The following is a 72,089-nucleotide window of genomic DNA, read 5'->3' on the forward strand; positions in this document are numbered from 1 at the left end:
TTATCATAAATTGTTTTGCCCCTTTTTTTTTAGATCTGAGGAACCAGACATCTTTGAAGGCATCTTCATAGCTAAGGATGAGGATATTACCAAACTTGTAAAATTGTAGATGATAATTACACTATAGGACTACAATATCCTCTTATTGAATAGTTTGTGTAGGAAAGTCTTATTTTCACCATTTTCCATATTGTAGGTCAGTGGAAGAGGTGTTTGTGGAGGGGAGTGGTCAGCAGCCAGAGAGACCTCCCAAAAACTGCAAGCAACATAGACGAGGAGGGATTGGAGTTGTGGTATGTTGGCACGGAGTGCTGCTCTGTGCTTTAAATATATACAGGGTGGAGATTTTTGCCCATCCCCTATACCTGCAAGAAAAGATTGCCAGAAGACATATGACTTTTTTATGGATGTAACCTGCAAATATTGGCCCTACCTTCAAAGAGTTGCAAAAAACTGTTCAGAGCTCCAGCACTTTTTGAAAGGAACACACAGACTTTTTGGGATTTTAGCTTATTCACTGTATCCCCCAGAGTTAGATAAGTCCATACATACCCTTTTAATTTCTGTGCATTCCGTAACTCTGTCTGATGCACCCACCGCTAGCTTAGCTTAGCACAAAGACTGGAAGGAAATGGCTCCAGCTAGCATACTGCTCCCAATAAGTGACAAATATCGCCAACGTTTTCCTATTTATATGTTGTGATATGTATAGTTACAGCGTGTACAAATAACAAGGTCATATGAGACACAGCGTTCTTTTAACCATATTCATACTGGGAACTATATTCTCAGAAGACGAAGCACTGCTACTTGGGCAGAGTGATTAGCTCATTCTGACTTTACATTCACACAGGGCGTAAGCGTTAACGCTTACCATTCACTTTTAATGGGTGACGATGCTCGCTGTAGAAGTTGAACATTTCTCAACTTTTCAAGCGGCAAAGTGTGCGTCAGCCAATCAGATTGTCTTATGCAAATATCCTAGGCAGAGCCAGCCAATTAAGTTTATGGTAGACCGGAGCATGTGTTGCGGCCACGGTGATTGTCTTGGCCACGTTTCAAACAAGCTTTTCGTTAAGCGTTAACGCTTCTGTCTCGTGTGATTGTATGGTGAGCGAACTCTCTGCTCCTCACCATGGGGCTTCTCAGGTGCTGCGAGCAATCACTCCACCCAAGTTCCTTTAACATGAAGCCATTCCTTTAACATGAAGTATTTCATGCCAAAGCCCATGATTTTAAATGTGAGGTAAGAAAACGTTGCTATGCAATAGAAAACTAATTGAACATCGGCAAACATCTGGATCTTTTTATTTATTTTAACCAGGTGAAATGGAGTATGGCATATCAGGATGGTTGTGGATTAACACTAGGAGAGGAGGTGGAACAGTGCAATGCCTTCCTCTCTAGGATTCCAGTGACCACAAAACACATTTCAAAAGCAGGTAAAACAACTGCACTAGCAGGTGTAATACTCCACTAGTTATATAATAAATAGGGGGAATATGTTGACATCATATTTTCTGTTTGCAGGACGCGCAGACATGCTGACTCTCATGGCCATGCACTGACATCAGCAAACGTTTAACAATTTAGCCATCTCAAATACTCGCCGATATCAGAAGGTAATGACGTCAGTAGAGTTTGTTTTAGATGTTTTAAATTGTGTGTTAGCAGTGTTTGAAGCTGTGCATTAAACATTTGTTTTTTGTTTCTTGCTATCTGTGATTGTCTAATTGATGACAAACAATGACTCTTCTGACCAGCAAACATTTTGTTGCCTTATAGGGGCAGCCCTAATAAATATACTGTACACAACAATGATGTCTGTTTATTAAGTTTCTGATTAAAGTTATTGTGTTCCTCTTTTAAGATTCACCAAGCAAGAGACTGTTACCTACAAGTTTTGTCGGGAGCCGAGAACATCAACTTCTTGTATAGTGCTTCAGCTGATGAGTACGACAGTGACTTTGACATTTCTGGTGATGGTCTGTAATCCACAAGACTGTGATACCTTCCATTATTCTGGACAAAGATTTCTAACTGTCAATATAAAGCAATTAATAAAATCTACTTTTCATAACCTTATGTAGCCTCTTTATTCACATAATAGACATGTACTGTATACATGTACAATATGCTTCTACAACTAGTCAGTGGTGGAAATTAAGTGCAACAATTAAAGTGAGCGGGGCACAAACAAACATGGGATTGATTGTAACACAGTTACATATTTTTATACAGGGCCAGACAATCTGTGCTTCTGATCTTTTTCTAACAGAACATGAATTTGTTTAATATATTGAACAAAGAGTGTTTTGGAGGCATGGAAGTAAGTGTTTTATGGTTTTTCAATTTCTGAGTTGGGTGTGTAAGTCACCAAATCCAACCTTATATTATTTGGATCACTAAAACATTTTAGCAACTCCTAGTAACTGATAGCTGGGATTGAAAACATTTTTACACAGCGGGGTTAGTTGTAACAAAGTCAGGTATACAATGATAATTAAATGAAAACAATGTAAATACTATTAATCAAAGTGATAACTGTTAATACAATATCAGGGGAAATAACTCACAATTATAATTTTTGTCTTAATTGTGCGGCCCTTTTAAAAAAAATCTATTTGCATTGATGCATAATACAATTATGGTTAGATGAAGGATCATGGATGGATAGATATCCACACATTCATCTATTATAGGCATATATATAAACAACATCCACCTTTAGTATATAGACAGAATTGTATTTTATTATTTGTTTAAACTATTTTTAGCAGGTGTTACATCAAACCCTCTGTTTGATAAAATAAACACCACCTATGGGGTAACAAGAGATGTGTGTGTTAAATGTGCAAAGAAATGATTAATCTAACTTTTAATATCTTTTAAATGATAAAGCCAAAAGTGCTTGGATGTCCCCAACTCTCAACCACTGTATTACATTAGAGATTTTAGGTATTTCTTCTCATCCGACTTTCTATTAATATTCCACTGCCATTAAGATTGGGAAAAACTTCACATGCGAAAGCTTATAAAATATTGATATAAACAAAATGCCTCGGAAGAAACTATTTGATTGGGAGAAATAAAGGAATTGACTAATTTGCTGATAATTTAAGTCATCTGCATGCAAAGTCATGTTCAAACATTTATTTTTTTTATAAATAAATATTTATAAAAGAGTTTTCAACTGTTCACAGCTTTTATCAAGGTATATATTTTTGGGTTGTGTGTTTGGGTTGAACTGTAGTGTGCTGTATAAAAATTTCATCCTGAAAATCATTATGATATGGACTCATTATTTTCAAAATTAGAATTAAATTTGCTTTCTGTGTTATTTATTAAATGTATCTTTGTCACATGATGTTACAACAATTCCTATGTTAATGACATTATCAGCAAAAGTTAACACAATCAAGATATGAATTTGGAAAATGTGGGAAATAAAAATATTGTTCAGATAAAAATGTTACTCAGCACAGATTGTTATCCATGATGAAGAGGGTAGATCTGTGTAGGTTTTACTGTCCTCCCTCTCCCAGGGGCCCAGTAACAGCCCATGGAAATGTAAAAATAATGCAAATTTCAAATGGCTGTAAAGCAAAGTCTGATTAGTTTATTAAAGAGAAAAGTTGTTAGGACAACTTTTTTTGATATGTTTACTAAATAATGTTGAACAGAGATTCCTGACATGCACGGAAAGCTGTTAAAAAAGCATTTTAAAAAGTAATCACAATAAAATACCAAATTTCATTCTAACTCTTAAATATGCCATAGGGGTTTGTATGATGAACACATTTACATGCCATTTTGTTCATTAAAGATTGTATTTATTTAGTTTCATTACTAAACGTGTTTAAACTACATTGCCCATAAGCCATTGTCATTCTATCGATGGGACGGGGAAACATGGCGCTGTTAATTGTAGTTCATAGAAGGGTGTAGTACACTATAGGGTTAGGGTTGAGATCTCGATAAACGGGTAATCTCTTTTAACATAGCAATACCTAACAACAACTGACAGTATAACTAACGTCATAACCACAGCAAAACAAAGTTTGCAAAACGGATCACTTATTAATTTTGAATTATAGTTAGTCCAATCACAGCGTGTACTGCTAACGCCAATGAAACGTCACACATGTCTATATATGGTAATCACGTGCACGTCCTTCCTGGATGTAATGATCAGCACGGCTGTAAATCACTGTAGGTACGATTATGAATGTGTATATTTATTATACACGCACAAACACACACAACAAAAAGTTTTCTCAGTAATCTAAGCAAATAATTGGTTTCATTGATATAAACCTGAAGGTAAATAATATGATATAATTGTTGCAGATCTATATACTGTATATGAAATAAATAATACAATATTTCACGTTTGTTTAGAAAATAAAATTAAGTTATTGTAGCATGCAGGCTGATATAAAAAAGATGCTTTTTGTATAGCCAAATATAAAATATGTTTGAATATGACTATATTTTATTATTTTACTCTGAATAAATGTAAGTAAATAACAAATTTTTAATAACAATTATAAATGTTAAAGTTACTCTTATCTAATAAGACATTTCAATCAGGACTACAAAATTTAAGGGGGATTTAAATAGCTTTTTAAAATAGTTTTTGTGGTACTTATTCCTGGCTGGCATATCATAGTTCAAGTAGACTTACCTGTACTAAAACTGCACTCCAAAACTCTTTAAATATAAAGCCTTTGGGAATTTCATTATGACAAACAGCACTAACTCTCTACCTTATGATCTTGCATGGGACACCTCTTGTCTGCTGTGTAGTTCATGACAAATACAGAGTTTTTAAAATACAAAATTCAAAACATAAAAACAAAAAACACTAAAAGAGACTGGGTCCTGTGCAAAAACTTTAATAAAGAACAGCAAGCAAAGACAATCAAAAACAATTGAAAGGTGCTTGATAATAAAAAGGTGTAGGCTGTCATGCTGAAAGCTGGTTGGGATGTGGGACTTGTGTTGGAATTCGCTGGCAGTCTCCCATGTGTCATCCCAGGTTTTGCCACTGTAATATCAAAGTGCAGATAATGTCATAAGAACACATAGTACAAATGTGAGGTACTTGTACTTAACTGGCATATTTTTCTCCACATTTTCTGGTGTCTGTTGTTAAAGTAGTAGTTACTTTTAATTAAAATATCCATACAGTTCTTTTATATTGAAAGCCATCACTGCTGAAAAAAAAACAGCATAGACAAGCATCATTTCCATGCTGGTCTATGCTGGTGGTCACCAGCAAACCAGCACCAAAACAAAACATATGTGGGTCTTGCTGGGATGCACCTCCAAATGTAGTGATGACTCCAAAAATGTGGTTGATAACTGAATTATTAAGTTGTCATTAGTGAGTTAAGGATATTATCCTATTTGTTAAGGTAACTTATAAGCTATTTTAGATAAGTGGAGTAAGTTAAACAATTACTGCATGTTTTCATGTGTTCCAGATCTGGCAGTTCGGGATAGTGTCTGCATTTTGATCCTATTAATCACTCCTACTATTGTAATGCATTGGGTGGATGTCCTGCTAGGTTAATAAATAACAAAATGTATGATCAGAATAAATTGTAGTCAGCTGAGGCTTGGACCTGAAAAATGTTATTCCTTACGTCACAAGTTAACAAGCGAAGTACATTTTCATGAATGGAAACTGAAATTTAAAGCAACAAACAAAAATCTCTGATATTCCATGACTGACTTTCAATGTCTGTAAAAGACCTATAAAATTCCATAATATTCCAGAAATTCCATGAACCATGAGAACCCTGAGTGTATCCACTTCAATCACAAATTCCAAGATGTTAAAAGAATATTCTAAATAGATATAAGGTAGATCAATCTCTCATTTATCTACAAAATTCTGGAATAGTCTTTCAAGCATTCCACATTCCACACTAATCTGCATTGCAATGGAATAAACGTAACAAGATAATAAAACATAACTTACCACACAGAGCACGGTCACCAGTGAACTTCCAATTCAGCTTTCCCCTACACACACACACACACACACACGCACACACACACACACACACACACACACACACACACACACACACACACACACACACACACACACACACACACACACACACACACACACACACACACACACACACACACACTATTTTAACTCTTTAAGCAATTACTGGACATTATCTTTGAAAGGTCAGAATCAGTCACTGAGACAAGCAGCACTCAGCTTAATAAATAATATTTTACCTTATTTATCAATTCCCCAGTTATTTTATCGACAACCTGAAATGATGAAGAGAAAAAGTACATTTTAATAAGACATGAATGCCATGCTTTGTAACAATCACATGAGTCCCTATTTATGTCAAGTGATATACAGTTCTTTCCAGTAGTGTCAAATGAATTTGTGCTTGTTTTTGTCAATCAACCAAAATGTATTGGGTTGGTATTCCCAAAGACCTCTTAGCTTAAGTCAGGAATTTATATTGACCACAGCCCTTGGACAATGGCCTCTAAAACACTGTGAACTGGCTAATAATTACCTGGTTAGGTAAATGAATTCAATATACATGAAGATAGATTTGACTAGGAGCAAATTGTGGAGTAAGATGTAATAGGAAAAAAGTTACCCTTTATTCCAGGGTTCCCAAAATCCTACCCCGGAGGGCCAGAGCACCACAGAGTTTAGGTCCAGCCCTAATAAATTTTACCCACCTGTGATTTTCTAGTGATCATGAAGACCTTGATCAGGTCTGTTTGATCAGGGTTGGAGCTAAACTCTGCAGTGCTCCGGCCCTCCAGGGTTAGATTTGGGGAACCCTTATGGTATAGTTTGAAGCCATGGTATAGTTTGAAAAGGCAAAGACGTGATAGTGAGCATGTCAGAGGAAGTGGGAAAGAAAGTGGAGGAAAATAGTTGTAAAAGTAATAGGAGCAAGAGAGGTTGGAGAGAGTCTAGAGGACAGAGGAACAAGATTTAATGCAAATACAGCCTCAGACTCCTTGTTGAGATTCTCCGGCCGTTCCATGACGATGCTCTCTGGCAGCTCCACGGCGAGGCTCTCCGGCAGGTCCTTTTTATCCCGTTTCCCAGTAAATACAATTGACTTGTATCCGACAGCCTCAAGTTTCCGCACCTGAAATGAAAAAGTAAATGAGCTGTAACCATAAAAGATTCTTTTATAAAACATATGACTTTTGAACTGTAACCTTATTTTCGAAGTTGTTTTTGAACAATTATTGTGTTTATTGTTCACTAGCACTATGAAAGGTTTTACTGGATGGATGTGTGGATAAAGATCATGAGTGCACGTGTGCCACATACATACACAACATATTATGTTTTGTAGAGATTTACTGTGTTTGTATCAGCTATTATGGCAACCCCTAACTGTAAAAATTATACCGGTCTTCCTGAATTTCATAATAAACATTAAAAAGACAGTCAAAACAGCACACTCGTGTCCCTTGCAATACGATACCATAAAGATGGCGGCACAAACATTTACATCAAAAATAAGGTGGATACAATCAATGGTTAATTCCAGACTCATTCTCCCATTGACATTATAACTTTCTTAATACTTGACAGCGAACACAACTTATTGATACTCTTCAACACAATTTAGCTAAATATGGATTCTTCCATGTATGAAATAAGCCTATGTTTGTAAAAGCCAGACCATATTTGTTAGGGATGCACCGATACCAATACTGGTATCGGCTTCAATACCACATTTTCTAAAGTACTCGTTAAAAGTCCCCCCATACCATGGATCGATACCACGGTCTGAGAAATGTCTATGTTTGAGCAGCGTGTAAGGGGTTAATGCCTCTTGTGTTGTCCAAAGAGGCAGAGTTTACAACAAACTGTAAAACTAGTCCCTTGTTTTTTTGTTAAAGTATATGACTAAAGCTGTTACCTGTAAATTTAAATCATGTTTTTTTTTATTATTATTATTAAGTACTCGGTATCGGTATCAGCAAGTACTAAAATGCAAATACTCGTACTCATATTCCTAAAAAGTGGTATCGGTGCATCCCTAGTGCTAGTCTTATATTATGTGAAAAACATGCGCACTTCATTTGAAATATGAACACTTTCACTTACTGCAATACAGGCAGAATTAATTATACGCCCAGCATTTCTGCTTTTAAGGACAGATTTCCCCCACTGGCTATCCAGTGACCTGACTTTTTTTGGTGGACAAGCTTGCAAAGCAGACATGGAAAGTTTTCCTGCTTACCAGATATGGGCCTTGTCATGACTAAATATGCACAAATACAAACAGATAGACAAAGATGACCAGACAAAACAAATACAAAGGTAAACATACTAAAAGGACCTGATGAGAGAGAAAAAAACTTTTTAGATTAATACATATTACATTTTCACCAGTATTCTTCATCAGTCTGGTAAAACGGGAAGTTTTGCACTCATTTGGTTGGTTTTGGGTTGTAGGCTACTATGTGCAATAAAAAGGGTTTGGGCAGGTGGAATTTTTAAATTATTAGGGAGAGGACAGAAATGGAAAATAATTTTACAGTTGCAATGTAAATTGTAGGCTCCTATGTAATCTCTGAAAGAGCAATTAAATTATTCATAATTTCATATTAAAACATGATTCCCAATTGGTGCTGTTATGAATTAAGTTGTATTGTTTTATTATAGATCATATCTGACCGTTTATTGTATAATTTTGTGTGGATTTTAAATAATTACTGGGCTGGAAAACAAACCAATCTGGCAACACTGTTCTTCGTCTGATTATGTTGACTAAAATTGGCTTAATAGTTGCGAGCTAGTGTAATATAGGTAACATATCACTACTGAAATCTTGCATTTCCCTGAATCTTGCATGATTAGTTACCTTATTTGCGACAGAATGAATTATAGCTATTTTGCTATTAGCCTACTGCATATGTGGTGCAACGAAGTTATTTTTAATGACTTCTATTATTTACCATCCTAAGATTACTACCGTATACATTATAATGTTCCAAACACAACTTATTGTTACGATTAAATTTTTTTTTTGCTCTGTAAATGTAAGAATTACCTTCATCTCAACTTCCGAGTTGAAACAGCCATGGACCTTCGTCTCATTCGATGACGTCACAGTTATTACAGGACTTTAAATAAACAAATTAATAATTAAACAACTTATTAATTAATCGAACACAAGTAAAATGTATATTTAGATCTATATTTATTAACATCAACGATCATTTGATAAAAATTATTTAACACCCAGCATGCATCACGTCTAATAAGCAATACATGATCAGAAAACGCTTAAAATACTTAATCTCACGCGCCGTGGAGCGTTGTTAAACTCACCTCTAAAAGGTTGTCTTACATGCAGTTGAACGCTGTTTTAATAAAACTCCTCTCTGAATGTTATTTTACCCACATTTGAGCGTTGTTAAACTCACTGCTGAATGCTATTGATCCTGCAGTTGAGAACTCACCGGAAACAGCTGTTGACTGCGAGGGACTTTTAACATTAAAAACCAGTTGAAAATGACCAGATAAATATTGACTTGCGCTGGCATAGATCGTTAATTGTTGCCGATTCCTATTTATTCTTATATATTGCAGTCTTGATAAGATCTTGTGAATAAATGTTTAGCTTCCCTACTGCAGCCCGACTGGCAGAAAAAATCGTGCTATATGCACGAAAGATCCATCCAATTGAAATACATTAGTTTAAAAAACGTGCTGGAATTACGAAAATAACGAAATAAACGTGTTCCTGCCACGAATAAATAGATTAAATTTCGTGACCAAATCACGAAATGCCGTGAGACACTTCTAAAGGTTCTAAACACAAAATTTTACCGTGATTGAACGATTATTACTACGCAAATTTAAGGATTGTTCCCGTCTATATTGATGTCTGTTCTACTTACCAAGTGTAAAATCGCAATGGATCGCGCCCAGGGTTGCCAGGTCCAAGAAAAATTTCCAGCCCAATGACAACTTAAAACCCGCCCAAAAGAAATGAAAACTAGCCCAATTTTTACATTTGTCCAATCACAGTTGAAACCTCCGGGATAACAACAAAGGCTCTAAAATAAACTCTTACTATTGCTTTTAATGTACTTTACATGCAGAAGAAAATTTTCTTAATGCACTTACGGTGCTCTATTTTCACAAAAAAATCTACTTTAGTACTTCTTAAGATTATCTTAAGTACATCTTAGTGTACCCAACCGTGCTATATTGAGACAGTATGAACTCTGCCCTTTTAACATACTATCTACATATTTAAAATGTTCTATTTAACTTGAAAAGATCATACAAAGATGGGTTCACGTGGTCTGTAAATATCCTCTCAGTATAGACGTATCTCCTTACGTAAGGTAATTTCTTGTTCCTGACGTGATATTAAGAGCAAAAAGCGCCCCTCCACTCACTTTTCCACTGACTTCCTGACGCTGCAGATGTCCTTGGGTTGACATGTATTGCTTATGGCATTAATGCACATTAGGAAAATAAAGAACGTTCATTTTATAAGTCTACAGATAAACATTTTCGTGGCCGCGGCACATTATAAAACTAGCCCAAAAAACCGCAACCCGCAGCTCCGAATTTTTTCCCGCAACTGTATTTTCAAAATAGCCCAATTGTGCGGGAAAACCGCAAACCTGGCAACACTGATCGCGCCTTACAGTGACGTCAGCGGTAGTAATTGTTGGATTTATTAATAAAAAAAATAAAATAAAAATCTATCAATAAACCAACCAACCAACCAACCAACCAATAAATAAATAAACAAACAAACAATTAAATAAATCTAATGTAAAATGTTAATTGCATTGCATTGCGTTTGCAATGATTAATCATTGAATAACCAAACATAATCGCAGCACATTAAAAACAGTATGACAATCCCTGCCATAACTAATTTATTGTAGCAAATTCTTTATTTTTATGCTTATTTTATTCCTATTTTTGTTCTCATTTTACCCGTGCTTAACACGTCAAATGTCAACGCCGCAGGCGTTCCTATAGAAGTCATTGGGAAACCCAGGACGTCAAAAAATAACGCTAAAGGGGTACCCTGTGCGTATAGTATTGACGCAAAGGGCTCCTGACCAAGCGTCAATATGTTACGAGTTGGGAGTGAGGATGTGTTGGCCTTGTTACCACTGTGCAGGCTGGTGATGGTGGTGTAATGGTGTGGGGGATGTTTTCTTGGCACACTTTAGGCCCCTTAGTGCCATCTGGGAATCGTTTAAATGCCACGGCCTACCTGAGCACTGTTTCTGACCGTGTCCATCCCTTTATGACCACCATGTACTCATCCTCTGATGGCTACTTCCACCAGGATAATGCACCATGTCACAAAGCTTGAATGATTTCAAATTGGTTTCTTGAACATGAAAATGAGTTCACTGTACTAAAATGGCCCCCACAGTCACCAGATCTCAACCCAATAGAGCATCTTTAGGATGTGGTGGAACGGGAGCTTCGTGCCCTGGATGTGCATCACACAAATCTCCATCAACTGCAAGATGCTATATCAATATGAGCCAACATTTCTAAAGAATGCTTTTAGCACCTTGTTGAATCAATGCCATGTAGAATTAAGGCAGTTCTGAAGGCAAAAGGGGGTCAAACACGGTATTAGTATGGTGTTCCTAATAATCCTTTAGGTGAGTGTAGATCAACCTGTTGAACCAACAAATTGTCGGTAAACAACGCAGTGTAATCAAAACCCTTATCGAAACTGTAATAATTGTAAGAAGGTAAGTGAATAAAATTAAAAATAATATTTCCCAGTAATCTCTCAATGTGCCCCTATAAAAAAAAATGTAACCAGCCCAAGTCTAAGATGGGTTAAGCTGGTGCAGTTGGTCCTCAGCCTGCAAATCTGGTGTTAGGCTGGCTTTACTCATCACCAGCTGGTCTCTAATCCTGACAAGTGCACAAATCTTCTCTAAGACCATCAAGACAGATCCAGGTTAACCAGTAAAAACCACCTTAGACTGGACAGAGCTGAACACATTATGTTACTATGTATGTGCCCATATGTTCATTCTCCGGAAAAAAATTGATGCAAAAGCCGCTAAACGCCACGTCACCAAAAATGAGATAATGATTGTAACCAAATGCTCTGGGCACGTACTAGACGTTCATCAAAAACTTTCAGGTCATTCAGAAATACTGCTTTGTTGGCAGAATCCATAAACAGGCTGATAAAATGTACATGTTAGATGCACATAAAGGATTTTCCATCTGAACCCTTTACATTTCTTTTCATTTACTTTTTCATCAACTACAGTACTTTCTATCTTTTAGATGGATCAATCTTCTCCTACATTATCTCCTCGTACTCGTCTGCTATCACAGTCATTTTCTTCTGATAGATTCACCTGTTCCTGCTGAGATTTGATTGACAGGCTCTTAAGTCCCGACGTTGTCTTACCATCTCATCCCTATGCGAGCTTCGCTTTGAAGAGTCTGAATCAGCAGAGTATAAAAAACATACAGTAACATAACAGAACTTATTGCAAAACTTTCCCAATTCGGCCGAGGTTTATGCAACCGTTTTGGGTACAAATCTAATTCATACCGCCCCACAGCACAGAAGAAACACTATCTGTTAATCTTCTCGCTGAGGAAAAACTTTCAAAGTGATTTTGAGGGCAAGCAAGCATTTATTTGAGAATTACATATAATGCTTTAGCCTCAAACAATGCAGATGCGCATCAGCCTATGTCCAACAGCAGATGCCATTAATAATAGCGCCCTAAACGAGACATCTCCAACCATGTTGAACCAACGATTATTACAATAAATGGATTTGTGTATCGTCACGTGCCTTTATGGCTCCGGGTGGATTATGTTTTAACTACCATTGCATTAGTAGCCGAGGCGGGGGCTTGTTGTCACGTGGGGATGTGAATCTTATTTGTTTTGAGTCAAAATTACAAAATGTATGTTGGTTTTGAAGAGCAAGTAGAAATTGTGTTTTAAAAATAAACCAACCCTGATTTTATGATAATTGTATGTTTTTGCAGCATTAAAGGTGGAGTCCACGGTGTTTGAAAAACGGTTTGGAAAAGGAGACGGGCCGACTACCAAAACACACTTATAGCCAATCAAATCAAATCAAATGCCGGGTTGCGTATGTGTGGGGCGGGTCTATCAACAGAAGGTCCAGATTCTATTGGGGTAGGGGCGTGTTTGTTTAGGTGATTTCAAATATCAACATTGGCTTTTCAAACATCATGGACTCCGCCTTTAACTTCAGACGAATTCATACAAATGAGCCAACTCGTAAAATATCTGTTAATTCTTTGTGGTCACAAAGTAAAACATTAAACATCTTCTTTAATAAAACACACACAAAATACCAGGGGTCTCATTTATAAAACTGTGCGTACGATCCTTACTAAATGTCAACGTATACACAAAAGCCAAAAATATTAAGACTCATAAAACAAGGCAGTGTTCCCTGTACAAGTCACAGATCACCTGCAAGTGTGCCTACATAAATCATCCTCAGATCAGCCCATTCTCCCATCAAATTTGTTTTTTATAGATTACAACCTTTGTGTGGGAACTGGTGTACACACGTTTTCCAGCCCTGTTTTGTGGGTACGCACGGTTTATAAATAAGACCCCTAAACCGGAAGTCATGTGACCTGTTTTGCAGGTTTGGTGCGCAAAACCAGCCTGATCTCACAGGAATTTGCACCAGTTGGCTAATTTGTATGAATTAAGGGAATCATACAAAAACTTCTAAATATTTAACCTTTATGTGTTGTTGGGGACGTTTTCATCCACTAGGGGGTTAATTTGGCCACAACTTTTTCTGTGTTTCAGCAAAAGAAATGATTTTTGGAAAAATGTTATATTGACATAGCCTGGCTAACACCAGACCAGTCACATAGAGAATGAGACGTGGTCTGGGAACCATTATGCTCATTTTCTCGTATTTGAGGTGTGGTTACAAATGCCCAGAGCCGTTTATTGGGCGCTACGAATGTCTATCAAGTGCGTCTGTACGTAGCTCATAGCTAATCATTTTAATTATACCAGATGACGTATGTAGAACGACATAAATTCAAACGTAAACAGCTTTTATAGGTACGTGTGCACACAGCTGAAAGCTATGCAACTAAACAGGTAGATGTTTATTGATATTGAAAAGCAACACATTTTAGTGGCACTGTGACAACCACACAGTACAGGCATAATGACAATATTATTAATGATATTAATTAACACCACTTATCATTTATAAGTTTAATAGACTTTGTCGACGACGATGCTGGTCCTATAAAACTCTGTGGTTGTCTTGCCATATCCAAACATCCTTCTTGGATATGAAGTTGTTTAATGCCAAAAGTTGCTCTTTTTTAAATAAACTTGCGTTCAAAACTACTTAGAACACTGTTTAAGGCTGCATTGAAAAAAGTAACTTTGCGTCTGTTGCCGTGTTATAATAAATAACAAAACTGCTTCGGTGTGTCGCATAGATGCAAGACAGCATGGGGAAACCCAGGCTAATATTGACACATATTTTGAGAAAATTATGGAGCCCCTAAGGGGACAAGGAGCAAAAATTAAATAAAGTGTAGTTTCACGTGCGCACATGAAACTTTCGCGTGCGAAACTTTCGCGTGCGCATGTGAAACTACTGTGTTTAGTTTTGCATGCTCACGTGAAACTATCGCTTGCGCACGTGAAACTGTCGCTTGCGCACGTGAAACTATCGCTTGCGCACGTGAACCTTTCGCTTTCACGAGCGCACATGATAGTTTCACGTACGCACGTGAAAGTTTTACGTGAGCACGCAAAACTAAACTTAAAAAAAAAATTCTGCACATGAAGGTTTGGCTTGAGCACATGAAAGTTGAGCATGCAAACCTAAACTTTAGATTTTTTTACTCCAATGTCACCTTAGGGGTAGAAATACTTCAAAATAGAAATAATTTTTTTTCAAAAACAACAATACACCGTAGGCAAATTTACTACCATTAAACACTCACACACACAGAATTATATGCTGTTATACTCCATATAACTCAATGTACACATCAGAAATTAAACTGTTTTTGCACAGGCCTACTAAAGGGTTAATGGTGATCAAAAGTAAAAATGACAAATTTTACCTCTTTGCAAAAGGAAAAAAACACCCAAAATCAGGAATGGATTATTATATGATGTCATGGCTTTGCAATAAAAAATGTCATTAAAATGGAAGGCAATTGGGCATAAACTGCCACGAACAGTAAATGAGGGGAAAATTAAATCTGATGATGCAAAAAAATTAAAAATGCATCAAAACCAATATTTGTACTAGGGCTGGGAAAAGATTAATCGTAATTAATCACATACAAAATAAAAGTGATTTTTGGCATAATATATGAATATGATATATGATATATGATATATGATATATGATATATGATATATGATATATATATATATATATATATATATATATATATATATATATATATATATATATATATATATATATATATATATATATATATATATATATATACTACTCAAGAACAAGTATTGGGTATTGGTTTAAAGGCAACTTTTAGAAAAGGTTTTGACCCACTTCAATTGTTGACTAGTGTATATATACACACACACACACATGTAAATTAATTTGTGTGTATTGATATGTACATAATAATTACACACAGCACACACTCATATATTGTGCCAAAAATCACTTTTATTTTGTATGGGATTAATCGCGATTAATCTTTTCCCAGCCCTAATTTATTTATATTTTTATATATTCTATATTATATATACATAAATATAAAAAAATCTGACATGAATATATGTATGTGTGTGTGGTTAAATATACACAATAATTACACACAGTACACAAACATATATTATGCAAAAATAACTTTTATTTTGTATGCGAATAATCGCAATTAATCTTTTCCCAGCCCTAGTTTTTACTAATCTTTGACATGCCCAAGACTGTGAAAAAGGTGAAAAAAATCCAGTCCACAATCACTTTTTATATTAAAAATCAATCATTTATTTGTATTATTCCCCAAATCAGTGACATCACTTATAAACTTGGCAATTAAAGAGTTAAAATCATGGATTTAGTAGTTTTGATTAGTACTGAGGGTGATTTATGCAAAAAAAGATTTATAAAAAAAATAATAATAATCTGATACATATTTACAGCCATTTTATTTAGTGGATGCTTTCATCTACAAGCAACACAAAAGGGTAGTGAATTTAAGGGTTAAAAGAACTTTAATGAAACCCCACCCCTAACCCCAACATCACAGGGTTGAATGTTGAATGTTTGAGGGTTGAATGAAGGTTGAACATTGAATGTGGTCATAAGAACGTGGACATACAAATTCGAATTAGCCACTTTGTAAAATAAGTACAAATTCCCCTGAGATTGCATTGGCAAATCCTCAATCATTTGTTTTTAACAGCAGTGCTTACATTGATTGGTAAATATGAAGTTCTAATAAATCAAAATTGCACCTTCCAGCATTTGAGATGAGGTGTAAATAAACCGAAGTCCCAATTGGCCTGAACATTAACAGTTAATCTCGTCTCAGTTTTAATATTGAGATGGTAGAGGTACGACACGTTTCAACATGTTTGTTCAGGTATTTTTAAAAGTGCAAAAACAAAAGAGCTTCTGTAAAATTGGCAATAACGTTTCTTGCTTTATTTATTTATTTATTTTTTGTTTATTCGCTTACGTTTCCAATAAAGGTGCCGTCCTCATGATTCCTAAGGAGAAAACCCAAGCAAATTAGAATCAGAAAATTGCATTTTACCTGCACTTCGGAAGTCACTCAATACAACGTTCACCATAAATGATCTAAATAAAGTTTATTTTAATCCTCGGCCCCACATCAATTTTCATCCACTCGTCCTTGGGGTGAAACGTTAGAACTTTAGCGCTTTCAACACCACGGTAGTTTTTCATAAATTCGATAACTGTGGGCCTATACGGATTATATTGAAACATAAGAATAAGGTGGGATATGTGTTTTCTCGACAGCTCTGAGAGATGACTTCAAGTTTTAAAAACAATGCAGTAAGATTAATGATTATCGGTTAATCATTCAAATTGTTATCTTGTGTCTCCTAAAGCAGCAAAGGTTCTCAGAGTCTGCAACTAATTTTCATGATGGATGGCAGAATTCAATTACCTTTAATGTGTAATTAAACTTAAAAGAGGCAGCCAATGGCTGTGATTTATAACATTAGAAATGTCCAGAACACAATCAGGATAGCGATCTATAATCGTCTAATTGAGAAAAGTTCTCTCTCTCTCTCTCTCTCTCTCTCTCTCTCTCTCTCTCTTCCCTTGAATGTCTTTAGGACTTTAGAAATGAGATTTTATGTTATCGTGGAAGCACATTTACATGGTTTCATTACTGAAACGTTCATCAGTTCTTTCAAGTAATTTAAATGATGGTACCGTCCCCATCTGTGACATACTGTAAATTGATGTGGGGGTTCTTCTACAGTATCGCAACCAAAACTGGATGATTTCTAAGTGTATAAATATGATTTTTTTTGCCAGGTCTGGGATATCTTGCTCTCAGCAGGCACAGATGATTTGCAATGATGTCAAATGATGTCAAGTCACTGGCTTATTTCATCAAGGTGTTACTGGGAATCGTATCTATCTGCAGTCGTGAGACTGTTGAACGCCTCCTCATGTCTTACTGTGGGTGTTCATACAGAGACCTGGCTGGGTTTTGAACCGAACAATGCCTGTGCCCTTTTAAATAAAGTTATATAACACTTCACCAATCAATTTGAAGTAAAAATCATTACAGCTGCTGTATTACTGTACAATTCATCAGAGTCTCAGCCAAAAAACATGAAAATATAAAAGAACTGCCTGAAAGAAATCTTGTCTTTAGGAAAAAAAAGAGAGCTACTGTAATACATATGAGTAGGATGATCAAAAACATGTCTGAAATGCAGATGTGTGTGTACAGAAAATACATCAAATTAGTTTGCTTATTATACTTTTAAATGACAACTGTGCAAAAGTTCATATTGGAACATCTTAGTTTAAGCATGCGCTTATTTGAATATTGATCTAAATACACTACAGTATAAAAAAGATTTGTTGGTTCAACCTAAAAAAAGTAAGTGAATTATATTTTTATATTGAATAAACTAAAAAATTTAAGGCAGCACGAACACTTACTTTTTTAAGTTGTACAATTAGGTTTTTAAACCAAGTAAGTTATACATCCTTAACTTGTTTCCCTCGTTTTAATATGAAACTATGTTTATATAAATTATATTATTGTATTATTATTATTATTATGTATTTTTATGAATGCTTCATTCTGATTGGTTGACATATATTCTAAGAGTGTGTATTACTATTCAGTAAATGGACACCTATGAAGTAGGTCTGTTGACCGCATTACAGTTCTACAGCAAGGAAAATAAGTATTTGACACATCAGCATTTTTATCAGTAAGGGGATTTCTAAGTTGACACAAAATTTCCACCAGATGTAGCCATCTAGCCAAATATTAAATTCATACAAAGAAATCAGAACATTTAAGTATACAAGTTGAGTCATAATAAATAAAGTAAAATGACACAGGGAATAATTATTGAACAAATAAAGAGAACAAGGTGCAAAATGGCAAAGAACGCCAGGAGATCACCTGAAATCTGTCAATATGGAAAGAGAAACCCTGCCCCCTATCAGTACTGATTGATATCAGCTGCTTTAGTCCTAATTGATGGCCTATAAAGGCTTCTCATTACCCAGGAGGTACACAGGAAAGACTTCATGATGGGTAACAGTAAAGAACTCTCAAAATTTTCATAATCTTATCATTGAAAAGCATTTTGATGGGAATGGTTATAGGCGCATTTCCAGAATGCTAAAAGTTCATGTGAGCAATGTGGGGGCCATTATCTGAAAATGGAAAGAGCATCACTTCACCATAAACCAGCCATGATCTGGTTCTCTGCGTAAGATCCCTGTCCGAGGAGTCCAAAGAATAATAAGGAGAGTTCTCCAAGAGCCAAGAACAACTCGGGCAGAACTTCAGGAAGACCTTGCACCAGCAGGTACTGTTGTTTCAAAGAAAACTATAAGCAATGCACTGAACCGCCATGGCATTCATGCACGCTCACCACGCAAGACTCCACTGCTGAACAAAAAGCATCGGTCAAAGTTTGCGAAAGAGCATTTGGAGAAGCCTGTGGATTATTGGGAGACTATAGTATGGTCAGATGAAAGCAAAATTGACCTTTTTGGCAGTCATTCTACACATCATGTTTGGAGAAGAAATGGCACTGCCCACCACCCCAAGAACACCATAACAAAAGTTATGTTTGGGGTTGGAAGCATCATTGTTTGAGGCTGCTTTTCAGCAAGTGGTACTGGCAGACTTCATATTATTGAAGGCAGGATGAATGGAGAAATGTACAAAAACATTCTGGATAAAACCTGCTGCCATCTACCAGAAAGCTGAAAAATGAAAAGAGGATAGACATTTTAGCAAGACAATGATCTCAAACACAAGGCCAAAGAAACAATGAAGTGGTTTCAAAGAAAGAAAATCAAGTTGCTTGAATGGCCCAGTGAGAGAACTGAAGATCCAAGTTCATAAAAGAGGCCCAAGGAACCTTCAAGATTTAAAGACCATTTGTGTGGAAGAATGGGCCAGAATCACTCCTGAGCAATGCAGACAACTGGTCTCTCCATACAAGAGGCGTCTAGAAGCTGTAATCACCCAAAGGCTTTTCTACAAAGTATTTAATAAATTGTGTTCAATACTTATTCCCTGTGTCATTTCACTTTATTTATTATGACTCAACTTGTATACTTAAATGTTCTGATTTATTTGTATGAATTCAATATTTGGCTAGATCTGGTGGAAATTTCCCACTTAAAAAATTTCCTTATACTGATAAAAATGCTGATGTGTCAAATACTTATTTTCCCCGCTGTATATTACTACGCCAAGTTCAACTGAAATAATTATATATTTAATTTAACAAATAAAGCATAAAGACATGTATTAAAAAAGAATGAATAAAAAAGAAAACACATACAGTAAATAAAAATTGATTGCTACATTGATATTAAATTATAAAATATTATATATTATATTAGGCTATTATATTTTTGGTTTCTATCCAGGAGGACAGTGTGTAATCATAAACCAGTATTTCTGTGAAATCTTATGGTTCTCTGAGCACAAAGGCCAGACATAATGCCAGTAAAAGTCTTTTGATGGTCTCTTAATGCTTTGCACGTCATTACTCTTATTTCAGCTTGGGTCAGTGCTGGATGTCTTGGTTTATGAATGTTAATTTTATGTTTTTGTGATGGCTCATAATAGTTAAAGATCTTCCCAGCTCATTTGTGTTATAATGGCCATGGAACTTTGTCCCCTGACATTCTCGAGGTAAAACAGCACATCCGCACTCATAGTCAAGTGATTGAAATACACGCATATCCGAATATCCTCATTTTGACTGTGATTAATTCTGGTGCTGACTGTTCTCATGGTGATCTGTTATTTTACTTTAAATGCGGTTTTAAAACATTTCTTTGATGTTGCATCATTAAAACCCAAAGTAACCTCCGTTTCCTTTGAGATTTTATTGTGTGGCAGTTTTGATTTAACAAGAGGTTAATGCTTAACCAAGAACATTTCTCATCCCTGTAAAACTGTTGTGTGCTCATTTTCACCTGGTTTTGACATGTTAAGCTTTTCAAATTGAAAACTTTATAAAGAGAATTCTGACATTTACTGAACAGATAAAAATATCTCTTTCATTGCTTCTTGTATAGACTGATATGTGACATTTTAAGTTTAACATGCTTTTTAATTTTAACTTGCATTCAAAACTGCCTTCAAAGTTGGTTCACCCAACATAATATTACAACTGTTAAAGTATTGTCTTTGCATAAAAAGCCAGAGGTAAAAATAAAAAACACAGGAACATGAACTAAAGATAGAAAAAACACATTCAATTAAGTGTCATTTAAATGCAATGGATGTAAATTCATAATCCTTAAGGCACACATACAATACAGAGTGATGCATGAGACTAAATCAAACATTGCTTTTATGCCTTCTATAAAAGTTGGTGATTCATTAGCCAGCAAGCAATAGTTGTCATTATAGACATGATACAGTCTGGCTACGAGTAACTCGCTTCTAACCAAAATAAACTTGAATTTGGGTACATGTCGTTTTTGCCAAAATAACTTGTAAGATGTATGATACTTACTCCATCATGTAAGCAAAGTCAACAATGATTACAAGGTGTTTGCTTTCATTTATTTATTTACAGTAATTTTATTTTGGGCTATGGTAAGACAGACCAAATTTTGCCTTGTTTTAGCCAGACAAAAACATTGCTGGCTGTCTCACAATCTGTCCACATTGTTATCTAATAAATTTGTCAAACCATACATCAAATTGAGTACAGTTTTCCTGTAGTTCACCTGGTAAAGCATTGTGTTAGCATTGTGTTAGCAATGGGTTTGACTCCAATACTGAACACACATACTGATAAAATATATAGCTTGAATGCATTGTAAGTTGCTTTTGAATTTGTAAAGTGCATTTATGTAAATGTGTTTCATGTTAGTTTACTTTATACTGTAGTGATGTTTGCGTTAGTGTATTATGCTCCTACAGGACTGCAGTGTAATAATGAAGGATGTTTGTGACAATATCTCACTGTGATTGTAGCCCTGTGCAATGCTTGTGAAGATAAAACTGTCCCTCGACTATTAATAAGGTTGTGTTATGTTAGTTGAATTGCACGCTGTTTATGTCATGATGGAAATGTTCTCAGAAGAGCGCTTGTGAAAGAGATTTGCCCACTCGGTGAAGCATCTAATCAATTAAAAGAGTTAAAGTGAGAGATGCTGTATTTTGAAACCCCATCATCACATTTAATGCTTAAATTGGTCATTTGTAACACTGGAGGATTGCCTGATCTGTTACTGTGTAAAAGCATGAAGACATTTCATAAATGATTGATCCTCTCTGATAATCTATTAAATGCTGAACAAACAGGCAGCTGAGAAGAAAATTCAGTCTTTGCACCGCCATTAGTTAATTTAAAACCATTGAATATTTTGACGTGTGCAGTTTTCTTTCCTGTGTTGACAAAGGTTGTAACTGTTAAGATTAGTTAACGCACGATGAACTAAAATGAACAATGTATTGGTATTAACAAACATTAACAAAGATTAATAAATGCTGAAAATCATTATGAATTATTGTTAGTACATTTTAGCTAATGCATTTACTAATGTTAACAAATACAAACTTATTGTAAATTGTTTCCTGCTATTGCAGATCATAGCTAATGTTAAAATTAGGAAAAAGAGACATTTTGTTGGACAAAACTTTCTAACAAGATATACAGGTAAGCATAAAATACTGTTAAAGTCGCCATGAAACAGAAGTAGGAAGTGTTTTATTTTCCACGTGGTGACGCATATCCGAGTGAAATGGCTTCTGACATGAAAAAAGGTAGGGTCAGACTTTAATTCATCCATCGATAATTGATTGTATCGTTTAAAGTTGGGTCATGTTGCTATTCGCTAATCGCTGCGATTTTTCCAGGACCCCGCCCACCTGACATAACATATGACCGGAAGTAAAGAGAGATTTGCATTTTTGATTAAAGATTATGAGGGCACATAAAAAAATCCCAATATTCCAAAACAAATTATAGTTTTTCATTTCAATTTCATTTCGACTTTAATGTGTACAGCACAAAGCATGTTTCATTGATATTTAAAAGTACATCAGCATATAGAAATCCTTTATATTAACATACACAAAATTAAAGACAAATATTTAAATCTTTAAACTCTAACGAATAACAAATACTTAAATAAAACAGTACTTTTTTGTTTTGGACCATCCCATACGGCCAAAATAATTAAAATATAATTTTAAATATATTTCAAAATATACAAAAAAACACCAATCTCATGGAAAAGTGTGTTATAGTCACAAAAAATTTGATTAATTTATTTGTGTCCATGGCACAAAATTCAGCTTTTTTCATGTCACTCACAAATTTCTATAAATAGTTTTTCATGTCCGTTGCACGACTTTCTTTTTCGTGTCATTTTATGTATTTTTTACCATTGTTGATTGGGGATGGGGTTAGAATCACTTTCTGTTACATTTTAAGACCTTCCTTTCTAACTCAAACCCCAACTCCAGGCGAGAATAGTTTTAAAAGTGGAAGATAAATATGTAGAAACCAATACATAAAAGTACATCCTAACCCCAAAACTAACCCCAACCCCAAACGACAATGATTTAAAAATAAGAAAAAATGGAGAAAACAATACATAAAATGACACGAAAAAAGTTGTGCCACGGACACGTAAAAAAAGCAGACTTTCGTGCCATGGACACGAATAAATTAATCAAATTTGCTGTGAAATCATGTTGACAAAAAAGATTACTGAAATATATTTTAAAATATGTTTTCAACGACTTTTTTGCATATTTTGAAATATATATTTAAAAATGAATATGTTTTAAAGCATTAATATTCACATCACTTTGGAGGAAAATCTTTGTACGTTACAAACCTGTAAACATAACAGGTTTGAAAAGGTAAAACTCAAATGCAAAAATATACTTTTTTACCTAAAATTTTATGTTTTGTACATAATTTATAAATTTTTATATTTTGCCCAGGAAAAATTATTATTTTTTGCTATATGGGTTGTAAAATTAAAAATGTATTTGATGAAATATATGTTGATATATAATGGTTAAAACTAAATATATTTTGAAATTTAAAGATTATGATTTAATCAGTTTTGCCAACCTGTTGTCAGGGAGAATTTATAAATAAACTGGGTTCGTACCTGAAGGGAGGGGGAAAATATAAAAAATATTTAATTAAGCTTTACTTTCTACAAAAATGTATTTAGCATATATTTATATATATTTTCTTTTTTTGCCATAAATCAGAAAGAGTTTTCCCCTTTGAGGGACTTTAAATGGCTTTAAAGGTGTTGGGTCCTCTCGTGTGGATCTAAAGCTGTGTTAAGCGCTCATCATCGCTGCTGAATGCTTCATTATAGACACCATCTTTTAACTCCAGGTGTGTAAGTGATGTCCCGTTCTCTTTGACTCTCCCTTCTCTTCCTTCTCCCTCCTCCGCTGAATCAACAGCTTTAGCTTTAGCTCTGTGGTGAGTCACAAACAGGTCAGATCAGATCGATCGAAAGAAAACATCAAGGGCCGCGTGTTGATATTTGAGCCAAACACACATTATAAGCATTTGACCCGACACAGAACAGATGAATGAAAACACATAAGCATACCGTCTCCCTTTGGTCACCGTGGACATCAGCAAAGCTAAAATCCCCACGGCCACAGCGCCCATCACGACCCCGAACACGATGAGCCACGGGGGAGTGTCGTATTTGATCGGGGTGGCAAGCGTTGGTGGAATTCCCACAAATTCTAGAGTCATATCTGATAGCAGGAACGCACTGTTGATCCGATGTTTACTGTTTCTGGAAAAATAATACATGTGTTAGGGATCTACAGTAGCATAACAGAGATCAAACATTTAATGCACATGTTTCTATACTAGAGATCAAGGCTTTGAACCGGTTCACGGAACGTAAACAAAAACCAGAAACTTTTGATATTTTGCAAGGAACAGAAACGAAACCAGAAACTTTCAAAAAATATATATGTTCCGGAACAGAATCGTTTATTTAAAATAATGGTAACCGGTTAATACTGGGTTTTTTTTCGTTCTTTGACAAGATTTCTGTGGAATATGACTTGGTGAAGTTCACTTCCAGACGTCTTGACTCATCGGAGAAATGAGAAGCTTGCCACCAGCAAGTAGCTCAAGCCCAAGTCTCTAATGCTCAATCATAAGAGGTAAGTATTGTAGGCTACCAAGTATCCCAAGATGTTTATTTTTTAATACTAATTAGTGGTGTAACGGATCTCAGTTGATCCGTGATCCGTACGGATCACGACCCACAATTTGCATGCGATTTGCAAATTAATACGCAAATTTAAATAGGGTGAAAGTTGATAATTTGCACGTGTTTCAAAGGCTTGCAAATGTTAACACTTAAGTGATTTTAAACAATTTAAACGCAAAAATTTTCTGTACTCACAGACACACATGCGGTTGAATGTTTCCGGTCCAACTCCAATCAAACGTGATTATCTCTATGCCCTTCAAAGATCAGAATTCTTGATGTATAAACTCGAGAGAGAATTGTGCTACTGTGTCTCATACTGTAGTCCATTAAGATACATTTAGCGAATAAAGCACAACGTAATTTTCACTTTATGTGGAGCGACTGTTTATGCTGCATCTTCCTCCTGAAGCGCAGTTTGCAATTTGTCCTCCGTATGTGTGTGTGCGCGTGTTTAAGTGCACTCAAAAGTGCATACACGGAGAGACGCGTTTCAAAAAGCAGGCGAGCAATCTTTCTGTTCTTGACAGGACCCACAAACAAAATGATCTCGAAATACCACAGTATCCTTTTTCTAATACAAACATTTGTTTAAGTTGTTTGCCAATAAACAACATGGCAGAAATTGTCCTTAATTCATGTACAATGCCGAAACTAATGTAGGTATGTCAGAATTACAATTATGCCGCTTACGTAATGTATCCTTTCTTAAAGGAATAGTCTACTCATTTTCAATATTAAAATATTATATTAAATATTATTACCTTAACTAAGAATTGTTGATACATCCCTCTATCATTTGTGTGCGTGCACGTAAGCGGAACTATATTTTCTGGCGTAATAGCACTTTTGGGAGTACTTCGACTCGCCTGAAAAGTCCGCTCCCCTTCTCACTCTCATAATGGGAGAGAGAGGGTGTTACTGTGCCGAGTCGAAGTACTCCCAAAAGTGCTATTACGCCATACAATATAGTTCCTCTTTTAAATCCGCTTAGAAAAGCGCTACGTTTTATTTTGTACCACCAAACTTGCTCGTATAACTACTCGTCTTAAATAGGAAAAACGTTGATGTGTTTGGTCACTTCTAACTTTATCTCTAAATGGTACAATTGAATGAATGGGGCCAAGCCAAATGCCATCGAAGCGTCGCAGCGCGCTCCAGCGCCCACGTGCACGCACACAGATGACAGAGGGATGCACCAACAATTCTTGGTTAGGGTAATGACACATTTTGATATTGAAAATGAGTAGACTATTCCTTTAAAGGTGTAACGGAGGATTTTCTTGAATTTTAGAAAAGAACTGCCTTCTCCACATTTTAAAAAAATGCAATTGCGCAACACTCCTGATTGACAACTAGGAGGACCAATAGTCTTGATGATCCACCCGGAAAAAGAAAATCCCGCGCAATACCTTTAATGACAAGATAGAGAATTAAGGAAATTATGTAGACTAATAATTTAAGTTTAATGTCCTAATGATCAGCCTACTTATTTGTATGTCCCACAGCTGACATGGAACGTTATTAACCGGTTTGTGAACTTTATTTTTTGTCTAACAGGTTCAGGAACGTCAATTTTTGGTTGAACCAAAGCCGGAAACGTTAAAATACTGTTTCTGTTCGGAACAAACTTTTTGGGGAAAAAATAGGGATGCACCAATACGATACAACATTTCTGTGCTGATATCGATGTTTGCTTACTTAGAATGAAGTCTATCAATACCGATAGTTTTGCTTTTTACCCTTTGATTACCAGGAAGTAATCTGCCTTAATCATCAGTTGTTTTTAAACAATCGGCTCACATCCGATAAGAAAGATGCTTTTATCTGTCAAATCAGATTATAGGCCAATATATCGATGCATCCCTGATGACTGAACAGTATAAATAAAAAATAACTGTTAAGATTTACATCTATTCATTTAGCAGATGCTTTATCCAAAGCAACTTGAGTAACCATTCATTCATGAGGAAACATAAAACATTTTATTTCACTATAAGGATTTCATAATCCTGTCTTTGAAGGCAGCTGTCTTGACAGTGCACACTAGGGTTTAAAACAAAGTAATAATGTTTACAAGAACATGTCACATTGTTGCCCGTGTGCAGTCTAGCATTTAGTTTGCTATATTAGGACACATAAAGTCTAAACCTATAAAAGTAAGCGCTGGCTTACCTCACGGCAGCCTGCACCTCTGCTTTGGGAATCAGTTGGGATGTGTTGGTCGGTGATGTCACCACAAATATGAATGACACGCGTCGGGTCTCATTGCACACCAGTATGTTGGAAATGCTGGATGACAATGATAGACAGATGTAATTAATAGCACGTAATCATAATTTCTCAGAGTGCTATGATTGTATTATCTGAACCAGAACAATGACCAAAACCTAAAGTCCAAGCAAAAAAACTCTTATTTTTAAGTCATCCACCCTAACATTACATTTAGAGAGCTGAAATATCCTTCATGATGTAGGACTTTGCTAGAAAACAAGTAAACCTCAATTGCAGTATTGTGATGATGCTGGGTTGGATGTATTGGTGGTCCAAACCCCTTAAATCAAGACAAAACCATGATTTTTTTACGTGCTATGGCTTGAAGCTACACACATGGACTTCCAGTAAACAATATTTTAAAATATTACTTCTATTAAGGCCCATACAGAGTCAAGTATATCTTCCTAATATGTTTCTTTGGGGTATTAGAGGCACTGTAGAGGTGTAATGCGATACTAAATGGGTCTATTTGGCTACAAGCAATCCCAGGTTTCTAGAGGAAGCAGGAGAATATAAAATAACCTTACACACAGCGATATCACGTAAGGTTATGTAAGGCACATGTTGGATGCAACCAGTAAGAATCAAGCACACGTAGACGCAAACATGCCGTGTCATCAAAGTAACATGAGTGAGTGAAAGAAGCACACGCCTCAAATCCAACACGCTGACATGAATCAATACTGCGCTTTTCTCACAAACAAACCTGGAGCGTTTCTGCTACTTTAGCTGTGAGATTTCGTGAGCATTGGGGCCGATATCTGTCTGGGATGGGTTGACCTAAATTGATTTCTCTTCACCCGTTAGTATTGACATTGACCTGTAATTAGACTGGTTAAATTAAACAGTCTCCCCCTAAACTATACCTCAGAATTGGCTTGAAGTTTAGTGACTGTAATGGACAAAATCTGTCAATTAATTATCTGCCTTTCTGACTGTCTATCTGTCTCGATCTATCATATCTGTCCGTCTGTCTGTCTCGATCTATTATATATCTGTCTTTCTGTCCTTCTGTCCAATCATCCATCTTTCTGTCTGTCTTTATCTATAATGTATCTGTCTGTCTGTTTGTATATATGTCTGTCTCAATCTATCATATATATTATATATCTGTCTGTCTGTCTGTCTGTCTGTCTTGATCTATCATATATCTCTGTCTACCTGTCTGTCTGTATATATGTCTGCCTCCATTTATCATATATCTGTCCGTCCATCTGTCCATTCATCCATCTGTCTGTCTGTCTGTCTGTCTGTCTGTCTCAATCTATCATGTATCTATCTTGATCTGTCTGTCTGTCTTGATCTGTCTGTCTGTCTGTTTATATGTCTGTCTCGATCTATCATATATCTGTCTGTCTGTCCGTCTGTCCGTCCGTCCGTCCGTCCGTCCGTCTGTCTGTCTGTCTGTCTGTCTGTCAACAGTATCTATCTATCTATCTATCTATCTATCTATCTGTCTGTCTGTCTGTCTGTCTGTCTGTCTGTCAACAGTATCTACCTGTCTGTCTGTCTGTCTGTCTGTCTGTCTGTCTGCCTGTCTGTCTGTCTGTCTGTCTGTCCATCAGTCTTGATCTGTCTGTCTGTCTGTCTGTCTGTATATATGTCTGTCTCGATCTATCATATATCTGTCTGTCCGTCTGTCCATCTGTCTGCCTGTCTGTCTGTCTGTCTGTCTCGATCTATCATATATCTGTCCATCTGTCTGTCTGTCTGTATATATGTCTGTCTCAATCTATCATGTATCTGTCTGTCTGTTCTGTCTGTCCATCAGTCTTGATCTGTCTGTCTATCTGTCTGTCTGTATATATGTCCATCAGTCTTGATCTGTCTGTCTGTATATATGTCCATCAGTCTTGATCTGTCTGTCTGTCCGTCTGTCTCGATTTATCATATATCTGTCTGTCTGTCTGTCCATCAGTCTGTCTGTCTGTCTATCTGTCTGTCCATCAGTCTTAATCTTTCAAATATATCTGCCTGTCTGTCTGTATAATCTGTCTTGATCTATCATATATATGTCTGTATATATGTCTGTCTCGATCTGTGTTAATCTGTCTTAATATATCATATATCTGTCTGTATTTCTGTCATTCTGTCTGTCTGTCTGTCTGGATCTATAATATATATGTATCTCTGTCCATCAGTCAGTCTGTCTGTCTTTCTGTCTGTCTGTCTGTCTGTTCATCTGTATGTATGTATGTATGTATGTCTATTTGTCTGTCTGTCTGTCTGTCTGTCTGTCTGTCTGTCTGTCTGTCTGTCTGTACGTCTGTCTGTGCGTCCGTCTGTCTGTCTAGCATCCATCTCATTTTCAGTCTGTCTGACTGTCCGACTTCGTCCGTCCATCAGTCTGTCTGTCTGTCTGTCTCTCCATCTGTCTAGATTTATCATATATCTGTTTGTCTGTCTGTCTTTTTATGTATGTATGTCTGTTTCTCTAAATCTATCATATATCTGTCTGTCTTTCTGTCGGTCGGTTGGTCGGTCTGTTGGTCTGTCTGTCTGTCTCGATTGATCATATATCTGTCTGTCTGTTCGTCCATCCATCTGTCTGTCTGTCTATATGTTTGTCTGTCTCAATCTATCATATATCGGTCCACCTGTCTGTCAGTTTGTCTGTCTATCATCCATCTCACTTTCAGTCAGTCTGTCTGTCCGCCCGTTTGTCCATCCATTCATTCATTTATCTGTCTGTTGATCTATTTATATATTTTGGTTTAGAAAATAAACATTATTTAAAATACAGTATATTCCGTATTTAAGGCTTATAAGCTTATACAATTTTCCTTCTCAAGTTAACTGATCTTTTGGGATGATTGATATTAATACTGAACAACAGGACAAGTGATTTCTCTGTACATTACGCATTGCTGTTTTCACCTATAAATGATCACTGTTAAGCTGTGTATGTGAAGTTAAACATTTGCGACATCATGGGATATGGCATGATAATCTATTATAAGGCAAAATGTATCATTGACTGCTTCATCACCATCAGTCATCCACAGAAAATGTGTTTAGATGAAGCTGACAGCATCATTACCTGATGTGTGACTTTTTATCTCTGCTGGATTTCATTTGAAAGCAAATCATATATCTCATTAAAAGTAGATTCCTAATGATTTCACGTCAAACTTTCTTTGAATTATTTTCTGATATGAAGATGTGGCATTAATAACTCTAAATGTATCTGAAATGTGTCTAAATGTTCAGTGTATCATCAGGCCAAAACCACAGGACGCAACACTTCATATCATTAAAATTCACTAAATAAAGCGTTGTAAAATGAATGTGAATTAAATCTGGCTCAAAGTTGTGTGTGCGCTACACACTATATGCACTTATAATATTTAGTATGCACTTAGCAATCTAGTGTATGAATTTTTTGAAGAGTAGTGTTGGTCCAAAAGGAACGCTTAACGGTTTTTAAATGTCTTTTTACAGTATGCATTCGACAGACGCTTTTATCCGTGCATTCAAGCCACACATTTTATGGATATAAGCAAAACCATGACCAAAGAACTGCTCTCAGTGTCTTTCATACCTGTAGCTTAAATAGGGCATAATAAAATAAATGTTTGGTTTGATTCCCAGGAAGGGTAAAGGTTTGATTCCCAGGAACACAAATACTGATAAAAATGTATTGCTTGCATGCATTAAAAAGCATTTGCCAAATGCATAAATGTAAATGTATCCACACTATTGTAGGTTGACTTAGAAAGCTCACCAATATTTTTTTACTATGGTGTCTTTGAAAACTCAAGGCCACTGAGAAACTGAAATCGAAGAAAAGGAAAAATGCAATATATTAATATAGATAAACCCTGCAGCTGTCAGCTTTGACTCAACAATGTGGTCGTATCAGTCCGTGCACATTTCCATTCGGTCATCACACAAACAGCTGAGACATAAGAAAGATAAGGAGGTTTTGTGTGTTCATCATCTATTTTGTGTACATATTTGATGGGTATACAGTGATTTACTTACTCAAGTTTGTCATTACCGGTGTGTTTCCTCATTGCAAATGCTAGTGAAGATTTAAAAAGAAACATCTCGCTCTCGTTCCACTCGTACTGAGAGAAAACAGTTCAATGTTTAACCGGTTACATGAGATCAATATGTTTGAGTTACAGTAAGATATGAATACTGACAACAAATCAAAAGACTTACAGCTTCCTCTCCAAGACCTGTTTTAAGGCTTATTCTGACTTTATTCCCATCTTTGCCATCTAGAGACAGAGAGAAAAAATCGTCACTTGTTGTTAGTGTACTTGCTGTCCTTTGTGGTTTGATAAGACTTCTGCTGAGTGTGACAACACATGAAATCATCTCAGTAAACAACTCTTCATGTGTCACTTTATATCTCCATTTGATATCAAGGACGTTGACACAACAAACAATAAACAGACTCTTATGTCATTGCATGAACTGTTGTCACGTTTATCTTCTTTACAATGTTTCCTTTTAAACTACCAAACATTTTGAATTGATGTCCCTGAGTAGTAGTAAATCTTGCGTAAATATGTCAAGGTCACAATTTACCCAAGTTACATGACGCATTTCGTCAAACACTTGTTTTCAAAGCAACTTACTCTATACATTTTATCATTAGGTGTGTTCCCTGATATTGAACCCATGACTTTTTGCAAATGTCACGCAATGCTCTATAAACTGAGCTATGGGAACACAAGTCAAAAGAAAATGATGTTACAAATTAATACAACATAATTTTTTCTTTTAAAGGTGCAGTGTGTAATTTTTTTAAAGATCTCTTGACAGAAATACAATATTATATACAAAACTATAATATCAGTGGTGTATAAAGACCTTTCATAATGAACCGTTATGTTTTTATTGCCTTAGAATGAGACGTTTTCACCTACATACACCAAGGGTCCCCTTACGTGCAAGTCGCCATTTTGTACCGCCATGTTTCTACAGTACAGAAGCACTTAATGGAGAAACTTTTTTTACTAAGTTGTCTTCGATGATGACATGTTTGTCCGGTAGTGGCTACCGTAGGTTCTCTATGCATTTCAAAAGCGAGGGGTGAGCAGTGAACTGAGCCATAGGTTGCAATTTGCTCAAATTTACACACTGCATCTTTAATGGGACATTTCACAAGACTTTTTAAGGTGTAAAATAAATCTTTGGTGTCCCCAGAGTACATATGTGAAGTTTTAGCTCAAAATATCATATAGATAATTTATTATAACATGTTAAAAATAGGGCTGTCAAAAGATTAATCATGATTAATCGCATACAAATGCATTCAGTTTGTGTTTGCATAATATATTTGCGTGTGTATTGTGTGTAATTATTATGTATATATAGACACACACATAAATTTATGTTTAATTTATATATAAAATAAAATATCAAAATCTGTATATATATTAAACATAAATTAATATATGTTTAATTAAACATAAATAACATATTTCTTTTTTTTATTTATGTGTGTGTTTATATATATAAATAAATGTAAATGTTTCTTTAATACCTACATGCATGTGTGTGCATTTATATATACAAAATACTTACACACAGTGCACACACATATTATACAACAAACTTTTATTTTGTATGCGATTAATCGCGATTAATCTTTAAAATTATCACTTTGTAGGTGTGAGCAAAAATTTGCTGTTTTTGGGGGTGTCCTTTAAAATGCAAATGAGTTGATCTATCTCCTTCTGACATCACAAGGGGAGCCGAATTTCAATGACTTATTTTTCACATCTATGCAGACAATGATTTATCAAAACTAAGTAACTGGGTTGATCTATTTGATGTTTTCTAGGTTGATAGCACTGGGGACCCAATTTTAGGACTTAAACATGAAAAAAGTCAGATTTTCATGATATGTCCCCTTTAAGCAGTATACAAAGATTGTATTATGTCTTTCCTTTGCTTTACATAACAAGCAATAGGTTTAATTTCACCATAGGTTAACTGCACGGCTATGACTAACCTACTACTAGCCAAATTAAACTTGATTTTGGTTTCATGTCGTTTTTGCCAAAATGTCTTGTAAGGTGTATGTAAGTATGGTGCATTTATTTATTTATTTTTGAGCTACGTCTCATACATTTTCTAAGTTAGATGTCTATTAAATTTTCACTTTGCCTTGTTTTAGCCTAGATATTTTGGCTTTATTTGGGCAGCTTTTAACCCTCCTTTTATGTTTGTGGTCAAATTGACCGCAAAGCTACTTTGACATCTCTGAAAAATATGCTAATTGTATTTTTAAAACTTTAAACCTACTTTTCCTTGATATTTTTTGACTTAAAGTTACTTTGATAAAAGTGTCTGCCAAGTATAAATGTAGTTCAAGACACAGTAAAACTGATCTAATGAGATTTTTTTACTTTTACTATGTAAAAAAAATGGTAAAAAAAATATATATATATATATATATATATATATATATATATATATATATATATAAAAATGTAGTTCAAGACACAGTAAAACTGATCTAATGAGATTTTTTTACTTTTACTATGTAAAAAAAATGGTAAAAAAAAAAAAAATATATATATATATATATAAATGTAGTTCAAGACACAGTAAAACTGATCTAATGAGATTTTTTTACTTTTACTATGTAAAAAAAATGGTAAAAAAAAAAAAAAAAAAAAAAATATATATATATATATATATATATATATATATATATATATATATATATATATATATATATATATATATATATATATTATTTTTATTATTTTACTAAATTTACAAGTTATTAAGTTAAGTTATTTAGCATATATTAAACTATTTGTTATAACATTAAAAGTGTTGCTAAAATTTGAACATAACAGAAGATTTAAACACAAAATTATCCCATGAAGGGTTAAACATGACTCAGTCGTGTTATTAACTTCCAAGATTCAAAGATTAATCCATGATTGTAGGATTACGATGATCTGATAAGATGAGACGATTACATGGCAAGATGATTTTCATTAACTCCAGTGAATCATTGAAAAGCACAATAATATCAGCTAATGATAAATACAAACATTTTCTCACAGCCTTGTTCTGTTCAGCAGGGATTTCTGTCTGCTGTGAGAACCAGCTGTGTAAATCTTAAGATTAAAATAATTACAAGTCCAAGTCGAGAACAAATACCCAACCCTCAGCGGGTGAAACAGATCAACGCAGAACGATTTCACACAAACCGACAGTAATAAAGTTCAATTTCCAAATGAACAGTGTGAGATTTTACCTTTACAGAGATCCTGCGTCAGCACAGAAGGCAGGAATATCAGGGGAAGGATTCTGGTTAACATCTCTACGGCTGAATGAACGCTTCGATGTCTGTCTCTTTATCACATATGCTGTTAAATTCAGTGGTCAGAGATTATAAACAGCTCAAGAGGGCCGGGCGGGCACAGTGGCTTAATGGTTAAGCAATGATACGACCTCCCTCCTGCATGAGAGAGCCGAGACAAACACAGAGACTTGTAGTCTTCTAGTGTCAGGCAAGTACATAAATGTAAATTTTAAATGGGAGCTGCTTGCTCGACTGGCTTTGATTGTGCGCTGCTGTGAAATAATAAAATCGGATGGTGTGGGAGGGTGTAAACAGCTCCCCTGTTTGCTTTGAGGTCTATGAATGTAAATATGTGTGATTTTTCCTTCTGTGCCAGCGTTGACCTGCGTCGTTTTTATCCCTACAAATTCTAATGGCTTCCATTATGAATACCATTATGATGTTTACCATTAAAACCATTATAAAGTTCCTTTATGTAGTGTGGTTTGGGTCTTATTCCAGTCAAATTTAATGGTGTGCTATTGGTTAACATCTGCCGGATAACATCCCACTATAGTAAAACCCAACACATTATCAGTAGAGACTTACATGGTAAACCAGAAATCCCATTATAACCATTAATCCAAACCATTTCTGTTATGGTTTCTAATGTTTTCACAGTTTCAAACTTTTTATTTTAAATGATGTTTTCATCTGAATATGTCTGTCAGTGGGTGATTCTCACGAAAACTTGGTTTTAAAAATGTCAAGCATGAAAATGTAAAAATTGCTTAAATTTACTTTTTTTCCCACCAGACATTGAAAAACAAAGTCTGGAGTAAATGGGAACATTAATTTAAAAACTTTTACTTATCATTTAACACTTTTTGTAACATAATTTTAAAAATTAGTCTTAAAAAATCTCATTACCGCAACAGTCAGAAAACATCAACACTGACATATTTTCAAAATGACATGACAACCCTGAAAGAACATAATTTGGAGATTCTGCACATGCATTTAAAATCAAAGTATTATGCTTCTATTAATTAAATTAACATTTAATAAGCATCTGTTGCGGTAATGATAATCAAAATGTCGTGTAAGCATTCTGACAAGACAATATTTCAAATTAACTGTAAAAAAAATGATCTTACCTGGTAGCCATCTTGAAGTAACTGGTCCATGTGCTTGGTCACTCAAAATCAAACTTTATTAAAATTCTGTATGTGTGCTTAAACTGTTCTCAAAAAGTGTTGCGGAGGAAGAGAACATCAGGCATGGACACATCATTTTCCTACTTTTTCTTCATTATTATTACACATGAATATTCAGTAAATATTTTTTCTGTCATCTAAAGTAGTCTAGCAAAACATCCATTTATTTTTTTTTCTTAATATTTTTGTGTTAATTTGATTAAATTACAACATAACGCATGTTCAAACACAGCCGGACACATTGCGGTAATGAGAATTTCAGCAGAAAATGACATAAAATTTACAATTATAAATTCCTATGTTGAAATCACACATTGTGCAAGGTAGAACACAGTATTGTGTTAATTCTGATGCTTTTTAATGTTACTATATTACACATTTTAAAGCTAAAATCATTAGTGCCGTGGTATTTCAATGGTTTCGTGAAAAGCACCCCAGTATCTTCAAAGTCGTGATACCAGAAAGACTCAAGCGGGTGGATCAGACACAGAGTATTTCTGCAAACATCAGATGTTTAAATGAAGGCTGATCTCCCTGTGAACCCGACAGGACTGAAACAAAGCATCTCTGCTGAAGATGAAAGCTTCACTACAGACATACACACACAAAAAGACAATTCAGGCAAAAAAACAAGGTTTTATCGTTAACCAAGATCTGACATTGCAAGACGTGGAAACATGTCATGCAGTTAATTCATCATCCAATAACTAGTTGAACACTTCTTTTACTCTTTATCATTGCGTCTTATTTTCTCCAAAAAAAAAAAAAAACATGCTTTAAATATTTGCTAAATGCATATATTACAAGAGCCAGCAAAGCTATTTGCGCTTTAGCAAAGCTTTCGCAATCAGTGAAGCTATCTGCTGTGTTTTCTCTGTGTTTTTAATGCTGTTTCAACAACTTTGCATTCATCCACATCAGCAAATTCCTAACAGGATATAAAATGACGTGAAACTCTCTCTCATTAGAAGAAGAAAGTTGTTAAATGATGCATTTTTGCCTGAGTGAACTGCTGTTCTCATGAGACATAAGGATGAAGACACAACTCGTGAACCTCAACAGACAGCAGATCTCTTTACCACTTCACCACACAACACTCAACTGTGAGCTGTCACAAGATGGCAGTAAAAATCTAATTTACTCATTGATTCTGAATCAAAGGCATTAGCTACATAATGAGAAATGATTAATACATTAGCCAGCTAAATTGATCTCTGTACTATTATAAATATATGTGGTCTTGTTCAGCATTTGCTCTGTGAATAATTCACATCGCAGACACACAAATTAATACACTAAATTACAAATTAAAGGCTTTTATTTTACTCTCACTCATTGTAATTCTGATCTACAATTACTATGTTTGATTACTATGTTAAAATTTAGATTTAGGATTAATATATTTTCAAACACAGAGTTAATCAAAATGTAAATCTTATATTTAAATATTCATTAAAATTGACATCATCATATACATTTAAATTAGGGCTGTCAAAAGATTAATCACGATTAATCGCATACAAAATAAAAGTTTTTTTGCACAATTTGTGTGTGTGTGTATCTAATTATATATATATATATATATATATACACATTAATGATTGTATTTAAGAAACATTCACATGAATATTTATATATATTTTGAAATATTTTATATTATAAATATAAATAAAAATAATACCTTAAATAACATTTTTCTTAAACTCATACATGTATGTGTGTATTTATATATAAATAATATATACACACAGAACAAAAACACACACATATACAATGCAAACACAAACTTTTATTTTGTATGTGATTAATCGCAATTAATCTTTTGGCAGCCTTAAATTAAATGTAAAATAATAAATCTATGAGTCCTAATTTTCAATGTCTGTACACGTTTTTTTTTTATAAATCTGTATTTAATCATTCATAAATTAAAAAATAAAATATTCCCTACCCTGTAAAAAAATGCAATATTTTGTAAAACCAACATGTATTTTTATGTTAATTTAACTAAAAAATAAGTTAAACAATTTCTGTTTTTATAAGTTATGTCAAGGTAAAAAACTTAAAATAGTAGGTTGAATTTGAGTTGCAAAACCAAGTTGTTTTAACTTCATGCTACATTTTTTACGTTTTTAATAATTCTTAATTTGTAGTGTAAATTTGATATTTAAACAAATAACATATTTGGTGTGCAAATGTAATTAAAATGTTCAAGAGAAGTCTTAAAAGAAAGTTAAACTTACATTGTATTGTCAAAGGCCTCGCGCTGGTTTGTCTGGTTGTTTAGCGCCTCTGCGCGTTTGGATGCGGGATTTTACGCACAGACATTTGTGTGTGCGTGTGTGTGTACACACCAGAGTACCGCAGAGAGGACGCGCCTCCCTCCGCCACAGGGCCACGGAGAGGCCGTACGTCTGGAGACGCAGCGGCGGCTCGGGGATGGATCAGGGAGCCGCCGCGGGTACCGGAGGGACTTTTATTTCCCTGAGCGACGCCGAGCAGAGATGTTACTCCGGGCTGTACGCGCTCTGTCAGCCCGACAGCACCGGCACACCGGCGGCGGGGAAGCTGGCGGAGCTGTTCCGCGCGTCGCAGCTGCCGGCCGAGACGCTGCACCAGGTGAGTGCGCGCCGGTCTTGCGCGCTCTTTGATGCCTCTTTTATCTCAGCTCTAAATATATGTTGTATAATCCTATAACAGCCTGTTCGGGAGAGATGTGTGGTACTTGGATGGTATTTACTAGACACACCAATATACTATATTGACATGCGCGATAACGCTTCTTTACATATGGGTATACATATAGTTTACACTTTCTAGTGTATATTACTCAATAACATAGGCTACTATAGTGTGTACTAGTGTAACATAAACTGTAGTGTACTAGATGCTGTCTAGGCGTACCTATCAACGTGATAGTTCACTTTATTTTCATTTGACAGAATACTATCTAATTCCTCATTTGATGTTTACACTAGATTCTATGTATTCCTCACTGATAACACAGTGTATGTGTACAGTTAAGTGTACTATAGTATGAGTAGTATACTGTACAGTAGTATGTGAACGTGGTGTATTTGATGCTATACTATGTACCATAGGCCACTTTGTATTTTGATCTATATGAAAGCTCGGCTACTATGTAATGTAATGTTTACAATAGATAACTCTTAAAAACACTATAGTGTACTGGATGCTATTCTCTGTAGGCCTGTGTCAGTCATTATTTGTTATTTGATTATAAAAAAGACTAACACTGCACCATTAAAATATATAAATATAAGTTTAAAATAAGATAATTTATATCAATACTCCAAAGCATTAAGGCATGCCCAAATCTGTTTTAAATTGTGCTTGCATGCATTAAAAGCATGCATTGTAGATGTTTATAAATGTTGTTTAACTAAGCATTTTTTTACAGTAGTCATTTTGTAAACAAAAGTACGTGTCGTATCATATGACACAGTGTGAGTCAGGTGAAAAGGTGTGTAACTTTGTTAGTGTGTGTGGATGATGGTGTTCAGATAAATACTGGCTGATCTCAGCAAGAGTTTTGAATAGTTGTGTGTGTTGATGTGAAATGAAGATGACAGGAAGGGTGCTACCTTATTCACACACAGATAACAGCTCACGCCCCTGACTGTTTCGGGAGGGACCCAGAATAACAGGCCTATGTTATTTTGCTTGAAAGGTGTTGAATATTGCTTTATTTAAACCAGCAACCTTTACCTGAATCTACTCGCTGTCTTTAAAACGTCTTGAAAAGTTGAATGTCGGACAAAAACTTTCTATTTGTTTACACTGCATTATACTTTTAATGTTAGTCAAGGTGGCTTGCAGTTATTTTGGTTATGGTATCCATCTTACCATCGTTGGGTGGGTCATGTTTGTGAATTTGTAAATAGGGGTTGTTGAAGAGTAAAGGATGTGTCTTTAAATAGGCTTATAATTACTTTGACGTGGGAAAGTTGTCGAAGTAGCACTCTGTATGTTTCTATTTACATTGAAAAAGTCATTTCTGCTTGTGAATCACTGTTTTGTGATTTACTGTTTTTTACATAAAATTATCCTACATAATTTAAAGAACATATATTTAATAATGACCGAGTAATGTCATGTCAAAGATTCAAATTAGGGCCTTCGTGCCATCAGACTTTCACTACAATTATTGTGGCCATAAGAATTGGCAATAATTATATTATGCTGGAAACCATCTCAGCATATCACGATAACTAAATAAACAATACGATCAGTCAAATTCATCTTTAGTGTTGTTCATTTTGTTTAATTCTGCCTTTAATTTATTAGTAGGGAAGCAAAAAAGTCAGTTTGTAACCATTGTGGGTATTAAGGCGGCATTTTAAATGACTGCTGATTATTTTTGATATTATCATATTGTAGTATACGGTATTGATGATCATTGTTGTTAATATCACAGTTATTGACAATAGTCTCTTTCACACAGTAATTCTGGTAAATTACCATGAATTTACCAGAATGAATTTACCAGTAAATACAAAAATGTGCTGTTCACACACACAGTGGCGTTCCGTTATTTTACCAGTAAGACATCATTCACACATCAATATCAAAATACCGGTAAATTCGTTGAGAAAGCGGAAGTACCTGTAGCATGCGGCGAGCTCAGTGTTGTATTTGTAAACAATCCACGTCGTTCATAACCACGGTCCGTATTTTGTTGTTTTCACGTCTGTGGTAAACAGTCGCGAAGTTGCTCATGACCAAACAACATTGAATGAGACGACGTCAAACCAAAAATGCGTTTTTAACAACAGTACAGTACTGTTTGCACTTTAGGTTTCACAGAGGGCGTGCTAAGGACGTCGGCAATTCGGCGGTAAGCTGTTTTAAACAACTTTGGTGAAGCAATGTGGACGTAAACTTCAGGTGTGCTCAACTTTCAAGCAGCATGTGTGTGGAAACGTCAGTAAACAGTGCGGGGGTAAAGGCGTCATCTGTATTAAAACGCTATGATTGGCCCAAAGCTGTCAGCACGGTCTGACGTCGTCCGTTCTAAATGCCGGTAATCCTATAATTTTCGTTCACACACAGCGCTTACCGGTAAATTACTGGTAATCTTACAACCTGTCTTACTGGTAAATTGGGAGCACTGATTTACTGGAAAGGTTCTGTTCACACATGACATGTTAACGGCAATTTACCAGTAAATTACCAGTAAAGACTGTATGTGTGAAAGGGACTAATAACTATATATTGCGAAACTCCAGTTAAAATAAAACTCTGATATTCCTGATGTCATAAGTAAATTATGTGACTTTAGGTTGGTTTTAACAGACAGGTTCACATATGTGTCCTGTTGTTATGTGGCCATTTGTGCTGTTTGTAAGTTTTTTTTTCTTTTGGTGTAAAGCCACGTGAGACATTTCATATCCAGACACATATAATCTTGTGTGGGCAAAAAATAAACAGTGTTTATCAGAAGCGTCTGTGTCTCAGTCGGGTTTGGCATCATTTACTGCTGCATGCCGTCTACATGTGAACGTCGCTCATTGTGTTCATGTACAGACAGGAAGTCCAGCTCGTCCTTCTGCTCTGTTTCCTGTCTGTTTGCCCTCGCATCACAACCCACAGTGACTTCATATCTGACTCGGACACATATACACACCCACATGCATGGAAAACTCGCATTAGCAGGATGTACGCTGTGTTTTAAGCCCAGGCTGCTTTTTATTTAGGGTTTTATGTTTTAATGAGGTGGGAATTTTTTTGCGATGAGATTTTTGGACGATTTAAGTTTGCATATTGCATATCATAAGTATAGCGTATATTTCAAAGTGCGTAACTGTTTCCAGTGGAAGCGTGACATGTTTCAAAAAAGCCAGCAGCTTGCGTTTTTCCCCTGGTGAGTTTTATTCGCACTGAGCGCCGAGAGTTGAAAAATATTCAACTTTTGGTGAAAAGCTCAGTTCGTCAATGTCAGACACAGTGGAGGAGGGGCGGGACAAATATCACAACAGCCAGCCAGTGCATCGTACAACGACTGATAAACAAAGCAGAAGTATGACAGCTACAAAAGCGCTCATCTGAAAAAGCTGGCAGTCGGCTCAAAATAAGCTTGCAGTCGGCATCCACCTGCCGTTTTCAGCCGAGGTTAAAAGCTTTGGTGTGCACGCACCCTTAGTGTCTGTGTTTAAAAGACCAGTTGCATGAATAGCATTACATACTGCAGATTAAATATGATGTGATTTCATGTTTTCCTTTGGAGTGTTAAAAGCTGTTCATGCATATAAAAGATTCATAAAGTCGCAAAGATTAAAGTCTCAAACCCAAAGGGGTGATTCTTACGAAATCCAGACTTAGAAGGTGTCCAGCATCAGATTTTTTTTTAAAAACCTTGAAGCCAATTATTTTTGGCACATATAAGATTAATGTCTAAACTTATAACCATTATTTTTAGAGGATTTAAAACATATTTCCTATAGAATTATTTACATTTTTTAGATTATCATTATCAAAAATTATCATTACCGCAACATGATATTACATAAAATATATGCATTTACAAACTCTTGTTTCGGTAATGAGAACTAAAAAAGTTGTCTAGGTACTAGGTGTGTCAACAATAATCGATTCTGAAATGCATCGCAATGCGCGCATGCACGATTCAGCATCGATGCCGCAAAGTGCCATAATCGATTATGTCACTGTTTATTTTCTGGCCTCGAGTGGACAATAAAGTTGTGAAGTTTCAATTACTTCCGGGGGCATAACAACAACAATCAAGATGGCTGAGGCGAAGAGAGATGACAGTGATAGACGGCTAAATAAAAACGCACCCTTTTCCAAGGAAAGTGGACATATGGGCACATTTCGGATTCTACGAAGTTAATGTGAAACTAGACAAGACTTACGCTGTGTGTAAATTCTCATCTCAGGTATATAATTGTCATTGTCTTAAAGCTGCTAAGCTTCCGTTTTTGTTGAGAATAGTTGCACTTGCCTTGTTGTGTACAGTAGAATTCTGATGCATTGCAATGCATCGTAGAATCGAATTGAATTGAATCGTTACTTGGTGAATCGTAATTGAATCGAATTGTGAGGGCAGTGCCAATGCACACCCCTACTAGGTACTATGACAAACAAAATGTAAACTTTGAAAAAATAAGAACTGCTTACCTGGTAGCCATCTTGAGTGTCACAGTCAATTATGTCTCTTCCAACAATTAAAAAAAATGTTAGTTCATTGAGGGCTTAAACAATGATTGAAAATTGTTGTGGAGGATGAGAAAATTGGTCTTGGACACATTTATATTGCTTATTATTGTCTCTACATTTATCAATGATCACCAAATACCACATGCTTCTTTAATGTAAATGTTTATAGTATAACATGCACTGAAGCTTTTTATTTTTAGATTTTTTAATTATACATTTTCCATGTCAAAGAACCCAAATCCAGTCATGGACACGTTGCGGTAATGAAAAATTTCCGCTAAATGTGGAAAAAACAACAAAATTGGTTTGTATGATGTCATTTGAAATCATGTGCAAAATAGTACGTGAAGAGATGTTTGTCACTGTATGCTTCTTATTTTGCATTTACTATTTTTTATCAAAATGTTTCATGACACCTTATAATTCTAATTTCGCGAGAATCACCCAAAGAGATTAATCTTTCTGAAAGTGAAGGTTTATCCACGCCTACCTAAAATGCCTCATTGAACCCAACCCCCCCCCCCCCCCCCCACACACACACACACATATCTACATCACTGTGTGGGAAGATTTGCATAACAGTGCCCAAATGTATACGCAAAGAAAAAAGACATAAGTATTAGTCTCGCTGTAGTACTGTTGCCGCTACCATGTCATGGAGACACTGGCTGTTTCTCAATATGCGTTCTTAAGCGATCTTGCGTCCTCGTGTCCTCGCTCTACGTCATCATTAACGGTCGAAGTTCATTCCAATTCTCAAGAACGCAAGGACAGAGGACGCATGAAAATACCCGGATGTGTTCTTGATATCGAGGATGCATCGAGTGCAGACTTGCTGAAATCGCTTTACGCCCCAGAAGTCATTGCGGCAAAACTTCCGAGTTCGTTCTTCCAAGGTCGCCAGGCAAGACCGATCTCCACGAGGACGCAAGTCCGTTCTTTGCGTTCTTGGAATTGAGAAACAGCCACTGTGCTTTAAGAGCTCAAATTCCAAATATGGTAAGGGGTGTAACATTTCCATCACACACTTGAGATATTCGGCCAATCACAACTCACTGGATAGCTGGCCAATCAGAGCACACCGCACTTTTCAGAACGATGATCTTTGTAAAATTCGACGCGTTTCAGAAAAGCAAAGCATAGAGAAGCAACCATAATAATGTACGGTATGTGGAAAATAATGCAGTTTTATGTGTAAACCACATAAATGCATTGCATTACACTAAATACACTAAATAATGTAATTTTAAATATATAATAGTGATTGCTCCTTAGATTTATGACCTTTTAATTCAGAGAGTTTTTGTCATTTCTATAACTAAACCTATAGAAATCTGTTTTGGTTGACATTCTGGTCATAAATATGGTCTGTATGTGCTTTTTACATACAGTATGTTATATTGTTTATTTCCAGCTGATGGTCATAGGATCACTATAAAAGGGCTCCTGTGTCATCCAATCATCTCCGCCGTCTCTTCGGGTGGCCATTAAAAGTTATTCAAATTAATAGTGAGATTGTTAATCTGATATACAGCAGAGAGAGAGAGAGAGTCTGTTGAAAGTGAAATAGATAGACCATTGTTTTGCTTTTGAAGGGTTGTCAGTGTATCATATGAGCCAGCAGGACTCCACACACACACACACAGTTTTCTGGCATTCATATCAGCTCTCCGTCATCCAGATCCTGGTTGTGTATGTGTTTGCTTTTGCTCTATGACGGTTGACTGTTTTTCATCTCTGTTAATATGATCATCTCTCTGGCCTGTGGTCAAACAAGAAGTGCTTGATATGTAGCTTTTCATGAATGAGAGTCAAAGTTCCTGACTGGTTTTATAGACAATATTTTACTTCATTTGTTGACACTAATCGAATTTGCATTCATGCATTTGGCAGACACTCGTATCCAAAGTGACTTCAGTGTTTGCTATATGTGTTTCTCTCCAAGCTTTAAAGAAATTCTGGTCCACATAAATGACACTTTCTTTTTTAATGTATGTGTATATGTGTTATATTCACCAGTTTTATCCAAAATCATGTTCTGAATGCTCGTCATGATGACATCACAGGTGTGATAGAGATTGCTTGGCTTTCAGACAGCCGAATAAGTCTGTCGTGGGATTTCATTTTAAACCAGTTCAGGCCTCCGACTGTCTCTTGGACAAGCGTGTTGGCATGATTTCTGTGTGACTAAGTGGCAACGTAAGCTGACTCGACTGTAGTTGTAATACAGATACCGAATGTGTTTGTTTGTTTTTTTGGAGACAGTATAGCTTTAATTGTCATAATGGTTGAAGATTTTTCAATGTTGGTAAAAAGTAGCGACGTGCTTCAAGACACAGCACCTAATATTCCCATTTCATACACACAGTTCCACTTCACAGGACCAGATCGACCTGTTTGACAGCTGCTGTAGGTGCAGCAATGAAGTCAGTGACATTTGGTGGATTAAATGCTGTTTCACACAATCCCTTGGGGCGTTACAGTGATGTTTGGCATAATTTGCCAGCGCGTTTGTTACAGTATAAGCAAACCTTGATGCAATTCAACATTCCAGATTGTTTATTAAAAAGTACACTGCAAAAAATGATTTTCAAGAAAAGAATTCTTAGTATTTTTGTCTTGTTTTCAGTAAAAATATCAAACAATTCTTAAATTAAGATGCTTTTTCTTAATGAGCAAAACGACTCACGAAAATATGTCTAGTTTTTAGACCAAAAATATCAAATTAAAGTGATTTTGGGCATAAAACAAGCAAAAAAATTATCTGCCAATGGGTTAAGCAAAAAATCTTGAAGATTTTTCTTAAACACTAAATTCAAGAAAAATGTGCTCACCCCATTGGCAGATTTTTTTTGCTTGTTTTATGCACAAAATCACTGATATTTTATATTTTTGGACTTAAAATTTGACTTATTTTCTTGGGTCGTTTTGCTCATCAAGAAAAAAACATCTTAATTTAAGAATTTTTTGATATTTTTACAAACATTTTACCAAAATATTTTTTTTCTTGAAATTTTTTTTTGCAGTGTAAATATTGTAAATAGAATTTTAATAATGTATTCTTCATATGCATTTAAACCATAATATGTGACCCTGGACCATTTTGCATAAAAATCAATAGTTTAGATCCATTACATATGTATTGTTGGCCTTTGCGACAAATATACCCCTGCGACTTATGACTGGTTTTGTGGTCCAGGGTCAGATATATGTTGTAAATGTTGTGCAAAGATGCTTACAAGGTAGGTTTATTTTATTTAAAGCACTTCTATATATTATAAATATACATACACTGTAAAAAATGCAGCATTTTTTGTAAATCTACATAATTTGTTAAGTTAAAATATAATTTAAACCATTTCCACTTGTTTTTATACAACACCAAATCAGAAAAAGTTGGGACACTGTAGACATTGTGATGAGATTATGGAGTATCTGGCAAACGCGAGCGTCTCTTTCATCATTAACCCTTTAGACGCAGCAGGCTCGTATTTTGACATGACACGTGATGCACATAAGTTTACATGACATGCCAAACACACATTTTAAAATGAAGAGCCACACACGACGGGCTAAATGCATGTTGTGACGAGCTTCGCATTGTGCACCGCCGAAAAAGAAGTCAACGGTCGCCACTGTTGAATTGACTTGCAAAACCAAGTTGTTTTAACTTCATGCTGCATTTTTTTAAAAGTCTAAATATAACCCAAAACAAACCTCAGGTCTAGTGCTTACTGGCTACTCTTGGTTAATTTGTGTATTGTTTCGTCTCTGAGCTACTGTGTGTATATATATATCACTGTTGTCTTCCTGATATGATCGCATCCTGAAAGTTAGACATGCTGGATGATCTTAAATAAACAATCCTTTGTGTCTGTGACCTCAGAGGAGCTGGCGTGACCTCCAGTATCCCATGAGTTGACACAAGGAGGGGGCAGTTTTTTTCTCTTAAATTAACATGTGTTCAGTTCAGTATTATTATATTTTCTCCGTGTATATGAAGAAAATACAGGTCAGGCTTAAAGACTTGTTGAGTCACACATACACACACACTCCCAAATTCAACATGATGAGTATATGGTCACGCTCTGAGCGCATGAGTCTCCTGTCAAAATCCATTGTTATCTCCATCAATCACAGTAACTGCTGTTAGCTTAAAGTTGGTCAACATGCACCCATTTAAACCTTAAACCCTCTGAAGTGTTAAACTACGCCATGGAGCTGTTTGTACCGCAGGCGTGCATGATTTCTCATTGTGTGGCATTTTAAGAAGTGTGCTGTGTTTTGTAAGTGATTAAAAGTGAGTTTTTGTAGAGATGCACCAATATTACATTTTTTACACTTGTTGCCATTTTAGTAGTTATACTCGTGTATGCCTCTTGACTGTCATTTGGTTCAATATAAAGCAACATAAATGTATCCCAGAAATCTTTTCAGTTAGCTCATAATATACACTCACCTACAGGATTATTAGGAACACCTGTTCAGTTTCTCCTTAATGCAATTATCTAATCAAGCAATCACTTGCCAGTTGCTTCAATGCATTTAGGGGTGTGGTCCTGGTCAAGACAATCTCCTGAACTCCAAACTGAATGTCAGGATGGGAAAGAAAGGTGAATTTATGCAATTTTGAGCGTGGCATGGTTGTTGGTGCCAGACGGGCGGTCTGAGTATTTCTGCTCAGTTACTAGGATTTTCACGCACAACCATTTCTAGGGTTTACAAAGAATAGTGTGAAAAGGGAAAGACATCCAGTATGTGGCAGTCCTGTGGGCGAAAATGCCTTGTTGATGCTAGAGGTCAGAGGAGAATGAGCCGACTGATTCAAGCTGATAAAAGAGCAACTTTGACTAAAATAACCACTCGTTACAACCGAGGTATGCAGCAAAGCATTTGTGAAGCCACAACACGCACAACCTTGAGGCGGATGGGCTACAACAGCAGAAGACCCCACCGGCTACCACTCATCTGCACTACAAATAGGAAAAAGAGGCTACAATTTGCACAAGCTCACAAAATTGAACAGTTTAGACTGGAAAAATGTTGCCTGGTCTGAAGAGTCTCGATTTCTGTTGAGACATTCAGATGGTAGAGTCAGAATTTGGCGTAAACAGAATGAGAACATGGATCCAGCATGCCTGTGCAGGCTGCTGGTGGTGGTGTAATGGTGTGGGGGATGTTTTCTTGGCACACTTTAGGCCCCTTAGTGCCAATTGGGCATCGTTTAAATGCAACGGCCTACCTGAACATTGTTTCTGCCCATGTCCATCCCTTTATGACCACCATGTACCCATCCTCTGATGGCAGGATAATGCACCATGTCACAAAGCTCAAATCATTTCAAATTGGTTTCTTGAACATGACAATGAGTTCACTGTACTAAAATGGCCCCCACAGTCACCAGATCTCAACCCAATAGAGCATCTTTGGGATGTGGTGGAACGGGAGCTTCGTGCCCTGCATGTGCATCCTACAAATCTCAATCAACTGCAAGATGCTATCCTATCAATATGTGCCAACATTTCTAAAAAATGCTTTCATCACCTTGTTGAATCAATGCCACGTAGAATTAAGGCAGTTCTGAAGGTGAAAGGGGGTCAAACACAGTATTAGTGTGGTGTTCCTAATAATCCTTTAGGTAAGTGTACAATAAGTGTAAATAGGATCAGATTATTAGTTGTTGATAGATGTAAAGAAGACCTAAATTCAGTTTTTAAAAAATGTATGATGATCTGATTTACATAATTTGTTCATCATGTGACTATGTGCAATATAAGAGAGTAGGGTATATCAAGAAGAAGTTTAGTCTTTTATTAGATGTAATAAGAGTGTGCTTTAGCCTTTTGCCTGCTGACACGCATGGATCCTGCAGGCCGGATGTGATGGATTAGATGTGAGAATTGCAGACAGGCCCTTATCGTTTAAGTCAAATTTGGCTAAAGTTCGCCTTTACCGCGGTACTCTAATGAGCTGTCAGCACTGCAGGGATCAGAGGAGAACATGATCAATAATCTTCATCACACCGACTTGAACAGGAACGCTGAGTCATTGTCGGAAAACTTCTGTAGACAATATTTGTTCAAGCGGAAAGTTTTTCCCTGCAGTTGATAAGAGGATCACATAAAATCCTAATATTTCGTTATGTTGCGCCTGCTATTTTTAGAAGCTGAAGTGTGTCTCGACATGATGAAACTTTTGCGTAAAAGTTTGTTATTGAATAAGAAACAAGCTTCAGCAAAACATGCTGTTATTGGCACACGGGCAACGCTGGCTTTTGTTAAATATAACTGCGCAGAACACAATGTGATGCTATTTAAAGTGCACAGATCTTTCCTGTGAGTGTGTGTAAAGTTTATCATGAATCCTGATGTGAACGCTATTGATTATGTCTAAAGAAAGAGATTTTAGCTCTGTAAGATACAACAATGAAGACGGAGTGAATAAACTGCAGGAGATTTTAATGAGGAGAAAACATTCATATGTATTTAGTTGACCCAAAAATGAAATTTTCATGAAGAACATATGTAAGAAAAGCTAAATATTTTTCATATCATCCAGGATTTGGCCATGAGATTTATCAATCAAATGTTGAACAGCTTTCCTTTCACCATTGATATTTTTTACTCATGTCGATGCAGGAATGACCTTTAACCAAATATCGTGTGATCAATTTATCTGCACAATAAAGTTTAAAAATGTTTGTGCATGCCTCATGTTTTTTCTATATTTTTTCTGTAAATAGTCAGATTGATTTAGGCTTCAATAGGGTCAATATATTTGTATTCTTATCTGGAAGAGATAATAAAATTTTTATATCGGTCTGATATGATTATCTTCCTTTGCGACATAAGCTGTACACCAATTGTTAAGTATTACACCACAGGGCTGTTGAATGCTTTATTCTGATTGGTTGAGAAATGTTCAATGGGTGCTGTTGATTATTTTTCATTAAACCGCACACCTAACTTGTCAAATGTCTTAAAAATAGGCACCAGAGCAATGTTTGTGGTAACCGTGATATAAGAGGAACAATTGACTCCGGTCCTATTAATTATTTTAAAATAATGCTTTATTTTCTTATAATTCAATGGACCGTCGTCATTTATTCCTTACTAAATACATTCAAAGATTAAAGGCTCTTGTGCTGGAATGAGCTTCTTTTCCATGTTGACACGGATTTACAATTAAACTGAAATTTTATTACGACTGCCAATAGGGGGCGAACTCCGACAGTCGTAGTAGCGTACAAATAAAAAGGCAGTTTAGCCTATTTATCTTTAAAATATTAAAAAAGAACCCAGTTTAAGTCATTTGGACAAGACTGGCTACATTTTGTGAATACTTTTACAATTTATGAAAGTTACACAGTTATAAACAAAAGCAGTTTAAGAGCTCTGCATTACAAGAATACATGTGTTGATTATTTACACTTGCACTGTTTTTACACTACCGTATTTTTCGGTCTATAAGCCGTGTTTTTTTCATAACTTGGCTGGTGCTGTATCTTATAGTCAGTTGCGCCTTGTAAGTCAGTATGAATTAATTTTGACATTTACAGTATGAGGCAAGAGACATCATTACCGTCTACAGCCGTGAGAGTCCGCCATATGCTGTTTCTGTATTTATGTAATTCAATGGATTCAGTGATGCGGAATGACGAGTATGCAAACTTCACGCTAGTTGGCTTGTTCGATTAATTTAGGCTATTTAACATTCCAGGTAAGTTCTGTATGCTATGGTTTATCGTTTAATTAACTGATAATATTACTTAATGGTACAGACATCTATTCAGCCTGCTGTTCTGTCTGCTATTGTTTAACAGATTAAATGTCTGTTCTTTGGCTTGGTTTTTGTAAAATCATTTTCTAAATAAACGCAACGTATAGTCCACTGTGACTTATATTTGTTATTTCGTCTTAATGACCCATTTTTGAATGATGTGGCTTATACTCCAATGCGGCTTATAGTCCGAAAAAGACGGTATTAACATTTGGCTCTTGCAATGTTAAACTGGAATTGTTTTCAAAATATTAAATATTAAAAGGCAAAATACTGGGAAAAAAAGTGTACATCTTTTTTTGAAAGTGCATGTTTTTAATATATGACCTATAATAAAAAGTAACAAAAACAACATAAGTTATAACATATATAATAATGATAATTAAATGACCGAAATATGAATTTTGGTCAATTTTGCCCTATAGCCTTTAAAACACAATCTCAGCGGTGTGTTTGTGAAAGATTTACGTCTTTGTAATCTACCATCTCATACACTTTGCATAAGTTCAGTCCGGTCGATTTTAATGCCAATATACGCGTAAACATGTTTGTCGTTATAGAAAAAAGAAACGGCAAGTTTATGTGCTAACCATTTATGTGTCATTTTAATGTTATTATAGAGTCTACCATCTGTGTCTTTCCTAAGTGAAGTCTGTCATTATTCTGAAGGTCTGCATTTCTGCTTAAACGTTTTCCACAGGATGTAAAAATCCTTATCTCTCCTAACTTCTGTTTCTACAACCAGCTGGAAAAACAGCTTAAACCAGTTAGATTTCTGGATTGAGCTGGTTTGACTGGTCTCCCACTGCTAAAAAAAAAAAAGGTTTAAATCTAACAAAAATGAAAATAGGTTAGGACAATCACCAGGACAATTAAGAAAGAAGGTGGCACACCACCCATACAAAAATGTAATATATGGCCATATATGTACTTATATTTTACATAGTATGACATATATCTATACATATATTTGACTTATCTGAGAACACAATATATGCCTGCAACATATATGTACATTTATACGTCCAAACATGTGAAAAAAATATTTGGTTTCATCAATATATGATACCATATATCTGCATATATTACAGTATAGTATTGGTTTCTCACATATATGGGGAACATTAATTATAAATATGTGACATACATATTTGTTTTCCACATATCTCTTCATATATTTGACTTATCTGAGAACACAATATATGCCTGCAACATATATGAACATATATATGTCCAAACATGTGAAAAAAATATTTGGGGTCATCAAGATATGATACCATATATCTGCATATATTACAGTATAGTATTGGTTTCTCACATATATGGACAACATTAATTATAAATATGTGACATACATATTTGTTTTCCACATATCTATACATATATTTTGACTTATCTGAGAACACAATATATGCCTGCAACATATATGAACATTTATATGTCCAAACATGTGAAAAAAATATTTGGGGTCATCAATATATGATACCATATATCTGCATATATTACAGTATAGTATTGGTTTCTCACATATATGGACAACATTAATTATAAATATGTGACATACATATTTGTTTTCCACATATTTAATAAATGTATGTAAACATACATGCATGTGATACTGATGCATTTTTAAAGCTGTGGCATATGGTTATGGTACTTTGTGGATGTATTTGTCAAAAATGACAAAGAAAACACTGCATTATTGTATTAAAAATACTATATTATGAAGTCCTGTTAGTTTTGTGACCTAAAGACCCCCCCCCCAGGATCACCATCAGACAAGTTTTTGCTTTTATACAGCAAGTAAAAAATATCTGGTCAGATAATCTTTAAATATGTAAGTGAGTGTTCAAGAAGATTTGAAATGTATGATCATTATGGGGAATCAACGGCTATTTTATCTAGTTTACCATCATCAGAAAACTGCCAACTAAGTCTGTGTATATTAACAAACAATGATAAGTTGATACTGATTATTATTAATAATCACAAATCAATTACATTATTAATTTTTATTTTATTATTTTAATTTAGTTTAGTTTTTTATTTTATTTGTGCAGGGATTTGTAAAGTTAATAAATAAATAAATAACCTAATGTTGCTTTTATATCTTTTAGTATAGTGTTTGTTTAGCGAATTTACATATTATTATTATTATTATTATTATTATTATTATTAAATCGTGTTAAATGTATTGCTTAATTAATAATAAATAGTCAAAAGAACATAGCATATAATAAAAATTTCATCCACTGCCTATTGAATGCGCTACACCCAGTCCAGTAGGAGGCGCTAATGACCCTTCAGTTGCCAACCGCCACTCTGGCCAAAAACGCAGAAGAACAAAAATGACCGGGAAAATCTGACAGAAGTGAGATGATGATAACAGCACAGCGGGGTTTTAGAAGTAAGTTTAAAATATTTAATATATTTTGCATACGTTTCTTGCTGTCTAGTTTGTTTAAAGTCTAATTAGTCATTACTGTTCTAGAAAAATAACGTGTAGGCCTACAGACATTTTCACAGACATTGGTAACTGTTACATCTGAATGTAAATTATATACCGTGTGTCTCAATTCGTTCCCTAGCTCCCGAGGTCGTGAATCAGTATAATGTGTGCACTGGTAAGGACACTAGCTCACTTCACATTGGGACAATGTTCACTTATTTCTGTCACGTGGCTGCTTAAGCGCGTTGTAATCTCTCACAGCTGTTACTCATCAACAACCAGCAAAACCAACATCTCTCCGACTTAATTTTAAAAACAGTACATTGTGAAAAATGCTGTCATTATTCTCTTACATATCTGTGCCTAAAATTGGAGGCAATTACATTTTAAATGTAATAAATATATTTACAATTTTAAATCAATATTATTATTTTAAATATTGAGTAGATTGTGGTCCCTTACTGTGTAGCAATGTGTGTTTATATTTACAACTAAACAACTGTTTGTCTTTTATAAAAGTTCTGTAACATTTCATAAAGTTTATTGAGTTGGATCGTGATGTTCGGTTGGCGAGCTTCAGAAAAGGTCATGTGATTTCCGGTAAGGGAACATAGGGACCATTGATGCTTACTGGTTTTTGCGTTTCATTGTTGGAATTTTTAGGGAACGAACGTTCCAGAGCACTAAACGGATTTTGAGATTGAGACAGCCCTTAAAATGGCTGACTCCCTGATCAGTGCCCTGACTACTGAACAAGGGAGCTGATTGAGACACACGGATAGATAAAAACAGCTTTCTGGCAACAGGTGGTGTGCTTTAGTTAATATATTTAAAAGGTTCATATCTAATGCATTTTGACATTCCTTATATTTATATTTATGTAAGAGTTATACTTTTATTTTAGTGAGAGGGTTATGTTTGTGTTTAGCAGACATTGCAAGGCCAAGCACTTATCGCTTGACATGGCTGGAGTCAATACTACCTCACCAAAATTACAACTAATGTTTGGCTTAAACCTTGCCTAATCGCAGTGTTTTTCCCTTTTATTCTCTTTTTGTAGGCCCTAGGGGTGGGCAGAATGACCAAAAATCTATTCCACGGAATGAGTCACTTTATTTCACGGAACGGTATATTCACGGTATAAATATTTTTCAGTTTATATTGTTTTTTTTATTATAAAAATGTACAGAAATTTGCAACTCACTCTAGCTTTTAACTAAATGTCCACCGCAGTTTTTAAATTATGAGCAATTTAAAGTTAATAATGTTAAAGTGAGAATGCCCAGAAGATAACAACAGATTAAGTCTTGATAATTTTTTTTAATTTAGTAGACTATTGAAGCTATAGTATGCCTTCATTGTATTTTGTATTTATGCATACATTACATTAAAAATAGGCAATATGTAAAATGAACAGGTATATATGCAAAAACCCACTGACAGGATGAATAGCCTACCTATCCTATATGAGAGACGAAGCTCTAGATATTATAAATATGACAGATGCTATGATGTGATGATCATGAAGTCTGTTTTAACATGTGGGAGGGCAGAGTTAGCCATGCCCACATATTTGCATTGGGCGGGATAGACGGAATAGAAAAATCTGTTACGTCTGACATTTTATTCCGCGGTAACGGAATATACCGTCATACCGCCCAGCCCTAATAGGTCCATCAGAGTGAGCTCTTTCGCATATGCTGTATGGTAAGAGTGAATTTCTGCCGGTTGATACCGGTGACAGGTGTTAATTATTAAGTTTATCTTTGTATTTTTTTATTAAAGGTCAGAGAATGGATGGATTATCCAGTCACGGTACATAATGAAAGGTAAATGGCAAGTAATTAAGTAATGTACTAAATGTATAAACTGTAGTGTATTCAGTAGCTACTAATCACATTACCTCTATCACTCTCTCTAAAAGACTTGACTGAGTTAGAAGAAGCTGAGCGACTCTTCAGAGTGAAGATGTTATGGTAATGTAAATCTTACGTTTTTATATTGTAGTTAGAGACAGCACGTCATTTTAACCCTGTTTTATGGTTAAAGGGGTTTTGGCGCTTTTCCATTGCATAGTACCCTACAGGTAAGGTCGAGTCAGCTCACTTTACTTTGGCGTGGTTAGCTTTTCCATTGAGTTCAGCAACACTTCAGAGTGGGAGGGATTATAGGGGTGTCAAATGTATATAGCACGACATTCGTTGCTCGACTTATCGAGACTGTTTTCTAAGATGGCTCCTGTCTATATACGCGTAATGTCTTTATAAAGGATCTTCTTATTAGGGCTGTCACTTTTGAGAAAAATCAAGCACACATATCTCGCGCTTGAGCGTGTTTGTGAAAAGTAATTGTCACTGACAACAAGCACACATACGTAGCCTATGTATGCGCGCGTGCATATGCATTAACCCTGCGCGTGCTGTTTGCTTGACCGTTTTTAATGATAGAGAACACAAACCATTGATATTTGAGAAATAAAACTTACCGCTGAGTTAAGCAGATCTTACTTCACTCTGTCGTCTATGTGACATGCGACAGTCAGCACGTGATCATTTTAAATCAGTTTACAAGACAAATGCTGTTGTTGTTTAATATAAAGTTTACATCATGGCTTTGAACCTGAATTTTTTCCCAATTGGTTCGTTCCGAACAGAAACAGTAGTTTCCGGTTTTTGGTTCAACCCTAAAGTTGACGTTCCTGAACCGGTTAGGACAGAGGACGAATTCCAAACGGCGCTTCGGGAAGAAGATGCTGCATAAACAGTCGCTCCACATGTTTTTTCAGTGCTTTTTCAATGCTTTATTCGCCAAATGTATTTTATACATCAAGAGTTCTGATCTTTGAAGGGCGTAGGGATAATCATGTTTGATTGGAGTTGGGCCAGACACTTTCAAATTCATGTGCATCTGTGTGTACAGAATTTTTTTTATTTTAGCGCCTTTTTGCGGTTAAATTGTTTAAACACCTTTGAAACACGTGCAAATGATCAACTTTCACCCTATTTAAATTTGCATATTAATCCGCAAAACGCATGCGAGCCGAACTGTGGGTCGTGATCTGTTTCAATATTTTTCCTATTTAAAACTTGACTCTTCTGTAATTACATTGTTTACTAAGACCGACGGAAATTAAAAGTTGCTATTTTATTTGCAGATATGGTTAGACCTATACTCTCATTCTGGCGTAATAATCAGTGACTTTGCTGATGTAACATGGCTGCAGCAGGCGTAGTGATAATGCGCACTGCCCGAAAATAGTCCCCTGCCATTAAAGGTAACCAAGGGGACTATTTTCGGGCAGTGTGTAATATCACTACGCCTGCTGCAGCCATGTTACATCAGCAAAGTCACTGATTATTATGCCAGTTTGAGAGTATATTTTCTCGGTAAGAATCAAATGTTTAACTCAGGGGCAGTGTTGTAATCGAGTCACCAACTCTCGAGTCCGAGTCGAGTCTCGAGTCCCAGTGTTCGAGTCCAAGTCCGAGTCACCAAAGAAGAGTCCGAGTCGAGTCCAAGTCGAGTCACCATTACCAGGGTTCGAGTCCGAGTCGAGTCTCAAGTCCCCAGTGTTCGAGTCCGAGTCGAGTCTCAAGTCCTGTATTCGAGTCTGAGAGTGCCTACATGTCTCCACTTTGGGACCTTCAAAAAACTGATAAAATGTATTAAAAAGGTTCTACATTAAACAAAAATGACACCACTGTCACGATTCCAAAGGGAGTTTATTTACTGATTTGCCATACACTTTGGAACACACTTTGTAACTTTACGAAGCCATCAAAAGCATGTGTGTACTTCCATTGTTGTAAACTTGTGATTGAGAACTAGCATAGAAAATTTACAAATTTAATTTGTAATCATGCTGCATTTTGTTTTTTGAGGAAATAAGAACAAACAACTGAGTTGGCATTGAAGTCTATTAAGAAAACATCCTGAAATGATTTTCTTAAAAAAACAATTTATTTTCCATAGTAGGAGTCATTTTTTGGACCCAACATCAAATAGGAAAATTCAACTGCAGTAGCCACCGTTCAACCTGAAGAGGGCAGCACTCAGACGTTTTTACACCATATATTGTAGTATTGAAACACTTTATATCCAAACGTACATCAAAATCAATGAACAGCACTAATAAACCATCATTCTTACAGATCAGTAACTAAATAAACTTGGATTAGGGTAGTTACTCTTTTTAAGTTATCAACAGACAAAAAATGCTGTAATCTGAACCAGACATACATTAACCCTAGCTTCTTCTGTTTGTTATATATGCATTAGTCAGTAATATTTTTTTTAAAAAAGCTAACGTTAGGCAATGGAAAGCATTTTACTTACTTTTCTGGGTGCATCCGTGACAGGTGTCTGTTAAAGTTTGAGGTTGTCCCAGTCTTTTACCTACACACACAACATTTAGCGCTGCTATTTCCAGCATTAGAAGCAAAATTCGCGTAGGCGAACTTCACGATCCGGGGCACGTCTTTCTGCATTTTACAAATGTGAACATTTAGCCCGCGAATCATGCATCATGCATTGCACGAGCGTAAAAGTGAGTGACGTCAGTGAGTGTGTTGTCAAGCAAAGAGAGCGAGAGGTAGCAGTGTCTGTGAAGGGAGATCGCGACCGGTCTTGGGCACGAAACAGGAAAAGTGTAACACCTTATATAATTTTTTATAACATATTTAGTCAAAAACAAAGTGATGAATGCTCAAGTCCGATTGTATATATCCTCGAGTCCGAGTCCAAGTACGAGTCATCAATCCGCGAGTCCAAGTCGAGTCACAAGTCCAGAGAATGGATTCTCGAGTCGGACTCGAGTCCAAAGAATAGTGACTCGAGTCGGACTCGAGTCCGAGTCCAGGACTCGAGTACTCCATCACTGCTCAGGGGAGCTGAAACATTAGCATATTTTCAAAAAAAGTGGAATGTCCCTTTAACACAAGCTTTTTATTCTGCTATAACACTATAAACAATAATATATGTAATTTTATATGCAAACTATAATTCTATCTATCTGGTTCGTGTTAATTCAGAGCACTTGTTTGGTTTGGTGTTTTCATTTTCATTGTAAGCCTTTAAAAAGTAATTATTCTAGATGCAATTTGGTAATATTTACGGCTTAAATTCTCTTATGTATTTTTTAAATATTTAAAATCATTCCGCAGAATTATCCAAAAAATTTCCACAGGAAAAGCAAAAAAAGTCTGCAGAACCTGGAGCCACATCTTCCCTCTCTTGCGCACAGTTGCCGTCGGTCTCATTCTCAGCTTCCTCCCTATTACGAGGTGTTAGACTGTAAAAAATGCGCTACACATGGCATTTTTAAAAAACCGGATGGTTTATTTATAGTGGATATTTCACGTCATGTTTGAATGCATCTTTGAATATCGAATAAAAAGTGACAGCCCTACTTCTTATTAAACTGTTTGTACACTTACAAAGTTCAACTTGGGGTTAAGTGCCTTGCTCGAGGGCACAACGGTGGTGACCAGGATTCAAACTCACAAATTCTAGGCTAGCATACTAGCCAGGTTCCTTAACTGCTGTGCTACCACCACCCCTTTCGGCTTAGTGCCTGCTTTCGAACCACACCCGTGGAGGTATCTGCCAACAAATGGACAATCATTCATGGGGCTGCAGTTAGTGCATTCAAGAATTTTCAATGTATGTGTTCAAATTCACATTCTGCGTAAAAAATAGTTTTGATGAGAGGTGGTGGAGGAGGGTGGTGTTTGGCACTATGACCCTATCTCGCCTGCAAATTAAATTGGTGCAAAACTGGCCGCCATGCTTGCACTAAGTGTGGCCTTACTTGCCTATTCACGTACTTTGTCACTTAATTTTACTGACTTGCACTAGAAGAAACTGCAATAAAGGTTTTTTTTATCTTTGTGATAAGTTTATCCACCAGTGTTTTGTCTGCTTAATACCTAAAACTTTTTCTTGAAAATGTACTTTCTCAGATGCAGTTATGTCAAAGTACTCGTTTTGGCTGGCCAGATTGGAAGAGACCTGAATGGGAAGATGGCAGAGCTAAGACTGACAATGTCCAGGAAAAATGTTAACTAAAAATGAGTGTGTTTTTCCCCAGCGAGTGAGTTTGGGAATGTTTTAAATGTGCCTAGAAGTTTGAAAATGTAATACTGAGGGAAAAAAGTGAGCGCTTTGAAAAGGCTTTAAAAAGAAAATAAAGTTGATGTTAAATGAAGTTAAAGTTTTTACTTGAAAAGTTTGTACTTGTTTGTACTTGTCAAGTCTGTGCTGAAAAAATGCAGTAAAGTTTGTATTTGAAAAGACTTGGAATTGTGTGTTTTGTAGAATGAGTACAAATATATGTGTAGGCTGTATAAAAAAACATAGTTGTGCCACTAATATAAGTGAAAGTACATGGTGGCATCATATAAGAAGCATATTTGTATCCCTAATATAAGTGAAAGTACATGGTGTCATCATATTTGAAGCATATTTTTATCCCTAATATAAGTGAAAGTATGTACTATGGAAATAAGAACATATATGCATGTATACATATATGTGTCTTACATATATTTCACATGTATGTCCATATATGGGAAAATATATGGCACTTATATGAAAACGGCCATTTTTGCAATATTTTGAAATATATTTTCCATATATGTCCATGTATTTTACATATATGAATTTTGCATATTTAATATATGCAGCAGACATACATGGGCACTGATATTATATATGTAATTTACATATATTGACATATATTACATTTCTGTATGGGCACAGCTCCAAAAATGAATCTTGTTCTGTGAATGTTCTCACCACAATCCCTGTAAAACCATCAAAATGGACTGGGAGACTAAGTGAAAGATGTGGTTTAAGCCGTTTTATTCTTTCAGCCTTTGGGCACTTTGAGTTTTCAATTACAGAAGCCGAGATAGAGGTGACATTCGGTTGGTTCAGAGCACAGTTTATCATCTCCTCTCTGTAAAGCCAATAATGAAGATTCAGCAATTATCGCTTCATTTTTCGCCCCTTTGTAATTTTGTCAATTAAGATACCGAGGCAATAAATAAAATGCAATAAATTCACAGTAATGAACCCTTTTAAAAACCCTGTTGCGATTGTAGCTCAATATGCTTTGTTAAACGTTGTCATATATTATGTGAATTAATTAGGTTTGATTAACACAAAACTCTCTGTCTGACAGATAACAGAGGTGTGCGGTGCGAAGCGACTGGGTTACTTCGGCTGTGGACAGTTTTACGTCGCTCTGAAGCTGATGGCGGCCGCGCAGTCCGGGTTACCGGTTCGTCTGGAGAGCGCAGCGGGCGGTAAGTGTTCACCCTTGAAGAGAGTAACGGCCAAGTGGGATCAAGGATTTGGCCTGGTGTGCTAGGATTTATGCTAAAGAGGGATGATGCATTGAAATCATGGTGTGTGGAGAAACGCCACACTCCAAAACTCCTTGCTGTATTTAGTTACCACAATAGACCATTTCCTCATACGTTTGTGACTCCTTCCTTTTATTGTTTCACCCGCAGATCTGTATTTAAACATTTTTACATGGTTAAAATGTTACATGTTGACATGATGCACTTTCAAATTATGATCGTTTAACATTTGGATGAATTATTTTCCTTATTAGACCATCGGCGTTGCTCAAGACGGACGGTATGAGGGGCTTAGCCCCCTGAGAAAATGACCCTATAATATTAACTGTAATGTGAACATACTACAAAACGAACTTAAGAGCTGCGTTTAGCAGAAAAACACGCTTAACATAATCCAAGATCTACCACAGACAGACATATTTTGTCTACTAGGAAAACAAATTAGAAGTATAAAATCTATTGATTTTGTGAACTTAAAGTTTTCAATCCTCAAAAGATCAGGGGCTTTTGACAAAAAATAAGGGGCTTAAGCCCCCAAAGCCCCCCTCTCTTAACACCACTGCATTAAACCACTTTTACATTTATACATTTGCCAAACACTTTTATCCAAAGCAACAAAGTGGATTTAAGCTACTATATGTATTTTATCGATATGTGTGATATCAGGGATTCGAACTCACAAATGTTTGCGCTGCTAATGCAATGCTCTACTGTTTGAGCTGGGGTTCGTGAGTTGATGAAAACATTTAATTAACTTATAATCAAATCATATGGTGCAAATAAATTCTTTTAAAATAAAAAATCTAAATAAAACACTTACTAACAAAGTAGATATTTACAAACAAAATATATATTTTATTTGTTTAATCCACTTGCTACAAACAATTACCAGATGGAGGAAATAATAACAATAACTATGTGAAATAGTACTAACAAAAAATAAACAGTTAAACATGCAATTGTGCTATTAAATTATTTAAATATTTCTTAAAATATCAGGTAACATTTTTACTTGAGGTCTTAGATCCAAAAACCTGAGGTCCGACCCGAGACTCAAACAGGTTTGAGTCTAAAGGTTTTACGTGTGCCTTACACACGAGTCGGGTATAATATTATCGGCATTGGGTCTCGGATAATTTAAAATGAATGTGAACGCACCCGAGAAGAGCTGAACTATCTTGTGTGTGTGCATCGAGTTCTTTTCCAACCCCTCATCTGTTTGCCAAGAGCGCTTGCGACATTGTGTACATTTTAATTGAGCCAGACCTGTCAATCAATTATAAATGCACATTTTTGCGGTTACCTTAGTGTCATCATCAGATAACAAATGAAAATAAATGGAGCGACAGGTAAAAAGCGATTTTGTTCATTTCTGGTCGGGAACATTTCTTTGGACACGTGAAGACCTCTACTGTAGTTCGGCTGACAAAAATGTTTGAAAATCCCTGAGCTAGACAATCATTTCCTAGCTATATCTCTCTGGTAAACAAGACACGATTAAGCATTTCGAGCTCAGCGTAGCCCCATTCCACCCCGCTGTGGTGAACGTTGGTTAGATTAGCTTTTAATCCTGGTACAGGCTGTTACTCGAGGACTTTAGGGTGTTAGAGACCCTCAGCAGAGCTAAGATGACCTCATACACAGCAGGGTCCAGCAACCTCACTTATCAGTGAAAATTACACTGACGTAGATATTCTCTTTAGCACACATGACTCTATTTTACTCTTGAAAGAAAAGTAAAAGAGAGTAAAAAAGGGTAAGAGCAGTGTGTGTGGAAAAGTGGTTTATAATGCTGACCTCAAAGGTACTGTTGTGATGATTTGATGGGCTGTTAACATTCGTTTGGTTTTCGAATAACATAAATCAAGTTGCTCGGTTCTGTGCTCGAAGGTCTTCCTGCATGTAAAGTTTCATACCAGCTGTGATCAAACACATCTGAACCAGATAATCACTGAATGTGTTTGGAATAAAATACTAGCTTACACGTTTCATACGGTAGTGTATACTATATTGCAGTGCACCCTTCTGCATACTAAGCATTCTTATGCTACGCCCACACTAAATGTGTAGCATCACGTTGCTCGCTCTAGAGAACTCAGGGGATTTAACTTTGTATCATGCGAATTTTTCACTTGAGTTGAATATTTTCAACTTACGCGAAGGGTCATTTTAGGGAATAGCGTGTGTTTACGCGTCAATCAGTTGCATCGCCCCACGCGAGGACGCGTCTGATCGCGTCTTTGCATTGACTTTGTATGTAATCTACTCGCGCAAATCGTTGAACTCGCGTTTGGTATGCCTCATTAGCGCTCTTCCCCTTTCGGAGCCCCCATGTTTGTGGTTATCTACTTCAACAGGGAAACACAGCTATCTCTAAAATCACGTGCCAAAATCTAAATTTAATGACATATTTCCGACTAACAATTAATCCTGACATCATGTGTACCATACCTTTTATTTCTTAAGCTAAAATTGCGCTAGAAACGTGGTTGTTTCATGCATAGGTGCCCCATTCACTTCCATAGTATTATTTTTTCCTACTAAGGAAGTGAATGGGCCTCATGATCGGTTTGGTTCTTTGGTCATAAAGAAGTTTGCATACTATTTAGAGCATGCACGCTTGTATGTTGTCCCAAACAGTGTCTTTGCATATTATTTATGCTTGTAACTGGTGTTTATTCTACCATTTAACATGAATTTAAACATGCAATGATGAAATAAACCAAATCAGTCTCATGTAGATGCGTATAAATAGTACAAAGTGTAAAAACTTGTGCAATACATTTGCCAAATTTCAATTTTGCTTGCAAAATGATACGCCAGTCCTTACTGTTCACTTAATACGGTGCATCTTTTTGTGTCATTTTATGTATTGGTTTCTCACATTTTTTTCAGTTTTTTAAACCATTTTCGCTTGGGTTTGGGGTTAGATTTGGGAATTGCTTTAGGATGTTTTTTAGGTTTCTCCATGTTTTTGTCTATTTTTAAAGGTGCAGTGTGTAAATTTTAGCGGCATCTAGTGGTGAGGTTGCGAATTGCAACTAACGGCTCAGTACACTGCTCACCCATCACTTTTGAAACACATAGAGAGGCTAAGGTAGCCGCCACCGGACAAACATGTCATCGTCGGAGACAACTTAGTAAAAAAAATGTGGCTTCTGTAGAAACATGGCGGCCCAAAATGGCGCCTTCCATGTAAGGGGATCCTAAAAACGTCTCATTCTAAGGTAATAAACACATAACGGTTCATTATAAAAAGGTCTTTATACACCCCTGATAATATAGTTTTGAATATTATTTAGCATTTCTGTCAAGAGATCCTTTTAAAAATTACACACTGCACCTTTAAGCCATGGTTGCTTAGAGTTGCGGTTAGAAATGGGGTTTCCCAAGCGACAATGGTAAAAAATAGAAAACATTTGAGAAAACCAATAAATAAAACAAAATAAAAAGATGCACCATATTAAGTGAACAGGAAGGACTGGCGTATAATATGCGCGGAAAATTGGAATTTGGTGTATGTATTGCACAAGTCTTCACACTGCTACGCGCGTCTCCATGAGATTTGGTTGGTTTATTTCATCATTGTATGTTTAATTCTCCACAGAGCTTCCTCTGCCTGTTTTTGTGGGAATAACTGGCGACCCTGAGATGCGTTATCCCAGTCACCCTCCGACCAATGAGAGCCAGGCTCACACCCTGAGTTCGGTTCTAGGCTCCGCCCCTCGCCCACCTGCCGACAGATCTGTGCTCAGACACCCTGAGACCAACATGGACAAACAGGTCAGTACGAAGTTGGATTTTTCTAGAATACATAAAAGCTTTAAGTTTGCGAACAACTATTCCACGTATTACTCTTTTGACAGGAGGCGTGGTCTCCTCCGCGGTCACCCGGCATCTCCCCGCCTCGCTCTCCATCAGCCTATATCAGCTATCCGTACAGCACACAGAGGAATGGGACCGACACGCTATTGGGTCAGTTGGACCATATTTGTGTGTGCCAAAAGTTTAATCCAATAATCTTGGAGCCTAAAATACAGCTAATCCACATGCACATGAGAAGTATGCACTGAGTCACATGTACAGTAATACTGTCGCAGATTAGCCGTTACACAAGCTCATATCACACAGCTGGTGTGTTTCGCACAATCTGACCTCTCAGATGTTTGCTGTATACCGTAATGACCTCAGACAGCTGTGTGCGTTTGTGCGAGCGTTTAGCCTTGAAAAGCCGTCTTGTCTCTGAACGCTGTTGGATAATTACATCTCTCTGGTGGCGTATCAATATCAAGCCGTCTAATCACAACACCTGTTGACTTTTACTAACTTAAACACACACACACCCATCAGCGGTTCGGATTAAACGCACACAGAAATTGAGCCGAGCCGGGAGATATAAACACAGTGAAAGTTTAATGCGTCTGATTCATTTATAGCTCGATTTCCACTTGCTTTCACAAATGCATCATGGTGTCACCCGCTCTTGTTTTTCCACGCACACTAACAAACAACAATCACACAACCCTATAAAACAGAAAGAAAGTATGTGAATGATATAATGTTTATGAAATATATAACATTTATGTAGGAAACTCGGCTCAGGAGCTGTCAGGATTTCCAATGTTTTCACTCCACGTGGCAGAATTCAACAGGACATCAGTCCCACTTCATACAGTTTATAAAGTTAGCAAAAAAACAAAGGTGCACTGCAAAAAAAAATTTTCAAGAAAAAAGTAGTATTTTTGTCTTGTTTTTAGTAAAAATATAAAAAAAATCTTAAATTAAGATGCTTTTTATGAGCAAAACAACCCAAGAAAATAATTCTAGTTTTTAGACCAAAAATATCACATTTAAGTGATTTTGTGCATAAAACAAGCAAAAAAACCTGCCAATGGGGTAAGCTAATTTTTCTTGAATTTTTCGTTTAAGAAAAATGTTCACGATTTTTTTGCTTACCCCATTGGCAGATTTTTTTGCTTGTTTTATCCACAAATTCACTTAAATTTTATGTTTTTTGTCTAAAAACCAGACTTATTTTTTTGCATTTTAATGTAAGAATTTTTAGGTATTTGTACTAAAAACAACATTTATTTGCAATTAACCATTTTTGACTGAATGGTTCCATTAAGAACCATCCATGAAGGTTCTTCATCATGAAAATTTAAAAGATATGACAGAAATGGTTCTTGTATGGCATCGTTGTGACATTTTAAAGGGATAGTACACAAAAAATAATAATTCTGTCATCATTTTCTCACTCTCACACTGTAAAAATTATTTTCAAGAAAAAAAATCTTAGTATTTTTTCTGTTTTCAGTAAAAATATATAAAAAATTCTTAAATTAAGATGCTTTTTCTTGATTAGCAACACGACCCAAGAAAAAAAGTCTATTTTTTAGACCAAAAATATCAAATTTAAGTGATTTTGTGCATAAAACAAGCAAAAAAATCTGCCAATGGGGTAAGCAATTTTTTCTTGAATTTTTCCTGGAATTAAGTGTTTCAGAAAAATGTTCAAGATTTTTTTGCTTACCCCATTGGCAGATTTTTTTTGCTTGTTTTATGCACAAATTCACTTAAATCTTATGTTTTTTCTAAAAACCAGACTTATTTTCTTGCATTTTTATTTAAAAAATTTTAGATTTGTACTAAAAACAACATTTATTTGCAATGAACCATTTTTGACTGAAAGGTTCCATTAAGAACCATTCAGTCAAAAATGGTTCATTGCAAATGAACCATTTTTGACTGAATGGTTCCATTAAGAACCATCCATGAAGGTTCTTCATCATGAAAATTAAAAAGATATGACAGAAATGGTTCTTCTATGGCATCGTTGTGACATTTTAAAGGGATAGTACACAAAAAATAATAATTCTGTCATCATTTTCTCACTCTCACACTTTAAAAAATTATTTTCAAGAAAAAAAAATCTTAGTATTTTTGTCTGTTTTCAGTAAAAATATATTAAAAAATTCTTAAATTAAGATGCTTTTTCTTGATGAGCAACACGACCCAAGAAAATAAGTCTATTTTTTAGACCAAAAATATCCAATTTAAGTGATTTTGTGCATAAAACAAACAAAAAAAAACTGCTACTGGGGTAAGCAAAAAAATCTTGAACATTTTTCTTAAACACTAAATAAAAAAAAAAATCAAGAAAAATTTGCTTATCCCATTGGAAGATTTTTTTTGCTTGTTTTATGCACAAAATCACTTAATTTTGATATTTTTTGTCTAAAAACTAGACTTATAGGACTTATTAAACTTTCTTGGGTTGTTTTGCTCATCAAGAAAAACTTGTTAATTTAAATTTTTTTAGATATTTTTACTGAAAACAAGACAAAAATACTAGAACATTTTTCTTTTAATAAATGTTTGCAGTGTACACTGCAAAAAATTTCTTTCTTACTTAGTATTTTTGTCTTTGTCTTAGTAGAAATATCTAAAAATTATTAAATTAAGATGTTTAAATTAAAATGCCTAAGAAAATAAATCTAGTTTTTAGACAAAAAATATACAATTTAAATGAATTTGTGCCAATCTTGAAATAAGTTTGAAATGAGTTTTCAAGAAATTCTGTCCCATTGGCAGATATTTTTGCTTGTTTTAAGCACACATTCACTTAAATTATATATATATATATATATATATATATATATATATATATATATTGTCTAAAAACTAGACTTATTTTCTTAAGTCATTTTGCTCATCAAGACAATACATCTTGATTTAAGAAATTTTACATATTTGCACTGAAAACAAGACAAAAATTCTAAGTAAGAAGGTCAATTTTTTGCAGTGTAATGTCTTTGTTCTGATGAACACAACGGAAGATCTTTTGAATAATGTCTGTAACCAAATCAATCATGAGCCCCAGTCACTTCTATAGTACGTGAAATGAATACTACAGAAGTGAATGTGGCTCATTATCAATTTGGTTACAAACATTATTCAAAATATCTTCCTTCATGTTCATCAGAACAAAAACATTTATACATGTTTGTAAGTAAACGATGAGAGAATCCCTTGAAGCATCTTTATTTTTGTGTGTGTATGTTACTTTAAATCCAATATCTGGGAGATGCCAAGCTCCATTACATTCAATGAGAGTAAAGGTGCATGCTGAATACACACATGTACCATTTTGTTTGGTTTATGCCTTCTTTAAACACAATATAGATTCAGTCGTTAAGAGTTACCGGTGTCATGGTTTATTTATAACACAATTTCTTGTGGCTGATGATCATAAAACTGAAGCAGATCACTTTGAGGACTGTAGAGTCATACAACAGTGCCCCCTTCAGGCAGAAGAGAGTAGTGCATGAGTGCCAATAGATTCATATTTAACAGCTCAGCTATCCTGTTACTTAGCAGGTAAGTTTAGTTTTGTATATATTTTATGTGCATAGCATTAAAAATTGGCGTTAAAGGCACAAATTCCCCCCAAAATGTTATGAGATATGTTTGATGAAATGTCTGTCATTTTTATTGCTTATATAAGATTTTGGTTATTATGAGCACAGCACTTTGTATTCAATAGCTGGTGATTGTTGAATGATCAGTTTAGAGATAAATACCTCGATGATATTTTACTTTTATGTTGCTGCAGCTGTGAAAGGAGAAATACAAGCGTGAGTGAATACAGCTTCCTTCATTAGTCTTCACACAGGGATCATAAATAGTTTATTTAAAATCTGCACATAAAAGAAAGCGATGTACTGAAGTGACTTTAGATGTAAAAACATTGGCGAGATCAAAAAGCAGTGAGCCTCTGCTCATATCAAAGATGGTGATGATGAATGTCCTTGTGTTGTAAAATTCATACACGTTCAGTATTTAATCACTTCTTCGCTTTATAATTCTACATTCCTTATTGAGTCCTTGTTCATTTTCCCTTTTTTGTAAGTAACAGCATCGCTCTTTGAAAAAAAAAGTACTTTTGTCTCACTAATGTCTGTTGATGTTTAATGTCTGTATCCCTTATAAATATTTTAATTGCCTAAAATCGAATATTTAGCCGTGTCCCGCATTATATGTACGATCGTGTTAATGGAAGATTACAAGAAATGTGACATGCTTCAAACTATTGCTTGTCATTTCAATTTGGATATTTTAATTTTTTACTCCAATTAAAGTCTGGAGCCTTAACCTTTTAACATTATGTATTAAAGGTTCACTGTGTAGATTTTTAGTTGCGCCATCTAGTGATAAGACTGTAAATTGCAACCAATGGCTCAATTCACAGCTCATCCCTCCCTTTCAAAACTTATAGTGAAGCTACGGTAGCCATCACAGGACAAACATGTTATCATCTGAGACAATGTAGTGACAAAACGTTCTCTATAGAGGAGTTTGTCCATTTAGGGCTACTGTTGAAATTTGGCGGCGACTTCCATATAAGTTGACCCGCGGTGTATGGAGATAAAAACGTTTATTCTTAGGTAACAAAAACAATACAGTTACATTTTTCAAGGTCTTTATACACCACTAATAATATAGTTATGTATATTATATTGCATTTTTGTCAAGAGATCCTCCTAATGGTGGGTTCACACCAGCCGCGTTTGAGGCGTCAAATTCGTGTCTACCGCATCTAGTTTGCCGCTTGAACATCATTCAAGCTTCATTCGCGGGTGAAATTCTAATCATTGAGACATTCACTCGGAAATTCGCGTCATGGGAGGGGCTTCTGGGACTCTGCTTGCTTCCTGTAATCACGTCACTATTAGAGCAAGCTCCTGATTGGTTAACGCGGCGCGTTTTTCCGCCAAAGTTAAACTTGCTAGTTTGCCGCAGCAACGCTCAATTCGTCTACGCACCGCGCAAAACGGCTCATTTGCGCCGCGAGACCTCCAGACCCGTGTCAACGTGTCTATACATTGACGGAAATTCGCGTCATGGGAGGGGCTTCTGGGACTCTGCTTGCTTCCTGTAATCACGTCACTTCTAGAGCAATCTCCTGATTGGTTAACGCGGCGCGTTTTTCCGCCAAAGTTAAAAACTTGCTAGTTTGCCGCAGCAACGCTCAATTCGTCTACGCACCGCGCAAAACGGCTCATTTGCGCCGCGAGACCTCCAGACCCGTGTCAACGTGTCTATACATTGACTTAATATTGAAATCACTCGCGCCAGACGCCTCTACCGCGGACAGTAAGTAGTTTTAAGTGTTTTATTAATCAAAATCAATGTCTTTATTCATAAATATGTCCTCGTTGGTATCAAATGACCTCTGCCAGTGATCTGACTTTTCTTTGTAAGCTTAGAATTTCTTTTCTTTACTTACATTGAACAGGTAAGTCCAAGGAGGCTTCCATGTCGTTTCGCCGTATTGATAAACTGAAATATCAGACAGGGACAAAAAGCACAAGCCTACCAACGCGTTAACGTGAACTAGCTGAAACAAGGAGATCAGTGATTACATATCAGCTACCGTAGTTGCAACACGCATTTGGAAAAGCGAGGCGCTAGAGAGCACTATTCGTTTGAATGCAAAATACAATTTCACCACTAGATGGGGGTAAATCCTACTTATTGTCCATTTAAAGTTACACAATGCACCTTTACGTGACCTACAGTGTTCCCTGGGAATCAAACCCATGACCTTTTGCGCTGCTAACACAATGTTCGACCAATAATCACTAATGTTTTCATTAAATGTTATTTGTTGTCTGTCTTCGACAGTGTATGATGGTAAACTGGCGAGTCGTCCCAGTGTTTCTCAGGAGAATTCCTCTCCCAGTCATTATTTCGTCAGACTGCAGCCGGACATCACACGGGTAAGAATTTCTTCCCGTCCATTCTTGCGTCTGATTGGCTGCTCATACAGAACACTGAGTCACTGTCCTTTGTGATGTCTCTGTGTTGTCTGTGATATTTGAATGAGCACGTTCAGTCCACTAAACCAGGATTAGCATAAACATATATTTATTGCATGAATATCAGTAATTATGCTTCTAAACACAGTTTTCCCCTCTTGACAAAAGTCCAAAGGAGTTCATTTATGGATATACACAACAGTTGTGAAGATTGTGTATTGCCTTGCATACATTTTCCCATTAAAACATTTTTATTGATGTCTGGCTTGGCTGATTTCTGCCAGATGTCAATATATATTAAATTATTAATCTAGAAAATGATTAGAGATGATAGATTATTAGTCTCAAATTGTAATTATATTAAAGTCAGACTTTAGTTTTCTCTCTTTATGCATCCAGATTCAATGATTACATTGATATGGTATCACAGATGTTTTATTGATGATGTTGCAGCCCTCCAGTGGCCGTCTTTATAACATTAACTTTATTTCCAGCGAGTTTCTCCCGTATTTTTTATTTCAGACTTGTTTAGCTTTAATGATAATTCAATTCCTGCAAACACAGACCGAAAAACAACTTTAGCTTTGTTTAACGACTCATCTGGGTAAATGAAACGTCTTGTAATAAACACAAGCTTGTTGATCATTTCAGCAGATATAAAGAAACGATATTGAACGTTTGTCTTTTATATGTAACACATCAGTTCATTTACAGACGGTATGTGTTTGTCTGGCTCAGGTCGAGCGATTGCCTGAAAGAAATGAGGCTGATTATTCAGACGATCCCTGGAGGATTACAGAGGAGCAACGCGACTATTACACCATCCAATTTAGAAGTCTACAGCCCGATCTGAATGCGCTCATACTGGGTAAAATATCAGAAACTGCTTCCCCCAGTACACACCAAATCATACAGCGTTAACAATAACCAACATGTGGGTGATTATATAATTGCAGGTACAATTATGTTTTTGCATTTTAATATGTTTAATTATTTAAATAATTTGATACTTCATGTCATGCACCACAAGATGTTGCAGGGCATAACAATATAATATTTTATGTAAAAAGTATCTTATATACACTGCATAAAATTATTTTCAAGAAAATTCTTAGTATTTTTGTCTTGTTTTCAGTAAAAGTATCAAAAAATTCTCAATTTAAGATGTTTTCTCTTGACGAGCAAAACAACCCAAGAAAATAACTCAAATTTAAGTGATTTTGTGCATAAAACAAGCAAAAAAATCTGCCAATGGGGTAAGCAAAAAATCTTGAACATTTTTCTTAAACACTAAATTCAAGAAAAAAAATTAAGAAAAAATTGCTTACACCATTGGCAGATTTTTGTTGCTTGTTTTATGCACAAAATCACTTAAATTTGTATTTTTGGTCTAAAAACTAGTTATATTCTTGGGTTGTTTTGCTCGTCAAGAGAAAACATCTTAAATTAAGAATTTTTAGATAGTTTTACTGAAAACAAGTAGCCTGGGTGCCAGCCGATCTTAGCCCCGCCCACAAGAATTTGAAAACGGGAAGATCGGTCTGGGGTTTCTCTGTTGAGGAGCTACTATGCTAAGACAAATGCTGGTCGAACCAATCAAATTGTCAGGGCGGGCTTTATACGATGATGGACAGATAATCAACAGTAACGTAATGAACCACGTCACCAAAGAGCGCGTGTGTTGAATGGCTGCCGCTGTAGAGTTCAGAATGGATTCTGACATTGAGTCTGTTCT

At 35.7% G+C, this 72,089-nt stretch overlaps 2 protein-coding genes and 2 long non-coding RNA genes across 12 annotated transcripts in view; 2 read left to right on the forward strand and 2 right to left on the reverse strand.

Moving 5' to 3' along the window:
• Positions 1-4,884: 4,884 nt before the first annotated feature.
• LOC141349257 (uncharacterized) lies at positions 4,885-9,928 on the reverse strand. Of its 6 annotated transcripts, none has more exons than XR_012372985.1 (6): positions 9,490-9,928; positions 9,078-9,150; positions 7,008-8,285; positions 6,265-6,300; positions 5,990-6,033; positions 4,885-5,050 (listed from the first exon to the last, which is right to left on the reverse strand). It is a non-coding gene; the product is annotated as an uncharacterized lncRNA (long non-coding RNA). The 6 variants fall into 6 exon arrangements; XR_012372983.1 differs by having other exon boundaries at positions 9,359-9,927; XR_012372984.1 differs by having other exon boundaries at positions 7,008-7,154; positions 8,129-8,285; positions 9,078-9,924.
• A 14,057-nt stretch (positions 9,929-23,985) lies between these two features.
• cltrn (collectrin, amino acid transport regulator) lies at positions 23,986-34,732 on the reverse strand. Its single transcript, XM_055187440.2, has 6 exons — positions 34,501-34,732; positions 31,434-31,492; positions 31,251-31,336; positions 27,165-27,281; positions 24,366-24,560; positions 23,986-24,227 (listed from the first exon to the last, which is right to left on the reverse strand). The coding sequence occupies exons 1-6, from the start codon at positions 34,562-34,564 to the stop codon at positions 24,074-24,076; spliced, it is 675 nt and encodes a 224-aa protein (XP_055043415.2). The 5' UTR covers positions 34,565-34,732; the 3' UTR covers positions 23,986-24,073.
• Positions 34,733-38,061: 3,329 nt separating this feature from the next.
• The window catches only part of reps2 (RALBP1 associated Eps domain containing 2), a 64,957-nt gene continuing 30,929 nt past the window's right edge, over positions 38,062-72,089 (forward strand). Inside the window, exons 1-6 of the mRNA XM_055187434.2 lie at positions 38,062-38,360; positions 60,350-60,473; positions 64,141-64,316; positions 64,400-64,508; positions 70,221-70,315; positions 71,093-71,222. Of these exons, the coding sequence (XP_055043409.2) occupies positions 38,181-38,360; positions 60,350-60,473; positions 64,141-64,316; positions 64,400-64,508; positions 70,221-70,315; positions 71,093-71,222 (814 nt within the window). The 5' untranslated portion in view covers positions 38,062-38,180. The remainder of the gene's footprint in view (positions 38,361-60,349; positions 60,474-64,140; positions 64,317-64,399; positions 64,509-70,220; positions 70,316-71,092; positions 71,223-72,089) is intronic.
• Positions 53,037-59,595, forward strand: LOC129434825 (uncharacterized). Of its 4 annotated transcripts, none has more exons than XR_012372987.1 (5): positions 53,056-53,124; positions 54,227-54,304; positions 54,952-54,995; positions 55,091-55,142; positions 59,127-59,595. It is a non-coding gene; the product is annotated as an uncharacterized lncRNA (long non-coding RNA). The 4 variants fall into 4 exon arrangements; XR_012372988.1 differs by lacking the exon at positions 54,227-54,304 and adding an exon at positions 53,306-53,341 and having other exon boundaries at positions 53,099-53,124; XR_012372986.1 differs by lacking the exon at positions 54,227-54,304 and having other exon boundaries at positions 53,037-53,124; positions 59,127-59,586.

The sequence above is a fragment of the Misgurnus anguillicaudatus genome, chromosome 13 (genome assembly GCF_027580225.2).
Source record: "Misgurnus anguillicaudatus chromosome 13, ASM2758022v2, whole genome shotgun sequence".
Taxonomy (NCBI): domain Eukaryota; kingdom Metazoa; phylum Chordata; class Actinopteri; order Cypriniformes; family Cobitidae; genus Misgurnus; species Misgurnus anguillicaudatus.

Bases quoted from the DNA above. Each gene is read 5' to 3' on its own strand.
- cltrn (XM_055187440.2), bottom strand. From the start codon at position 34,564: ATGTTAACCAGAATCCTTCCCCTGATATTCCTGCCTTCTGTGCTGACG. The intron at 31,337-31,433 runs GTAAGTCTTTTG...GTTTTCTCTCAG, and splicing joins CAGGTCTTGGAGAGGAAGCT to TACGAGTGGAACGAGAGCGA. The intron at 27,282-31,250 runs GTAAGTAAATCA...ATTGTCATCCAG, and splicing joins ACCGGTAATGACAAACTTGA to CATTTCCAACATACTGGTGT.